This window comes from Patagioenas fasciata, unplaced genomic scaffold (genome assembly GCF_037038585.1).
Source record: "Patagioenas fasciata isolate bPatFas1 unplaced genomic scaffold, bPatFas1.hap1 Unplaced_5, whole genome shotgun sequence".
Taxonomy (NCBI): Eukaryota; Metazoa; Chordata; class Aves; order Columbiformes; family Columbidae; genus Patagioenas; species Patagioenas fasciata.
Window position 1 is genome coordinate 1,599,420 of NW_027288767.1, and position 72,089 is coordinate 1,671,508.

Here is a 72,089-nt window from a genome sequence, read left to right on the forward strand (position 1 = left end):
GGCCCGAGCAAACCCGAAAGGGCCCGACGAAGCCTGACAGGGCTCGATGGAGCCCGACAGGGCCCGAGGAAACCCGACAGGGCCCGACGGAGCCCGATAGGGCCCGAGCAAACCCGACAGGGCCCGATGGAGCCCGACAGGGCTCGAGCAAACCCGACAGGGTCCGACGAAGCCTGAAAGGGCTTCAGCAAACCCGACATGGCCCGAGCAAACGCGACAGGGCCCGACGGAGCCCGACAGAGCCCGAGAAAACCAGACAGGGCCCGACGGAGCCCGACAGGGCCCGAGCAAACCCGACAGGGCCCGACAGAGCCCGACAGGGCCCGAGCAAACCCGAAAGGGCCCGACGGAGCCTGACAGGGCTCGATGGAGCCAGACAGGGCCCGAGGAAACCCGACAGGGCCTGATTGAACCCGATAGGGCCCGAGCAAACCCGACAGGGCCTGACGGAGCCTGACAGGGCCCGGGCAAACCCGACAGGGCACGCTGGATCCCGACAGAGCCCGAGCAAACCCGACAGGGCCCGACAAGGCCCGACAGGGCCCGAGCAAACCTGACACGTCCTGACAAAGCCTGACAGGGCCCGACGGAGCCCGCCAGGGCCCGAGCAAACCCGAAAGAGCCCGACGGAGCCTGACAGGGCTCAGTGGAGTCCGACAGGGCCCGAGGAAACCCAACAGGGCCCGACGGAATCCGACAGGGCCTGAGCAAACCCGACAGGGCCCGAGCAAACCCGACAGGGCCCGAAGGAGCCTGACAAGGCCCGAGAAAACCTGACAGGGCTCGACGGAGCCCGACAGGGCCCGAGCACACTTGGCAGGGTCCGACGAAGCCTGACAGGGCTTCAGAAAACCCGACAGGGCCCGAGCAAGCCGACAGGGCCCAACGGAGCCTGACAGGGCCCGAGGAAACCCGACAAGGCCCAACGGATCCCGACAGGGCCTGAGCAAACCTGACAGGGCCCGACGGAGCCCGACAGGGCACGAGCAAACCCGACAGGGCCTGACGGAGCCTGACAGGGCCTGAGCAAACCCGACAGGGCCCGAGCAAATCTGACAGGGCCCGACGGAGGCCGACAGGACGCGGGCAAACCCGACAGGTCCCGAGCAAACCCGACAGGGCCTGACAAGGCCTGACAGGGCCCGAGCAAACCCGACAGGGCCCGAGCAAACCTGATAGGGCACGAAGGAGCCCGACAGGGCCCGAGCAAACCCGACAAGGCCCAATGGATCCCGACAGGGCCCGAGCAAACCTGACAGGGCCCGAGAGAACCTGACAGGGCCCGACGGAGCCCGACAGGGCGCGAGCAAACCCGACAGGGGCTGACAAGGCCCGACAGGGCCTGAGCAAACCCGACAGGAACCACCAAAGCCTGATAGGGTCCGATGGAGCCCGACAGGGCCCGAGCAAACCCGACAGGGCCCGAGCAAACCTGACAGGGCTCGATGGAGCCCGACAGGGCCCGAGGAAACCCGACAGGGCGCGACGGAGCCTGACAGGGCCCGAGCAAACCCGACAGGGTTCGACGGAGCCCGACAGGGCCCGAGCAAACCCGACAGGGTCTGACGAAGCCTGACAGGGCTTCAGCAAACCCGACAGGGCCCGAGCAAACCCGACAGGGTCGGACGAAGCCTGACAGGGCTTCAGCGAAGCCTGACAGGGCTTCAGCAACCCGACAGGGCCCGAGCAAACCCGACAGGGTCGGACGAAGCCTGACAGGGCTTCAGCGAAGCCTGACAGGGCTTCAGCAACCCGACAGGGCCCGAGCAAACCCGACAGGGCCCGACGGAGCCCAACAGGGCCCGAGGAAACCAGACAGGGCCTGACGGAGCCCGACAGGGCCCTAGCAAACCCGACAGGGCCTGAGCAAACCCGACAGGGTTCGACAAAGCCTGACAGGGCCCGACGGAGCCCGACAGTGCCCAAGCAACCTGACAGGGCCCGACGGAGCCGGACAGGGTACGAGCAAACCAGACAGGGCCTGACGGAGCCTGACAGGGCCCGAGCAAACCCGACAGGGCTCGACGGAGCCTGACAGGGCCTGAGCAAACCCGACAGGGCCCGAGCAAAACTGACAGGGCTCGACGGAGCCTGACAGGGCCCGAGCAAACCCGACAGGGCCCGAGCAAACCTGACAGGGCACGAAGGAGCCCGACAGGGCCCGAGCAAACCCGACAGGGCCCAACGGATCCCGACAGGGCCTGAGCAAACCTGACAGGGCCCGACGGAGCCTGACAGGGCCCGAGCAAACCCGACAGGGCCTGACGGAGCCTGACAGGGCCCGAGCAAACCCGACAGGGCCCGAGCGAATCTGACAGGGCCCGACGGAGCACCACAGGACGCGGGCAAACCCGACAGGGCCCGAGCAAACCCGACAGGGCCTGACAAGGCCCGACAGGGCCTGAGCAAACCCGACAGGACCCGACAAAGCCTGACGGGGTCCGATGGAGCCCGACAGGGCCCGAGGAAACCCGACAGGGCTCGACGGAGCCCGACAGGGCCTGAGGAAACCAGACAGGGCCCGACGGAGCCCGACAGGGCCCTAGCAAACCCGACAGGGCCTGAGCAAACCCGACAGGGCCCGACGGAGCCCGACAGGGCCTGAGGAAACCAGACAGGGCCCGACGGAGCCCGACAGGGCCCTAGCAAACCCGACAGGGCTTGACAAAGCCTGACAGGGCCTGAGCAAACCCGACAGGGCCCGAGCAAACCCGACAGAGCCCGACGGAGCCCGACAGGGCCCGAGCAAACCCGAAAGGGCCCGACGAAGCCTGACAGGGCTTGATGGAGCCCGACAGGGCCCGAGGAAACCCGACAGGGCCCGACGGAGCCCGATAGGGCCCGAGCAAACCCGACAGGACCCGATGGAGCCCGACAGGGCTCCAGCAAACCCGACAGGGCCTGAGCAAATCCGACAGGGCCCGACGGAGCCCGACAGGGCCCGAGCAAACCCGAAAGGGCCCGACGGAGCCTGACAGGGCTCGATGGAGCCCGACAGGGCCCGAGGAAACCCGACAGGGCCCCACGGAGCCCGATAGGGCCCGAGCAAACCCGACAGGGCCTGATGGAGCCTGACAGGGCCCGGGCAAACCCGACAGGACACGCTGGAGCCCGACAGAGCCCGAGCAAACCCGACAGGGCCCGACAAGGCCTGACAGGGCCCGAGCAAACCTGACAGGACCTTACAAAGCCTGACAGGGCCCGACGGAGTCCGACAGGGCCTGAGCAAACCCGAAAGAGGCCGACGGAGCCTGACAGGGCCCGAGCAAACCCGACAGGGCCCGAGCAAACCTGACAGGGCCCAATGGATCCCGACAGGGCCCGAGCAAACCTGACAGGGCCCGAGAGAACCTGACAGGGCCCGACGGAGCCCGACAGGGCGCGAGCAAACCCGACAGGGGCTGACAAGGCCCGACAGGGCCTGAGCAAACCCGACAGGAACCACCAAAGCCTGATAGGGTCCGATGGAGCCCGACAGGGCCCGAGCAAACCCGACAGGGCCCGAGCAAACCTGACAGGGCTCAATGGAGCCCGACAGGGCCCGAGGAAACCCGACAGGGCGCGACGGAGCCTGACAGGGCCCGAGCAAACCCGACAGGGTTCGACGGAGCCCGACAGGGCCCGAGCAAACCCGACAGGGTCTGACGAAGCCTGACAGGGCTTCAGCAAACCCGACAGGGCCCAAGCAAACCCGACAGGGTCGGACGAAGCCTGACAGGGCTTCAGCGAAGCCTGACAGGGCTTCAGCAACCCGACAGGGCCCGAGCAAACCCGACAGGGTCGGACGAAGCCTGACAGGGCTTCAGCGAAGCCTGACAGGGCTTCAGCAACCCGACAGGGCCCGAGCAAACCCGACAGGGCCCGACGGAGCCCAACAGGGCCCGAGGAAACCAGACAGGGCCTGACGGAGCCCGACAGGGCCCGAGCAAACCCGACAGGGCCTGAGCAAACCCGACAGGGTTCGACAAAGCCTGACAGGGCCTGACGGAGCCCGACAGTGCCCAAGCAAACCTGACAGGGCCCGACGGAGCCCGACAGGGTACGAGCAAACCAGACAGGGCCTGACGGAGCCTGACAGGGCCCGAGCAAACCCGACAGGGCTTGACGGAGCCTGACAGGGCCTGAGCAAACCCGACAGGGCCTGAGCAAACCTGACAGGGCTCGACGGAGCCTGACAGGGCCCGAGCAAACCCGACAGGGCCCGAGCAAACCTGACAGGGCACGAAGGAGCCCGACAGGGCCCGAGCAAACCCGACAGGGCCCAACGGATCCCGACAGGGCCTGAGCAAACCTGACAGGGCCCGACGGAGCCTGACAGGGCCCGAGCAAACCCGACAGGGCCTGACGGAGCCTGACAGGGCCCGAGCAAACCCGACAGGGCCCGAGCGAATCTGACAGGGCCCGACGGAGCCCCACAGGACGCGGGCAAACCCGACAGGGCCCGAGCAAACCCGACAGGGCCTGACAAGGCCCGACAGGGCCTGAGCAAACCCGACAGGACCCGACAAAGCCTGACGGGGTCCGATGGTGCCCGACAGGGCCTGAGCAAACCCGACAGGGCTCGATGGAGCCCGACAGGGCCCGAGGAAACCCGACAGGGCGCGACGGAGCCTGACAGGGCCCGAGCAAACCCGACAGGGCTCGACGGAGCCCGACAGGGCCTGAGGAAATCAGACAGGGCCCGACGGAGCCCGACAGGGCCCTAACAAACCCGACAGCGCCTGAGCAAACCCGACAGGGCCCGACGGAGCCCGACAGGGCCTGAGGAAACCAGACAGGGCCCGACGGAGCCCGACAGGGCCCTAGCAAACCCGACAGGGCTTGACAAAGCCTGACAGGGCCTGAGCAAACCCGACAGGGCCCGAGCAAACCCGACAGGGCCCGACGGAGCCCGACAGGGCCCGAGCAAACCCGAAAGGGCCCGACGGAGCCTGACAGGGCTCGATGGAGCCCGACAGGGCCCGAGGAAACCCGACAGGGTTCGACGGAGCCCGATAGGGCCCGAGCAAACCCGACAGGGCCTGACGGAGCCCGACAGGGCCCGAGCAAACCCGAAAGGGCCCGACGAAGCCTGACAGGGCTTGATGGAGCCCGACAGGGCCCGAGGAAACCCGACAGGGCCCGTCGGAGCCCGATAGGGCCCGAGCAAACCCGACAGGACCCGATGGAGCCCGACAGGGCTCCAGCAAACCCGACAGGGCCTGAGCAAATCCGACAGGGCCCGACGGAGCCCGACAGGGCCCGAGCAAACCCGAAAGGGCCCGACGGAGCCTGACAGGGCTCGATGGAGCCCGACAGGGCCCGAGCAAACCCGACAGGGTCTGACGAAGCCTGACAGGGCTTCAGCAAACCCGACAGGGCCCGAGCAAACCCGACAGGGTCGGACGAAGCCTGACAGGGCTTCAGCGAAGCCTGACAGGGCTTCAGCAACCCGACAGGGCCCGAGCAAACCCGACAGGGTCGGACGAAGCCTGACAGGGCTTCAGCGAAGCCTGACAGGGCTTCAGCAACCCGACAGGGCCCGAGCAAACCCGACAGGGCCCGACGGAGCCCAACAGGGCCCGAGGAAACCAGACAGGGCCTGACGGAGCCCGACAGGGCCCGAGCAAACCCGACAGGGCCTGAGCAAACCCGACAGGGTTCGACAAAGCCTGACAGGGCCCGACGGAGCCCGACAGTGCCCAAGCAAACCTGACAGGGCCCGACGGAGCCCGACAGGGCACGAGCAAACCAGACAGGGCCTGACGGAGCCTGACAGGGCCCGAGCAAACCCGACAGGGCTTGACGGAGCCTGACAGGGCCTGAGCAAACCCGACAGGGCCTCAGCAAACCTGACAGGGCTCGACGGAGCCTGACAGGGCCCGAGCAAACCCGACAGGGCCCGAGCAAACCTGACAGGGCACGAAGGAGCCCGACAGGGCCCGAGCAAACCCGACAGGGCCCAACGGATCCCGACAGGGCCTGAGCAAACCTGACAGGGCCCGACGGAGCCTGACAGGGCCCGAGCAAACCCGACAGGGCCTGACGGAGCCTGACAGGGCCCGAGCAAACCCGACAGGACCCGAGCGAATCTGACAGGGCCCGACGGAGCCCCACAGGACGCGGGCAAACCCGACAGGGCCCGAGCAAACCCGACAGGGCCTGATGGAGCCCGACAGGGCCTGAGCAAACCCGACAGGACCCGACAAAGCCTGACGGGGTCCGATGGTGCCCGACAGGGCCTGAGCAAACCCGACAGGGCTCGATGGAGCCCGACAGGGCCCGAGGAAACCCGACAGGGCGCGACGGAGCCTGACAGGGCCCGAGCAAACCCGACAGGGCTCGACGGAGCCCGACAGGGCCTGAGGAAACCAGACAGGGCCCGACGGAGCCCGACAGGGCCCTAGCAAACCCGACAGGGCCTGAGCAAACCCGACAGGGCCCGACGGAGCCCGACAGGGCCTGAGGAAACCAGACAGGGCCCGACGGAGCCCGATAGGGCCCTAGCAAACCCGAAAGGGCCCGACGGAGCCTGACAGGGCTCGATGGAGCCCGACAGGGCCCGAGGAAACCCGACAGGGTTCGACGGAGCCCGATAGGGCCCGAGCAAACCCGACAGGGCCTGACGGAGCCCGACAGGGCCCGAGCAAACCCGAAAGGGCCCGACGAAGCCTGACAGGGCTTGATGGAGCCCGACAGGGCCCGAGGAAACCCGACAGGGCCCAACGGAGCCCGATAGGGCCCGAGCAAACCCGACAGGACCCGATGGAGCCCGACAGGGCTCCAGCAAACCCGACAGGGCCTGAGCAAATCCGACAGGGCCCGAGCAAACCCGACAGGGCCCGACGGAGCCTGACAGGGCCCGAGCAAACCCGAAAGGGCCCGACGGAGCCTGACAGGGCTCGATGGAGCCCGACAGGGCCCGAGGAAACCCGACAGGGTTCGACGGAGCCCGATAGGGCCCGAGCAAACCCGACAGGGCCTGACGGAGCCCGACAGGGCCCGAGCAAACCCGAAAGGGCCCGACGAAGCCTGACAGGGCTTGATGGAGCCCGACAGGGCCCGAGGAAACCCGACAGGGCCCAACGGAGCCCGATAGGGCCCGAGCAAACCCGACAGGACCCGATGGAGCCCGACAGGGCTCCAGCAAACCCGACAGGGCCTGAGCAAATCCGACAGGGCCCGACAGAGCCTGACAGCGCCCGAGCAAACATGACAGGGCCCGACAGAGCCCAACAGGACCCGAGCAATCCCGACAGGGCCCGAGCAAACCCGACAGGGTTCGACAAAGCCTGACAGGGCTCGATGGAGCCCGACAGGGCCCGAGGAAACCCGACAGGGCCCGACGGAGCCTGACAGGGCCCGAGCAAACCCGACAGGGCCCGAGCAAACCTGACAGGGCACGAAGGAGCCCGACAGGGCCCGAGCAAACCCGACAAGGCCCAACGGATCCCGACAGGGCCCGAGCAAACCGACAGGGCCCAACAGAGCCCGACAGGGCCCGAGGAAACCCGACAGGGCCTGACGGAGCCTGACAGGGCCCGAGCAAACCCGACAGGGCCCGAGCGAATCTGACAGAGCCCGACGGAGCCCGACAGGACGCGGGCAAACCCGACAGGTCCCGAGCAAACCCGACAGGGCCAGACAAGGCCCGACAGGGCCCGAGCAAACCTGACAGGGCTTGACGGAGCCCGACAGGGCTCGAGCAAACCCGATAGGGCCTGACGGAGCCTGACAGGGCCCGAGCAAACCTGACAGGACCCGCCAAAGCCTGATAGGGTTCGATGGAGCCCGACAGGGCCCGAGCAAACCCGACAGGGCCCGAGCAAACCTGACAGGGCTCGATGGAGCCCGACAGGGCCCGAGGAAACCCGACAGGGCGCGACGGAGCCTGACAGGGCCCGAGCAAACCCGACAGGGTTCGACGGAGCCCGACAGGGCCCGAGCAAACCCGACAGGGTCCGACGAAGCCTGACAGGGCTTCAGCAAACCCGACAGGGCCCGAGCAAATCCGACAGGGCCTGACGGAGCCCGACAGGACGCGGGCAAACCCGACAGGGCCCGAGCAAACCCGACAGGGCCTGACAAGGCCCGACAGGGCCTGAGCAAACCCGACAGGACCCGACAAAGCCTGACGGGGTCCGATGGTGCCCGACAGGGCCTGAGCAAACCCGACAGGGCTCGATGGAGCCCGACAGGGCCCGAGGAAACCCGACAGGGCGCGACGGAGCCTGACAGGGCCCGAGCAAACCCGACAGGGCTCGACAATGCCCGACAGGGCCTGAGGAAACCAGACAGGGCCCGACGGAGCCCGACAGGGCCCTAGCAAACCCGACAGGGCCTGAGCAAACCCGACAGGGCCCGACGGAGCCCGACAGGGCCTGAGGAAACCAGACAGGGCCCGACGGAGCCCGATAGGGCCCTAGCAAACCCGACAGGGCTTGACAAAGCCTGACAGGGCCTGAGCAAACCCGACAGGGCCCGAGCAAACCCGACAGGGCCCGACGGAGCCTGACAGGGCCCGAGCAAACCCGAAAGGGCCCGACGGAGCCTGACAGGGCTCGATGGAGCCCGACAGGGCCCGAGGAAACCCGACAGGGTTCGACGGAGCCCGATAGGGCCCGAGCAAACCCGACAGGGCCTGACGGAGCCCGACAGGGCCCGAGCAAACCCGAAAGGGCCCGACGAAGCCTGACAGGGCTTGATGGAGCCCGACAGGGCCCGAGGAAACCCGACAGGGCCCAACGGAGCCCGATAGGGCCCGAGCAAACCCGACAGGACCCGATGGAGCCCGACAGGGCTCCAGCAAACCCGACAGGGCCTGAGCAAATCCGACAGGGCCCGACGGAGCCCGACAGGGCCCGAGCAAACCCGAAAGGGCCCGACGGAGCCTGACAGGGCTCGATGGAGCCCGACAGGGCCCGAGGAAACCCGACAGGGCCCCACGGAGCCCGATAGGGCCCGAGCAAACCCGACAGGGCCTGATGGAGCTTGACAGGGCCCGGGCAAACCCGACAGGACACGCTGGAGCCCGACAGAGCCCGAGCAAACCCGACAGGGCCCGACAAGGCCTGACAGGGCCCGAGCAAACCTGACAGGACCTTACAAAGCCTGACAGGGCCCGACGGAGCCCGACAGGGCCTGAGCAAACCCGAAAGAGCCCGACGGAGCCTGACAGGGCCCGAGCAAACCCGACAGGGCCCGAGCAAACCTGACAGGGCACGAAGGAGCCCGACAGGGCCCGAGCAAACCCGACAAGGCCCAACGGATCCCGACAGGGCCTGAGCAAACCTGACAGGGCCCGACGGAGCCCGACAGGGCACGAGCAAACCCGACAGGGCCTGACGGAGCCTGACAGGGCCCGAGTAAACCCGTCAGGGCCCGAGCGAATCTGACAGGGCGCGACGGAGGCCGACAGGATGCGGGCAAACCCGACAGGTCCCGAGCAAATCCGACAGGGCCTGACAAGGCCCGACAGGGCCCGAGCAAACCTGACAGGGCCTGACGGAGCCCAACAGGGCTCGAGCAAACCCGATACGGCCTGACGGAGCCTGACAGGGCCCGAGCAAACCTGACAGGGCCCGAGAGAACCTGACAGGGCCCGACGGAGCCCAACAGGGCGCGAGCAAACCTGACAGGGGCTGACAAGGCCCGACAGGGCCTGAGCAAACCCGACAGGACCCGCCAAAGGCAGATAGGGTCCGATGGAGCCTGACAGGGCCCGAGCAAACCCGACAGGGCCCGAGCAAACCTGACAGGGCTCGATGGAGCCCGACAGGGCCCGAGGAAACCCGACAGGGCGCGACGGAGCCTGACAGGGCCCGAGCAAACCCGACAGGGTTCGACGGAGCCCGACAGGGCCCGAGCAAACCCGACAGGGTCCGACGAAGCCTGACAGGGCTTCAGCAAACCCGACAGGGCCCGAGCAAATCCGACAGGGCCCGACGGAGCCCGACAGGGCCCGAGGAAACCAGACAGGGCCCGACAGAGCCCGACAGGGCCCGAGCACACCCGAAAGGGCCCGACGAAGCCTGACAGGGCTCGATGGAGCCCGACAGGGCCCGAGGAAACCCGACAGGGCCCGACGGAGCCCGATAGGGCCCGAGTAAACCCGACAGGGCCCGATGGAGCCCGACAAAGCTCAAGCAAACCCGACAGGGCCTGAGCAAATCCAACAGGGCCCGACAGAGCCCGACAGGGCCCGAGCAAACCCGAAAGGGCCCGACGGAGCCTTACAGGGCTCGATGGAGCCCGACAGGCCCCGAGGAAACCCGACAGGGCCCCACGGAGCCCGATAGGGCCCGAGCAAACCCGACAGGGCCTGATGGAGCCTGACAGGGCCCGGGCAAACCCGACAGGGCACGCTGGAGCCTGACAGAGCCCGAGCAAACCCGACAGGGCCCGACAAGGCCCGACAGGGCCCGAGCAAACCTGACAGGACCTTACAAAGCCTGACAGGGCCCGACGGAGCCCGACAGGGCCCTAGCAAACCCGACAGGGCCTGAGCAAACCCGACAGGGCCCGACGGAGCCCGACAGGGCCTGAGGAAACCAGACAGGGCCCGACGGAGCCCGATAGGGCCCTAGCAAACCCGACAGGGCTTGACAAAGCCTGACAGGGCCTGAGCAAACCCGACAGGGCCCGAGCAAACCCGACAGGGCCCGACGGAGCCTGACAGGGCCCGAGCAAACCCGAAAGGGCCCGACGGAGCCTGACAGGGCTCGATGGAGCCCGACAGGGCCCGAGGAAACCCGACAGGGTTCGACGGAGCCCGATAGGGCCCGAGCAAACCCGACAGGGCCTGACGGAGCCCGACAGGGCCCGAGCAAACCCGAAAGGGCCCGACGAAGCCTGACAGGGCTTGATGGAGCCCGACAGGGCCCGAGGAAACCCGACAGGGCCCAACGGAGCCCGATAGGGCCCGAGCAAACCCGACAGGACCCGATGGAGCCCGACAGGGCTCCAGCAAACCCGACAGGGCCTGAGCAAATCCGACAGGGCCCGACAGAGCCTGACAGCGCCCGAGCAAACATGACAGGGCCCGACAGAGCCCAACAGGACCCGAGCAATCCCGACAGGGCCCGAGCAAACCCGACAGGGTTCGACAAAGCCTGACAGGGCTCGATGGAGCCCGACAGGGCCCGAGGAAACCCGACAGGGCCCGACGGAGCCTGACAGGGCCCGAGCAAACCCGACAGGGCCCGAGCAAACCTGACAGGGCACGAAGGAGCCCGACAGGGCCCGAGCAAACCCGACAAGGCCCAACGGATCCCGACAGGGCCCGAGCAAACCGACAGGGCCCAACAGAGCCCGACAGGGCCCGAGGAAACCCGACAGGGCCTGACGGAGCCTGACAGGGCCCGAGCAAACCCGACAGGGCCCGAGCGAATCTGACAGAGCCCGACGGAGCCCGACAGGACGCGGGCAAACCCGACAGGTCCCGAGCAAACCCGACAGGGCCAGACAAGGCCCGACAGGGCCCGAGCAAACCTGACAGGGCTTGACGGAGCCCGACAGGGCTCGAGCAAACCCGATAGGGCCTGACGGAGCCTGACAGGGCCCGAGCAAACCTGACAGGACCCGCCAAAGCCTGATAGGGTTCGATGGAGCCCGACAGGGCCCGAGCAAACCCGACAGGGCCCGAGCAAACCTGACAGGGCTCGATGGAGCCCGACAGGGCCCGAGGAAACCCGACAGGGCGCGACGGAGCCTGACAGGGCCCGAGCAAACCCGACAGGGTTCGACGGAGCCCGACAGGGCCCGAGCAAACCCGACAGGGTCCGACGAAGCCTGACAGGGCTTCAGCAAACCCGACAGGGCCCGAGCAAATCCGACAGGGCCTGACGGAGCCCGACAGGACGCGGGCAAACCCGACAGGGCCCGAGCAAACCCGACAGGGCCTGACAAGGCCCGACAGGGCCTGAGCAAACCCGACAGGACCCGACAAAGCCTGACGGGGTCCGATGGTGCCCGACAGGGCCTGAGCAAACCCGACAGGGCTCGATGGAGCCCGACAGGGCCCGAGGAAACCCGACAGGGCGCGACGGAGCCTGACAGGGCCCGAGCAAACCCGACAGGGCTCGACAATGCCCGACAGGGCCTGAGGAAACCAGACAGGGCCCGACGGAGCCCGACAGGGCCCTAGCAAACCCGACAGGGCCTGAGCAAACCCGACAGGGCCCGACGGAGCCCGACAGGGCCTGAGGAAACCAGACAGGGCCCGACGGAGCCCGATAGGGCCCTAGCAAACCCGACAGGGCTTGACAAAGCCTGACAGGGCCTGAGCAAACCCGACAGGGCCCGAGCAAACCCGACAGGGCCCGACGGAGCCTGACAGGGCCCGAGCAAACCCGAAAGGGCCCGACGGAGCCTGACAGGGCTCGATGGAGCCCGACAGGGCCCGAGGAAACCCGACAGGGTTCGACGGAGCCCGATAGGGCCCGAGCAAACCCGACAGGGCCTGACGGAGCCCGACAGGGCCCGAGCAAACCCGAAAGGGCCCGACGAAGCCTGACAGGGCTTGATGGAGCCCGACAGGGCCCGAGGAAACCCGACAGGGCCCAACGGAGCCCGATAGGGCCCGAGCAAACCCGACAGGACCCGATGGAGCCCGACAGGGCTCCAGCAAACCCGACAGGGCCTGAGCAAATCCGACAGGGCCCGACGGAGCCCGACAGGGCCCGAGCAAACCCGAAAGGGCCCGACGGAGCCTGACAGGGCTCGATGGAGCCCGACAGGGCCCGAGGAAACCCGACAGGGCCCCACGGAGCCCGATAGGGCCCGAGCAAACCCGACAGGGCCTGATGGAGCTTGACAGGGCCCGGGCAAACCCGACAGGACACGCTGGAGCCCGACAGAGCCCGAGCAAACCCGACAGGGCCCGACAAGGCCTGACAGGGCCCGAGCAAACCTGACAGGACCTTACAAAGCCTGACAGGGCCCGACGGAGCCCGACAGGGCCTGAGCAAACCCGAAAGAGCCCGACGGAGCCTGACAGGGCCCGAGCAAACCCGACAGGGCCCGAGCAAACCTGACAGGGCACGAAGGAGCCCGACAGGGCCCGAGCAAACCCGACAAGGCCCAACGGATCCCGACAGGGCCTGAGCAAACCTGACAGGGCCCGACGGAGCCCGACAGGGCACGAGCAAACCCGACAGGGCCTGACGGAGCCTGACAGGGCCCGAGTAAACCCGTCAGGGCCCGAGCGAATCTGACAGGGCGCGACGGAGGCCGACAGGATGCGGGCAAACCCGACAGGTCCCGAGCAAATCCGACAGGGCCTGACAAGGCCCGACAGGGCCCGAGCAAACCTGACAGGGCCTGACGGAGCCCAACAGGGCTCGAGCAAACCCGATACGGCCTGACGGAGCCTGACAGGGCCCGAGCAAACCTGACAGGGCCCGAGAGAACCTGACAGGGCCCGACGGAGCCCAACAGGGCGCGAGCAAACCTGACAGGGGCTGACAAGGCCCGACAGGGCCTGAGCAAACCCGACAGGACCCGCCAAAGGCAGATAGGGTCCGATGGAGCCTGACAGGGCCCGAGCAAACCCGACAGGGCCCGAGCAAACCTGACAGGGCTCGATGGAGCCCGACAGGGCCCGAGGAAACCCGACAGGGCGCGACGGAGCCTGACAGGGCCCGAGCAAACCCGACAGGGTTCGACGGAGCCCGACAGGGCCCGAGCAAACCCGACAGGGTCCGACGAAGCCTGACAGGGCTTCAGCAAACCCGACAGGGCCCGAGCAAATCCGACAGGGCCCGACGGAGCCCGACAGGGCCCGAGGAAACCAGACAGGGCCCGACAGAGCCCGACAGGGCCCGAGCACACCCGAAAGGGCCCGACGAAGCCTGACAGGGCTCGATGGAGCCCGACAGGGCCCGAGGAAACCCGACAGGGCCCGACGGAGCCCGATAGGGCCCGAGTAAACCCGACAGGGCCCGATGGAGCCCGACAAAGCTCAAGCAAACCCGACAGGGCCTGAGCAAATCCAACAGGGCCCGACAGAGCCCGACAGGGCCCGAGCAAACCCGAAAGGGCCCGACGGAGCCTTACAGGGCTCGATGGAGCCCGACAGGCCCCGAGGAAACCCGACAGGGCCCCACGGAGCCCGATAGGGCCCGAGCAAACCCGACAGGGCCTGATGGAGCCTGACAGGGCCCGGGCAAACCCGACAGGGCACGCTGGAGCCTGACAGAGCCCGAGCAAACCCGACAGGGCCCGACAAGGCCCGACAGGGCCCGAGCAAACCTGACAGGACCTTACAAAGCCTGACAGGGCCCGACGGAGCCCGACAGGGCCCTAGCAAACCCGACAGGGCCTGAGCAAACCCGACAGGGCCCGACGGAGCCCGACAGGGCCTGAGGAAACCAGACAGGGCCCGACGGAGCCCGATAGGGCCCTAGCAAACCCGACAGGGCTTGACAAAGCCTGACAGGGCCTGAGCAAACCCGACAGGGCCCGAGCAAACCCGACAGGGCCCGACGGAGCCTGACAGGGCCCGAGCAAACCCGAAAGGGCCCGACGGAGCCTGACAGGGCTCGATGGAGCCCGACAGGGCCCGAGGAAACCCGACAGGGTTCGACGGAGCCCGATAGGGCCCGAGCAAACCCGACAGGGCCTGACGGAGCCCGACAGGGCCCGAGCAAACCCGAAAGGGCCCGACGAAGCCTGACAGGGCTTGATGGAGCCCGACAGGGCCCGAGGAAACCCGACAGGGCCCAACGGAGCCCGATAGGGCCCGAGCAAACCCGACAGGACCCGATGGAGCCCGACAGGGCTCCAGCAAACCCGACAGGGCCTGAGCAAATCCGACAGGGCCCGACAGAGCCTGACAGCGCCCGAGCAGACATGACAGGGCCCGACAGAGCCCAACAGGACCCGAGCAATCCCGACAGGGCCCGAGCAAACCCGACAGGGTTCGACAAAGCCTGACAGGGCTCGATGGAGCCCGACAGGGCCCGAGGAAACCCGACAGGGCCCGACGGAGCCTGACAGGGCCCGAGCAAACCCGACAGGGCCCGAGCAAACCTGACAGGGCACGAAGGAGCCCGACAGGGCCCGAGCAAACCCGACAAGGCCCAACGGATCCCGACAGGGCCCGAGCAAACCGACAGGGCCCAACAGAGCCCGACAGGGCCCGAGGAAACCCGACAGGGCCTGACGGAGCCTGACAGGGCCCGAGCAAACCCGACAGGGCCCGAGCGAATCTGACAGAGCCCGACGGAGCCCGACAGGACGCGGGCAAACCCGACAGGTCCCGAGCAAACCCGACAGGGCCAGACAAGGCCCGACAGGGCCCGAGCAAACCTGACAGGGCTTGACGGAGCCCGACAGGGCTCGAGCAAACCCGATAGGGCCTGACGGAGCCTGACAGGGCCCGAGCAAACCTGACAGGACCCGCCAAAGCCTGATAGGGTTCGATGGAGCCCGACAGGGCCCGAGCAAACCCGACAGGGCCCGAGCAAACCTGACAGGGCTCGATGGAGCCCGACAGGGCCCGAGGAAACCCGACAGGGCGCGACGGAGCCTGACAGGGCCCGAGCAAACCCGACAGGGTTCGACGGAGCCCGACAGGGCCCGAGCAAACCCGACAGGGTCCGACGAAGCCTGACAGGGCTTCAGCAAACCCGACAGGGCCCGAGCAAATCCGACAGGGCCTGACGGAGCCCGACAGGACGCGGGCAAACCCGACAGGGCCCGAGCAAACCCGACAGGGCCTGACAAGGCCCGACAGGGCCTGAGCAAACCCGACAGGACCCGACAAAGCCTGACGGGGTCCGATGGTGCCCGACAGGGCCTGAGCAAACCCGACAGGGCTCGATGGAGCCCGACAGGGCCCGAGGAAACCCGACAGGGCGCGACGGAGCCTGACAGGGCCCCACCAAACCCGACAGGGCTCGACGGAGCCCGACAGGGCCTGAGGAAACCAGACAGGGCCCAACGGAGCCCGACAGGGCCCTAGCAAACCCGACAGGGCCTGAGCAAACCCGACAGGGCCCGACGGAGCCCGACAGGGCCTGAGGAAACCAGACAGGGCCCGACGGAGCCCGATAGGGCCCTAGCAAACCCGACAGGGCTTGACAAAGCCTGACAGGGCCTGAGCAAACCCGACAGGGCCCGAGCAAACCCGACAGGGCCCGACGGAGCCTGACAGGGCCCGAGCAAACCCGAAAGGGCCCGACGGAGCCTGACAGGGCTCGATGGAGCCCGACAGGGCCCGAGGAAACCCGACAGGGTTCGACGGAGCCCGATAGGGCCCGAGCAAACCCGACAGGGCCTGACGGAGCCCGACAGGGCCCGAGCAAACCCGAAAGGGCCCGACGAAGCCTGACAGGGCTTGATGGAGCCCGACAGGGCCCGAGGAAACCCGACAGGGCCCAACGGAGCCCGATAGGGCCCGAGCAAACCCGACAGGACCCGATGGAGCCCGACAGGGCTCCAGCAAACCCGACAGGGCCTGAGCAAATCCGACAGGGCCCGACGGAGCCCGACAGGGCCCGAGCAAACCCGAAAGGGCCCGACGGAGCCTGACAGGGCTCGATGGAGCCCGACAGGGCCCGAGGAAACCCGACAGGGCCCCACGGAGCCCGATAGGGCCCGAGCAAACCCGACAGGGCCTGATGGAGCTTGACAGGGCCCGGGCAAACCCGACAGGACACGCTGGAGCCCGACAGAGCCCGAGCAAACCCGACAGGGCCCGACAAGGCCTGACAGGGCCCGAGCAAACCTGACAGGACCTTACAAAGCCTGACAGGGCCCGACGGAGCCCGACAGGGCCTGAGCAAACCCGAAAGAGCCCGACGGAGCCTGACAGGGCCCGAGCAAACCCGACAGGGCCCGAGCAAACCTGACAGGGCACGAAGGAGCCCGACAGGGCCCGAGCAAACCCGACAAGGCCCAACGGATCCCGACAGGGCCTGAGCAAACCTGACAGGGCCCGACGGAGCCCGACAGGGCACGAGCAAACCCGACAGGGCCTGACGGAGCCTGACAGGGCCCGAGTAAACCCGTCAGGGCCCGAGCGAATCTGACAGGGCGCGACGGAGGCCGACAGGATGCGGGCAAACCCGACAGGTCCCGAGCAAATCCGACAGGGCCTGACAAGGCCCGACAGGGCCCGAGCAAACCTGACAGGGCCTGACGGAGCCCAACAGGGCTCGAGCAAACCCGATACGGCCTGACGGAGCCTGACAGGGCCCGAGCAAACCTGACAGGGCCCGAGAGAACCTGACAGGGCCCGACGGAGCCCAACAGGGCGCGAGCAAACCTGACAGGGGCTGACAAGGCCCGACAGGGCCTGAGCAAACCCGACAGGACCCGCCAAAGCCAGATAGGGTCCGATGGAGCCCGACAGGGCCCGAGCAAACCCGACAGGGCCCGAGCAAACCTGACAGGGCTCGATGGAGCCCGACAGGGCCCGAGGAAACCCGACAGGGCGCGACGGAGCCTGACAGGGCCCGAGCAAACCCGACAGGGTTCGACGGAGCCCGACAGGGCCCGAGCAAACCCGACAGGGTCCGACGAAGCCTGACAGGGCTTCAGCAAACCCGACAGGGCCCGAGCAAATCCGACAGGGCCCGACGGAGCCCGACAGGGCCCGAGGAAACCAGACAGGGCCCGACAGAGCCCGACAGGGCCCGAGCGCACCCGAAAGGGCCCGACGAAGCCTGACAGGGCTCGATGGAGCCCGACAGGGCCCGAGGAAACCCGACAGGGCCCGACGGAGCCCGATAGGGCCCGAGCAAACCCGACAGGGCCCGATGGAGCCCGACAAAGCTCAAGCAAACCCGACAGGGCCTGAGCAAATCCAACAGGGCCCGACAGAGCCCGACAGGGCCCGAGCAAACCCGAAAGGGCCCGACGGAGCCTTACAGGGCTCGATGGAGCCCGACAGGCCCCGAGGAAACCCGACAGGGCCCCACGGAGCCCGATAGGGCCCGAGCAAACCCGACAGGGCCTGATGGAGCCTGACAGGGCCCGGGCAAACCCGACAGGGCACGCTGGAGCCTGACAGAGCCCGAGCAAACCCGACAGGGCCCGACAAGGCCCGACAGGGCCCGAGCAAACCTGACAGGACCTTACAAAGCCTGACAGGGCCCGACGGAGCCCGACAGGGCCTGAGCAAACCCGAAAGAGCCCGACGGAGCCTGACAGGGCTCGATAGAGTCCGAAAGGGCCCGAGGAAACTCGACAGGGCCGGACGGAACCCGAGAGGGCCCGACGGAACCCGAGAGGGCCCGAGGAAATCCGACAGGGCCCGACAGAGCCTGACAGCGCCCGAGCAAACATGACAGGGCCCGACAGAGCCCAACAGGACCCGAGCAATCCCGACAGGGCCCGAGCAAACCCGACAGGGTTCGACAAAGCCTGACAGGGCTCGATGGAGCCCGACAGGGCCCGAGGAAACCCGACAGGGCCCGACGGAGCCTGACAGGGCCCGAGCAAACCCGACAGGGCCCGAGCAAACCTGACAGGGCACGAAGGAGCCCGACAGGGCCCGAACAAACCCGACAAGGCCCAACGGATCCCGACAGGGCCCGAGCAAACCGACAGGGCCCAACAGAGCCCGACAGGGCCCGAGGAAACCCGACAGGGCCTGACGGAGCCTGACAGGGCCCGAGCAAACCCGACAGGGCCCGAGCGAATCTGACAGAGCCCGACGGAGCCCGACAGGACGCGGGCAAACCCGACAGGTCCCGAGCAAACCCGACAGGGCCAGACAAGGCCCGACAGGGCCCGAGCAAACCTGACAGGGCTTGACGGAGCCCGACAGGGCTCGAGCAAACCCGATAGGGCCTGACGGAGCCTGACAGGGCCCGAGCAAACCTGACAGGACCCGCCAAAGCCTGATAGGGTTCGATGGAGCCCGACAGGGCCCGAGCAAACCCGACAGGGCCCGAGCAAACCTGACAGGGCTCGATGGAGCCCGACAGGGCCCGAGGAAACCCGACAGGGCGCGACGGAGCCTGACAGGGCCCGAGCAAACCCGACAGGGTTCGACGGAGCCCGACAGGGCCCGAGCAAACCCGACAGGGTCCGACGAAGCCTGACAGGGCTTCAGCAAACCCGACAGGGCCCGAGCAAATCCGACAGGGCCTGACGGAGCCCGACAGGGCCCGAGGAAACCAGACAGGGCCCGACAGAGCCCGACAGGGCCCGAGCAAACGCGACAGGGCCCGAGCAAACCCGACAGGGTTAGACAAAGCCTGACAGGGCCTGACGGAGCCCGACAGGGCCCTAGCCAACCCAACAGGGCTTGACAAAGCCTGACAGGGCCCGAGCAAACCCGACAGGGCCCGAGCAAACCCGACAGGGCCCGACGGAGCCCGACAGGTCCCGAGCAAACCCGAAAGGGCCCGACGAAGCCTGACAGGGCTCGATGGAGCCCAACAGGGCCCGAGGAAACCCGACAGTGCTCGACGGAGCCCGATAGGGCCCGAGCAAACCCGACAGGGCCCGACAGAGCCCGACAGGGCCCGAGCAAACCCGAAAGGGCTCGACGAAGCATGACAGGGCTCGATGGAGCCCGACAGAACCCGAGGAAACCCGACAGGGCCCGACGGAGCCCGATAGGGCCCGAGCAAACCCGACAGGACCCGATGGAGCCCGACAGGGCTCGAGCAAACCCGACAGGGCCTGAGCAAATCCGACAGGGCCCAACGGATCCCGACAGGGCCCGAGCAAACCCGAAAGGGCCCGACGGAGCCTGACAGGGCTCGATGGAGCCCGCCAGGGCCCGAGGAAACCCGACAGGGCCCCACGGAGCCCGATAGGGCCCGAGCAAACCCGACAGGGCCTGATGGAGCCTGACAGGGCCCGAGCAAACCCGAAAGGGCCCGACGGAGCCTTACAGGGCTCGATGGAGCCCGACAGGCCCCGAGGAAACCCGACAGGGCCCCACGGAGCCCGATAGGGCCCGAGCAAACCCGACAGGGCCTGATGGAGCCTGACAGGGCCCGGGCAAACCCGACAGGGCACGCTGGAGCCTGACAGAGCCCGAGCAAACCCGACAGGGCCCGACAAGGCCCGACAGGGCCCGAGCAAACCTGACAGGACCTTACAAAGCCTGACAGGGCCCGACGGAGCCCGACAGGGCCTGAGCAAACCCGAAAGAGCCCGACGGAGCCTGACAGGGCTCGATAGAGTCCGACAGGGCCCGAGGAAACCTGACAGGGCCCGACGGAACCCGAGAGGGCCCGAGGAAATCCGACAGGGCCCGACGGAGCCTGACAGGGCCCGAGCAAACCCGACAGGGCTTGACAGAGCCCGACAGGACCCGAGCAAACCCGACATGGCCCGAGCAAACCCGACAGGGCCCGAGCAAACCTGACAGGGCACGAAGGAGCCCGACAGGGCCCGAGCAAACCCGACAAGGCCCAACGGATCCTGACAGGGCCTGAGCAAACCTGACAGGGCCCGACGGAGCCCGACAGGGCACGAGCAAACCCGACAGGGCCTGACGGAGCCTGACAGGGCCCGAGCAAACCCGACAGGGCCCGAGCGAATCTGACAGGGCCCGACGGAGCCTGACAGGACGCGGGCAAACCCGACAGGTCCTGAGCAAACCTGACAGGGCCTGACAAGGCCCGACAGGGCCTGAGCAAACCTGACAGGGCGTGACGGAGCCCGACACGGCTCGAGCAAACCCGATAGGGCCTGACGGAGCATGACATGGCCCGAGCAAACCTGACAGGGCACGAAGGAGCCTGACAGGGCCCGACGGAGCCCGACGGGGCGCGAGCAAACCTGACAGGGGCTGACAAGGCCCGACAGGGCCTGAGCAAACCCGACAGGACCCGCCAAAGCCTGATAGGGTCTGATGGAGCCCGACAGGGCCCGAGCAAACCCGACAGGGCCCGAGCAAACCTGACAGGGCACGAAGGAGCCCGACAGGGCCCGAGGAAACCCGACAGGGCTGACGGAGCCCGACAGGGCCCGAGCAAACCCGAAAGGGCCCGACGAAGCCTGACAGGGCTCGATGGAGCCCGACAGGGCCCGAGGAAACCCGACAGGGCCCGACGGAGCCCGATAGGGCCTGAGCAAACCCGACAGGGCCCGATGGAGCCCGACAGGGCTCGAGCAAACCCGACAGGGTCCGACGAATCCTGACAGGGCTTCAGCAAACCCGACATGGCCCGAGCAAACCCGACAGGGCGCGACGAAGCCCAACAGAGCCCGAGGAAACCAGACAGGGCCCGACGGAGCCCGACAGGGCCCGAGCAAACCCGACAGGGCCCGAGCAAACCCGACAGGGTTCGACAAAGCCTGACAGGGCTTGATGGAGCCCGACAGGGCCTGAGGAAACCCAACAGGGCCCGACGGAGCCTGACAGAGCCCGAGCAAACCCGACAGGGCTCGACGGAGCCCGATAGGGCCCGAGCAAACCCGACAGGGCCTGACGGAGCCCGACAGGGCCCGAGCAAACCCGAAACGGCCCGATGAAGCCTGACAGGGCTCGATCGAGCCCGATAGGGCCCGAGCAAACCCGACAGGGCCCGACGGAGCCCGATAGGGCCCGAGCAAACCCGACAGCGCCTGATGGAGCCCGACAGGGCTCGAGCAAACCCGACAGGGTCCGACGAAGCCTGACAGGGCTTCAGCAAACCCGACGTGGCCTGAGCAAACCCGACAGGGTTCGACGGAGCCCGACAGAGCCCGAGGAAACCAGACAGGGCCCGACGGAGCCTGACAGGGCCCGAGCAAACCCGACAGGGGCTGACAAGGCCCGACAGGGCCTGAGCAAACCCGACAGGACCCGCCAAAGCCTGATAGGGTCCGATGGAGCCCGACAGGGCCCGAGCAAACCCGACAGGGCCCGAGCAAACCTGACAGGGCTCGATGGAGCCCGACAGGGCCCGAGGAAACCCGACAGGGCCTGACGGAGCCCGACAGGGCCCGAGCAAACCCGAAAGGGCCCGACGAAGCCTGACAGGGCTCGATGGAGCCCGACAGGGCCCGAGGAAACCCGACAGGGCCCCACGAACCCCGATAGGGCCCGAGCAAACCCGACAGGGCCTGACGGAGCCTGACAGGGCCCGAGCAAACCCGACAGGGCCTGAGCGAATCTGACAGGGCCCGACGGAGCCCGACAGGACACGGGCAAACCCGACAGGTCCCGAGCAAACCTGACAGGGCCTGACAAGGCCCGACAGGGCCTGAGCAAACCTGACAGGGCCTGACGGAGCCCGACACGGCTCGAGCAAACCCGATAGGGCCTGACGGAGCATGACACGGCCCGAGCAAACCCGACAGGGCACGAAGGAGCCTGACAGGGCCCGACGGAGCCCGACGGGGCGCGAGCAAACCTGACAGGGGCTGACAAGGCCCGACAGGGCCTGAGCAAACCCGACAGGACCCGCCAAAGCCTGATAGGGTCTGATGGAGCCCGACAGGGCCCGAGCAAACCCGACAGGGCCCGAGCAAACCTGACAGGGCTCGATGGAGCCCGACAGGGCCCGAGGAAACCCGACAGGGCCCGACGGAGCCCGATAGGGCCTGAGCAAACCCGACAGGGCCCGACGGAGCCTGACGGGGACCGAGCAAACCCGACAGGACTCGACGGAGCCTGACAGGGCTCGAAGGAGCCCGACAGGGCCCGAGGAAACCAGACAGGGCCCGACAGAACCCGACAGGGCCCGAGCAAACCCGACATGGCCCGAGCAAACCCGACAGGGTTCGACAAAGCCTGACAGGGCTCGATGGAGCCCGACAGGGCCCAAGGAAACCCGACAGGGCCCGACGGAGCCTGACGGGGACCGAGCAAACCCGACAGGACTCGACGGAGCCTGACAGGGCTCGATGGAGCCCGACAGGGCCCGGGCAAACCCGACAGGGCACGCTGGAGCCCGACAGAGCCCGAGCAAACCCGACAGGGCCCGACAAGGCCCGACAGGGCACGAGCAAACCTGACAGGACCTGACAAAGCCTGACAGGGCCCGACGGAGCCCGACAGGGCCTGAGCAAACCTGACAGGGCCCGACGGAACACGAGAGGGCTCAAGGAAACCCGACAGGGCCTGCGCAAATCCGACAGGGCCCGACAAGGCCCGACAGGGCACGAGCAAACCTGACAGGACCTGACAAAGCCTGACAGGGCCCGACGGAGCCCGACAGGGCCTGAGCAAACCTGACAGGGCCCGATGGAGCCCGACAGGGCTCGAGCAAACCCGACAGGGCCTGCGCAAATCCGACAGGGCCTGACGGAGCCCGACAGGGCCCGAGCAAACCCGAAAGGGCCCGACGGAGCCTGACAGGGCTCGATGGAGCCCGACAGGGCCCGAGGAAACCCGACAGGGCCCCACGAAGCCCGATAGGGCCCGAGCAAACCCGACAGGGCCTGACGGAGCCTGACAGGGCCCGGGCAAACCCGACAGGGCATGCTAGAGCCCGACAGAGTTCGAGCAAACCCGACAGGGCCCGACAAGGCCCGACAGGGCCCGAGCAATCCCGCCAGGGCTCGACGGAGCCTGACAGGGCCCGAGCAAACCCGACACGGTCCGAGCAAACCTGACAGGGCTCGAAGGAGCCCGACAGGGCCCGAGGAAACCAGACAGGGCCCGACAGAGCCTGACAGGGCCCGAGCAAACCCGACATGGCCCGAGCAAACCTGACAGGGTTCGACAAAGCCTGACAGGGCTCGATGGAGCCTGACAGGGCCCAAGGAAACCCGACAGGGCCCGACGGAGCCTGACAGGGCCCGAGCAAACCCGACAGGGCTCGACGGAGCCTGACAGGGCCCGAGCAAACCCGACAGGGCCCGAGCAAACCTGACAGGGCACGAAGGAGCCCGACAGGGCCCGAGCAAACCCGACAGGGCCCAACGGATCCCGACAGGGCGCAAGCAAACCCGACAGGGCCCGACGGAGCCCAACAGGGCCCGAGCAAACCCGACAGGGCCTGACGGAGCCTGACAGGGCCCGAGCAAACCCGACAGGGCCCGAGCGAATCTGACAGGGCCCGACGGAGCCCGACAGGACAGGGCAAACCCGACAGGGCCCGAGCAAACCCGACAGGGCCTGACAAGGCCCGACAGGGCCTGAGCAAACCCGACAGGACCTGACAAAGCCTGACAGGGCCCGACGGAGCCCGACAGGGCCCGAGCAAACCCGACAGGGCCTGACGGAGCCTGACAGGGCCCGAGCAAACCCGACAGGGCCCGAGCGAATCTGACAGGGCTCGACGGAGCCCGACAAGACGCGGGCAAACCCGACAGGGCCCGAGCAAACCCGACAGGGCCTGACAAGGCCCGACAGGGCCTGAGCAAACCCGACAGGACCCGACAAAGCCTGACAGGGTCCGATGGAGCCCGACAGGGCCCGAGCAAACCCGACAGGGCTCGATGGAGCCCGACAGGGCCCGAGGAAACCCGACAGGGCGCGACGGAGCCTGACAGGGCCCGAGCAAACCCGACAGGGCTCGACAATGCCCGACAGGGCCCGAGCAAACCCGACAGGGTCCGTCGAAGCCTGACAGGGCTTCAGCAAACCCGACACGGCCTGAGCAAACCCGACAAGGCCCGACGGATCCCGACAGGGCTGAGGAAACCAGACAGGGCCCGACGGAGCCCGACAGGGCCCTAGCAAACCCGACAGGGCCCGAGCAAACCCGACAGGGCTTGACGGAGCCTGACAGGGCCCGAGCAAACCCGACAGGGCCCGAGCAAACCCGACAGAGCCCGAGCAAACCCGACAGGGCCCAACGGAGCCCGACAGAGCCCGAGCAAACCCGACAGGGCCCGACAAGGCCCGACAGGGCCCGAACAAACCTGACAGGACCTGACAAAGCCTGACAGGGCCCGACAGAGCCCGACAGGGCCCGAGCAAACCCGAAAAGGCCTGACGGAGCCTGACAGGGCTCGATAGAGCCCGACAGGGCCCGAGGAAACCCGACAGGGCCCGACGGAGCCCGACGGGGCCCGAGCAAACCCGACAGGGCCCGACGGAACCCGACAGGGCCTGAGCAAACCCGACAGGGCCCGAGGAAATCCGACAGGGCCCGACGGAGCCTGACAGGGCCCGAGCAAACCCGAGAGGGCTCGACGGAGCCCGACAGGGTATGAGCACACTCGACAGGGTCCGACGAAGCCTGACAGGGCTTCAGCAAACCTGACAGGGCCCGAGCAAACTCGACAGGGCCAGACGGAGCCCGACAGGGTTCGACAAAGCCTGACAGGGCTCGATGGAGCCCGACAGGGCCCGAGGAAACCCGACAGGGCCCGACGGAGCCTGACAGGGCCCGAGCAAACCCGACAGGGCTCGACGGAGCCTGACAGGGCCCGAGCAAACCCGACAGGGCCCGAGCAAACCTGACAGGGCACGAAGGAGCCCGACAGGGCCCGAGCAAACCCGACAGGGCCCAACGGATCCCGACAGGGCGCAAGCAAACCTGACAGGGCCCGACGGAGCCCAACAGGGCCCGAGCAAACCCGACAGGGCCTGACGGAGCCTGACAGGGCCCGAGCAAACCCGACAGGGCCCGAGCGAATCTGACAGGGCCCGACGGAGCCCGACAGGACAGGGCAAACCCGACAGGGCCCGAGCAAACCCGACAGGGCCTGACAAGGCCCGACAGGGCCTGAGCAAACCCGACAGGACCTGACAAAGCCTGACAGGGCCCGACGGAGCCCGACAGGGCACGAGCAAACCCGACAGGGCCTGACGGAGCCTGACAGGGCCCGAGCAAACCCGACAGGGCCCGAGCGAATCTGACAGGGCTCGACGGAGCCCGACAAGACGCGGGCAAACCCGACAGGGCCCGAGCAAACCCGACAGGGCCTGACAAGGCCCGACAGGGCCTGAGCAAACCCGACAGGACCTGACAAAGCCTGACAGGGTCCGATGGAGCCCGACAGGGCCCGAGCAAACCCGACAGGGCTCGATGGAGCCCGACAGGGCCCGAGGAAACCCGACAGGGCGCGACGGAGCCTGACAGGGCCCGAGCAAACCCGACAGGGCTCGACAATGCCCGACAGGGCCCGAGCAAACCCGACAGGGTCCGTCGAAGCCTGACAGGGCTTCAGCAAACCCGACACGGCCTGAGCAAACCCGACAGGGCCCGACGGATCCCGACAGGGCCTGAGGAAACCAGACAGGGCCCGACGGAGCCCGACAGGGCCCTAGCAAACCCGACAGGGCCCGAGCAAACCCGACAGGGCTTGACGGAGCCTGACAGGGCCCGAGCAAACCCGACAGGGCCCGAGCAAACCCGACAGAGCCCGAGCAAACCCGACAGGGCCCAACGGAGCCCGACAGAGCCCGAGCAAACCCGACAGGGCCCGACAAGGCCCGACAGGGCCCGAACAAACCTGACAGGACCTGACAAAGCCTGACAGGGCCCGACAGAGCCCGACAGGGCCCGAGCAAACCCGAAAAGGCCTGACGGAGCCTGACAGGGCTCGATAGAGCCCGACAGGGCCCGAGGAAACCTGACAGGGCCCGACGGAGCCCGACGGGGCCCGAGCAAACCCGACAGGGCCCGACGGAACCCGACAGGGCCTGAGCAAACCCGACAGGGCCCGAGGAAATCCGACAGGGCCCGACGGAGCCTGACAGGGCCCGAGCAAACCCGAGAGGGCTCGACGGAGCCCGACAGGGTATGAGCACACTCGACAGGGTCCGACGAAGCCTGACAGGGCTTCAGCAAACCTGACAGGGCCCGAGCAAACTCGACAGGGCCAGACGGAGCCCGACAGGGTTCGACAAAGCCTGACAGGGCTCGATGGAGCCCGACAGGGCCCGAGGAAACCCGACAGGGCCCGACGGAGCCTGACAGGGCCCGAGCAAACCCGACAGGGCTCGACGGAGCCTGACAGGGTCCGAGCAAACCTGACAGGGCTCGAAGGAGCCCGACAGGGCCCGAGGAAACCAGACAGGGCCCGACAGAACCCGACAGGGCCCGAGCAAACCCGACATGGCCCGAGCAAACCCGACAGGGTTCGACAAAGCCTGACAGGGCTCGATGGAGCCCGACAGGGCCCAAGGAAACCCGACAGGGCCCGACGGAGCCTGACGGGGACCGAGCAAACCCGACAGGACTCGACGGAGCCTGACAGGGCTCGATGGAGCCCGACAGGGCCCGGGCAAACCCGACAGGGCACGCTGGAGCCCGACAGAGCCCGAGCAAACCCGACAGGGCCCGACAAGGCCCGACAGGGCACGAGCAAACCTGACAGGACCTGACAAAGCCTGACAGGGCCCGACGGAGCCCGACAGGGCCTGAGCAAACCTGACAGGGCCCGACGGAACCCGAGAGGGCTCAAGGAAACCCGACAGGGCCCGACGGAGCCTGACAGGACTCGATAGAGTCCGAAAGGGCCCGAGGAAACCCGACAGGGCCCGACGGAGCCCGACAGGGCCCAAGGAAACCCGACAGGGCCCGACGGAGCCTAACGGGGACCGAGCAAACCCGACAGGACTCGACGGAGCCTGACAGGGCCCGAGCAAACCCGACAGGGCCCGAGCAAACCCGACAGGGCCCGAGCAAACCTGACAGGGCACGAAGGAGCCCTACAGGGCCCGAGCAAACCCAACAGGGCCCAACGGATCCCGACAGGGCCCAAGCAAACCCGAAAGGGCCCGACGGAGCCTGACAGGGCTCGATGGAGCCCGACAGGGCCCGAGCAAACCCGACAGGGCTCCACGGAGCCCGATAGGGCCCGAGCAAACCCGACAGGGCCTGACGGAGCCTGACAGGGCCCGAGCAAACCCGACAGGGCCCGAGCGAATCTGACAGGGCCTGACGGAGTTCGACAGGACGCGGGCAAACCCGACAGGGCCCGAGCAAACCCGACAGGGCCTGACAAGACCCGACAGGGCCTGAGCAAACCCGACAGGACCCGACAAAGCCTGATAGGGTCCGATGGAGCCCGACAGGGCCCGAGCAAACCCGACAGGGCTCGATGGAGCCCGACAGGGCCCGAGGAAACCCGAGAGGGCGCGACGGAGCCTGACAGGGCCCGAGCAAACCCGACAGGACTCGACGGAGCCCGAAAGGGCCCGAGCAAACCCGACAGGGTCCGTCGAAGCCTGACAGGGCTTCAGCAAACCCGACAGGGCCCGAGCAAACCCGACAGGGCCCGACGGAGCCCGACAGGGCCTGAGGAAACCAGACAGGGCCCGACGGAGCCCGACAGGGCCCTAGCAAACCCGGCAGGGCCCGAGCAAACCCGACAGGGCTTGACAAAGCCTGACAGGGCCCGAGCAAACCCGACAGGGCCCGAGCAAACCCGACAGGGCCCAACGGAGCCCGACAGAGCCCGAGCAAACCCGACAGGGCCCGACAAGGCCCGACAGGGCCCGAACAAACCTGACAGGACCTGACAAAGCCTGACATGGCCCGATGGAGCCCGACAGGGCCGGAGCAAACCCGAAAAGGTTCGACGGAGACTGACAGGGCTCGATGGAGCCCGACAGGGCCCGAGGAAACCCGACAGGGCCCCACGGAGCCGGATAGGGCCCGAGCAAACCCGAGAGGGCCTGACGGAGCCTGACAGGGCCCGGGCAAACCCGACAGGGCATGCTGGAGCCCGACAGAACCCGAGCAAACCCGACAGGGCCCGACAAGGCCCGACAGGGCCCGAGCAAACCTGACAGGACCTGACAAAGCCTGACAGGGCCCGACGGAGCCTGACAGGGCCTGAGCAAACCCGAAAGAGCCCGACGGAGCCTGACAGGGCTCGATAGATTCCGACAGGGCCCGAGGAAACCCGACAGGGCCTGACGGAACCTGACAGGGCCCGACGGAGCCCGATAGGGCCCGAGCAAACCCGACAGGACCCGATGGAGCCCGACAGGGCTCGAGCAAACCCGACAGGGCCTGAGCAAATCCGACAGGGCCCGACAGAGCCCGACAGGGCCTGAGCAAACCCGAAAGGGCCCGACGGAGCCTGACAGGGCTCGATGGAGCCCGCCAGGGCCCGAGGAAACCCGACAGGGCCCCACGGAGCCCGATAGGGCCCGAGCAAACCCGACAGGGCCTGATGGAGCCTGACAGGGCCCGAGCAAACCCGAAAGGGCCCGACGGAGCCTTACAGGGCTCGATGGAGCCCGACAGGCCCCGAGGAAACCCGACAGGGCCCCACGGAGCCCGATAGGGCCCGAGCAAACGCGACAGGGCCTGATGGAGCCTGACAGGGCCCGGGCAAACCCGACAGGGCACGCTGGAGCCTGACAGAGCCCGAGCAAACCCGACAGGGCCCGACAAGGCCCGACACGGCCCGAGCAAACCTGACAGGACCTTACAAAGCCTGACAGGGCCCGACGGAGCCCGACAGGGCCTGAGCAAACCCGACAGGGCCCGACGGAGCCTGACAGGGCTCGATAGAGTCCGACAGGGCCCGAGGAAACCTGACAGGGCCCGACGGAACCCGAGAGGGCCCGAGGAAATCCGACAAGGCCCGACGGAGCCTGACAGGGCCCGAGCAAACCCGACAGGGCCCGACAGAGCCCGACAGGACCCGAGCAAACCCGACATGGCCCGAGCAAACCCGACAGGGTTCGACAAAGTCTGACAGGGCCCGAGCAAACCCGACAGGGCCCGAGGAAACCCGACAGAGCCCGACGGAGCCTGACAGGGCCCGAGCAAACCCGACAGGGCCCGAGCAAACCTGACAGGGCACGAAGGAGCCCGACAGGGCCCGAGCAAACCCGACAAGGCCCAACAAATCCCGACAGGGCCTGAGCAAACCTGACAGGGCCCGACAGAGCCCGACAGGGCACGAGCAAACCCGACAGGGCCTGACGGAGCCTGACAGGGCCCGAGCAAACCCGACAGGGCCTGAGCGAATCTGACAGGGCCCGACGGAGCCCGACAGGACGCGGGCAAACCCGACAGGTCCCGAGCAAACCTGACAGGGCCTGACAAGGCCCGACAGGGCCTGAGCAAACCTGACAGGGCCTGACGGAGCCCGACACGGCTCGAGCAAACCCGATAGGGCCTGACGGAGCATGACACGGCCCGAGCAAACCCGACAGGGCACGAAGGAGCCTGACAGGGCCCGACGGAGCCCGACGGGGCGCGAGCAAACCTGACAGGGGCTGACAAGGCCCGACAGGGCCTGAGCAAACCCGACAGGACCCGCCAAAGCCTGATAGGGTCTGATGGAGCCCGACAGGGCCCGAGCAAACCCGACAGGGCCCGAGCAAACCTGACAGGGCTCGATGGAGCCCGACAGGGCCCGAGGAAACCCGACAGGGCCCGACGGAGCCCGATAGGGCCTGAGCAAACCCGACAGGGCCCGACGGAGCCTGACGGGGACCGAGCAAACCCGACAGGACTCGACGGAGCCTGACAGGGCTCGAAGGAGCCCGACAGGGCCCGAGGAAACCAGACAGGGCCCGACAGAACCCGACAGGGCTTCAGCAAACCCGACATGGCCCGAGCAAACCCGACAGGGTTCGACAAAGCCTGACAGGGCTCGATGGAGCCCGACAGGGCCCAAGGAAACCCGACAGGGCCCGACGGAGCCTGACGGGGACCGAGCAAACCCGACAGGACTCGACGGAGCCTGACAGGGCCCGACGGAGCCCGATAGGGCCCGAGCAAACCCGACAGGACCCGATGGAGCCCGACAGGGCTCGAGCAAACCCGACAGGGCCTGAGCAAATCCGACAGGGCCCGACGGAGCCCGACAGGGCCCGAGCAAACCCGAAAGGGCCCGACGGAGCCTGACAGGGCTCGATGGAGCCCGCCAGGGCCCGAGGAAACCCGACAGGGCCCCACGGAGCCCGATAGGGCCCGAGCAAACCCGACAGGGCCTGATGGAGCCTGACAGGGCCCGAGCAAACCCGAAAGGGCCCGACGGAGCCTTACAGGGCTCGATGGAGCCCGACAGGCCCCGAGGAAACCCGACAGGGCCCCACGGAGCCCGATAGGGCCCGAGCAAACGCGACAGGGCCTGATGGAGCCTGACAGGGCCCGGGCAAACCCGACAGGGCACGCTGGAGCCTGACAGAGCCCGAGCAAACCCGACAGGGCCCGACAAGGCCCGACACGGCCCGAGCAAACCTGACAGGACCTTACAAAGCCTGACAGGGCCCGACGGAGCCCGACAGGGCCTGAGCAAACCCGACAGGGCCCGACGGAGCCTGACAGGGCTCGATAGAGTCCGACAGGGCCCGAGGAAACCTGACAGGGCCCGACGGAACCCGAGAGGGCCCGAGGAAATCCGACAAGGCCCGACGGAGCCTGACAGGGCCCGAGCAAACCCGACAGGGCCCGACAGAGCCCGACAGGACCCGAGCAAACCCGACATGGCCCGAGCAAACCCGACAGGGTTCGACAAAGTCTGACAGGGCCCGAGCAAACCCGACAGGGCCCGAGGAAACCCGACAGAGCCCGACGGAGCCTGACAGGGCCCGAGCAAACCCGACAGGGCCCGAGCAAACCTGACAGGGCACGAAGGAGCCCGACAGGGCCCGAGCAAACCCGACAAGGCCCAACAAATCCCGACAGGGCCTGAGCAAACCTGACAGGGCCCGACAGAGCCCGACAGGGCACGAGCAAACCCGACAGGGCCTGACGGAGCCTGACAGGGCCCGAGCAAACCCGACAGGGCCCGAGCGAATCTGACAGGGCCCGACGGAGCCCGACAGGACGCGGGCAAACCCGACAGGTCCCGAGCAAACCTGACAGGGCCTGACAAGGCCCGACAGGGCCTGAGCAAACCTGACAGGGCCTGACGGAGCCCGACACGGCTCGAGCAAACCCGATAGGGCCTGACGGAGCATGACACGGCCCGAGCAAACCCGACAGGGCACGAAGGAGCCTGACAGGGCCCGACGGAGCCCGACGGGGCGCGAGCAAACCTGACAGGGGCTGACAAGGCCCGACAGGGCCTGAGCAAACCCGACAGGACCCGTCAAAGCCTGATAGGGTCTGATGGAGCCCGACAGGGCCCGAGCAAACCCGACAGGGCCCGAGCAAACCTGACAGGGCTCGATGGAGCCCGACAGGGCCCGAGGAAACCCGACAGGGCCCGACGGAGCCCGATAGGGCCTGAGCAAACCCGACAGGGCCCGACGGAGCCTGACGGGGACCGAGCAAACCCGACAGGACTCGACGGAGCCTGACAGGGCTCGAAGGAGCCCGACAGGGCCCGAGGAAACCAGACAGGGCCCGACAGAACCCGACAGGGCCCGAGCAAACCCGACATGGCCCGAGCAAACCCGACAGGGTTTGACAAAGCCTGACAGGGCTCGATGGAGCCCGACAGGGCCCAAGGAAACCCGACAGGGCCCGACGGAGCCTGACGGGGACCGAGCAAACCCGACAGGACTCGACGGAGCCTGACAGGGCCCGACGGAGCCCGATAGGGCCCGAGCAAACCCGACAGGACCCGATGGAGCCCGACAGGGCTCGAGGAAACCCGACAGGGCCTGAGCAAATCCGACAGGGCCCGACGGAGCCCGACAGGGCCCGAGCAAACCCGAAAGGGCCCGACGGAGCCTGACAGGGCTCGATGGAGCCCGCCAGGGCCCGAGGAAACCCGACAGGGCCCCACGGAGCCCGATAGGGCCCGAGCAAACCCGACAGGGCCTGATGGAGCCTGACAGGGCCCGAGCAAACCCGAAAGGGCCCGACGGAGCCTTACAGGGCTCGATGGAGCCCGACAGGCCCCGAGGAAACCCGACAGGGCCCCACGGAGCCCGATAGGGCCCGAGCAAACGCGACAGGGCCTGATGGAGCCTGACAGGGCCCGGGCAAACCCGACAGGGCACGCTGGAGCCTGACAGAGCCCGAGCAAACCCGACAGGGCCCGACAAGGCCCGACACGGCCCGAGCAAACCTGACAGGACCTTACAAAGCCTGACAGGGCCCGACGGAGCCCGACAGGGCCTGAGCAAACCCGACAGGGCCCGACGGAGCCTGACAGGGCTCGATAGAGTCCGACAGGGCCCGAGGAAACCTGACAGGGCCCGACGGAACCCGAGAGGGCCCGAGGAAATCCGACAAGGCCCGACGGAGCCTGACAGGGCCCGAGCAAACCCGACAGGGCCCGACAGAGCCCGACAGGACCCGAGCAAACCCGACATGGCCCGAGCAAACCCGACAGGGTTCGACAAAGTCTGACAGGGCCCGAGCAAACCCGACAGGGCCCGAGGAAACCCGACAGAGCCCGACGGAGCCTGACAGGGCCCGAGCAAACCCGACAGGGCCCGAGCAAACCTGACAGGGCACGAAGGAGCCCGACAGGGCCCGAGCAAACCCGACAAGGCCCAACAAATCCCGACAGGGCCTGAGCAAACCTGACAGGGCCCGACAGAGCCCGACAGGGCACGAGCAAACCCGACAGGGCCTGACGGAGCCTGACAGGGCCCGAGCAAACCCGACAGGGCCTGAGCGAATCTGACAGGGCCCGACGGAGCCCGACAGGACGCGGGCAAACCCGACAGGTCCCGAGCAAACCTGACAGGGCCTGACAAGGCCCGACAGGGCCTGAGCAAACCTGACAGGGCCTGACGGAGCCCGACACGGCTCGAGCAAACCCGATAGGGCCTGACGGAGCATGACACGGCCCGAGCAAACCCGACAGGGCACGAAGGAGCCTGACAGGGCCCGACGGAGCCCGACGGGGCGCGAGCAAACCTGACAGGGGCTGACAAGGCCCGACAGGGCCTGAGCAAACCCGACAGGACCCGCCAAAGCCTGATAGGGTCTGATGGAGCCCGACAGGGCCCGAGCAAACCCGACAGGGCCCGAGCAAACCTGACAGGGCTCGATGGAGCCCGACAGGGCCCGAGGAAACCCGACAGGGCCCGACGGAGCCCGATAGGGCCTGAGCAAACCCGACAGGGCCCGACGGAGCCTGACGGGGACCGAGCAAACCCGACAGGACTCGACGGAGCCTGACAGGGCTCGAAGGAGCCCGACAGGGCCCGAGGAAACCAGACAGGGCCCGACAGAACCCGACAGGGCCCGAGCAAACCCGACATGGCCCGAGCAAACCCGACAGGGTTCGACAAAGCCTGACAGGGCTCGATGGAGCCCGACAGGGCCCAAGGAAACCCGACAGGGCCCGACGGAGCCTGACGGGGACCGAGCAAACCCGACAGGACTCGACGGAGCCTGACAGGGCTCGATGGAGCCCGACAGGGCCCGGGCAAACCCGACAGGGCACGCTGGAGCCCGACAGAGCCCGAGCAAACCCGACAGGGCCCGACAAGGCCCGACAGGGCACGAGCAAACCTGACAGGACCTGACAAAGCCTGACAGGGCCCGACGGAGCCCGACAGGGCCTGAGCAAACCTGACAGGGCCCGACGGAACACGAGAGGGCTCAAGGAAACCCGACAGGGCCTGCGCAAATCCGACAGGGCCCGACAAGGCCCGACAGGGCACGAGAAAACCTGACAGGACCTGACAAAGCCTGACAGGGCCCGACTGAGCCCGACAGGGCCTGAGCAAACCTGACAGGGCCCGATGGAGCCCGACAGGGCTCGAGCAAACCCGACAGGGCCTGCGCAAATCCGACAGGGCCTGACGGAGCCCGACAGGGCCCGAGCAAACCCGAAAGGGCCCGACGGAGCCTGACAGGGCTCGATGGAGCCCGACAGGGCCCGAGGAAACCCGACAGGGCCCCACGAAGCCCGATAGGGCCCGAGCAAACCCGACAGGGCCTGACGGAGCCTGACAGGGCCCGGGCAAACCCGACAGGGCATGCTAGAGCCCGACAGAGTTCGAGCAAACCCGACAGGGCCCGACAAGGCCCGACAGGGCCCGAGCAATCCCGCCAGGGCTCGACGGAGCCTGACAGGGCCCGAGCAAACCCGACACGGTCCGAGCAAACCTGACAGGGCTCGAAGGAGCCCGACAGGGCCCGAGGAAACCAGACAGGGCCCGACAGAGCCTGACAGGGCCCGAGCAAACCCGACATGGCCCGAGCAAACCTGACAGGGTTCGACAAAGCCTGACAGGGCTCGATGGAGCCTGACAGGGCCCAAGGAAACCCGACAGGGCCCGACGGAGCCTGACAGGGCCCGAGCAAACCCGACAGGGCTCGACGGAGCCTGACAGGGCCCGAGCAAACCCGACAGGGCCCGAGCAAACCTGACAGGGCACGAAGGAGCCCGACAGGGCCCGAGCAAACCCGACAGGGCCCAACGGATCCCGACAGGGCGCAAGCAAACCTGACAGGGCCCGACGGAGCCCAACAGGGCACGAGAAAACCCGACAGGGCCTGACGGAGCCTGACAGGGCCCGAGCAAACCCGACAGGGCCCGAGCGAATCTGACAGGGCCCGACGGAGCCCGACAGGACAGGGCAAACCCGACAGGGCCCGAGCAAACCCGACAGGGCCTGACAAGGCCCGACAGGGCCTGAGCAAACCCGACAGGACCTGACAAAGCCTGACAGGGCCCGACGGAGCCCGACAGGGCCCGAGCAAACCCGACAGGGCCTGACGGAGCCTGACAGGGCCCGAGCAAACCCGACAGGGCCCGAGCGAATCTGACAGGGCTCGACGGAGCCCGACAAGACGCGGGCAAACCCGACAGGGCCCGAGCAAACCCGACAGGGCCTGACAAGGCCCGACAGGGCCTGAGCAAACCCGACAGGACCCGACAAAGCCTGACAGGGTCCGATGGAGCCCGACAGGGCCCGAGCAAACCCGACAGGGCTCGATGGAGCCCGACAGGGCCCGAGGAAACCCGACAGGGCGCGACGGAGCCTGACAGGGCCCGAGCAAACCCGACAGGGCTCGACAATGCCCGACAGGGCCCGAGCAAACCCGACAGGGTCCGTCGAAGCCTGACAGGGCTTCAGCAAACCCGACACGGCCTGAGCAAACCCGACAAGGCCCGACGGATCCCGACAGGGCCTGAGGAAACCAGACAGGGCCCGACGGAGCCCGACAGGGCCCTAGCAAACCCGACAGGGCCCGAGCAAACCCGACAGGGCTTGACGGAGCCTGACAGGGCCCGAGCAAACCCGACAGGGCCCGAGCAAACCCGACAGAGCCCGAGCAAACCCGACAGGGCCCAACGGAGCCCGACAGAGCCCGAGCAAACCCGACAGGGCCCGACAAGGCCCGACAGGGCCCGAACAAACCTGACAGGACCTGACAAAGCCTGACAGGGCCCGACAGAGCCCGACAGGGCCCGAGCAAACCCGAAAAGGCCTGACGGAGCCTGACAGGGCTCGATAGAGCCCGACAGGGCCCGAGGAAACCCGACAGGGCCCGACGGAGCCCGACGGGGCCCGAGCAAACCCGACAGGGCCCGACGGAACCCGACAGGGCCTGAGCAAACCCGACAGGGCCCGAGGAAATCCGACAGGGCCCGACGGAGCCTGACAGGGCCCGAGCAAACCCGAGAGGGCTCGACGGAGCCCGACAGGGTATGAGCACACTCGACAGGGTCCGACGAAGCCTGACAGGGCTTCAGCAAACCTGACAGGGCCCGAGCAAACTCGACAGGGCCAGACGGAGCCCGACAGGGTTCGACAAAGCCTGACAGGGCTCGATGGAGCCCGACAGGGCCCGAGGAAACCCGACAGGGCCCGACGGAGCCTGACAGGGCCCGAGCAAACCCGACAGGGCTCGACGGAGCCTGACAGGGCCCGAGCAAACCCGACAGGGCCCGAGCAAACCTGACAGGGCACGAAGGAGCCCGACAGGGCCCGAGCAAACCCGACAGGGCCCAACGGATCCCGACAGGGCGCAAGCAAACCTGACAGGGCCCGACGGAGCCCAACAGGGCCCGAGCAAACCCGACAGGGCCTGACGGAGCCTGACAGGGCCCGAGCAAACCCGACAGGGCCCGAGCGAATCTGACAGGGCCCGACGGAGCCCGACAGGACAGGGCAAACCCGACAGGGCCCGAGCAAACCCGACAGGGCCTGACAAGGCCCGACAGGGCCTGAGCAAACCCGACAGGACCTGACAAAGCCTGACAGGGCCCGACGGAGCCCGACAGGGCACGAGCAAACCCGACAGGGCCTGACGGAGCCTGACAGGGCCCGAGCAAACCCGACAGGGCCCGAGCGAATCTGACAGGGCTCGACGGAGCCCGACAAGACGCGGGCAAACCCGACAGGGCCCGAGCAAACCCGACAGGGCCTGACAAGGCCCGACAGGGCCTGAGCAAACCCGACAGGACCCGACAAAGCCTGACAGGGTCCGATGGAGCCCGACAGGGCCCGAGCAAACCCGACAGGGCTCGATGGAGCCCGACAGGGCCCGAGGAAACCCGACAGGGCGCGACGGAGCCTGACAGGGCCCGAGCAAACCCGACAGGGCTCGACAATGCCCGACAGGGCCCGAGCAAACCCGACAGGGTCCGTCGAAGCCTGACAGGGCTTCAGCAAACCCGACACGGCCTGAGCAAACCCGACAGGGCCCGACGGATCCCGACAGGGCCTGAGGAAACCAGACAGGGCCCGACGGAGCCCGACAGGGCCCTAGCAAACCCGACAGGGCCCGAGCAAACCCGACAGGGCTTGACGGAGCCTGACAGGGCCCGAGCAAACCCGACAGGGCCCGAGCAAACCCGACAGAGCCCGAGCAAACCCGACAGGGCCCAACGGAGCCCGACAGAGCCCGAGCAAACCCGACAGGGCCCGACAAGGCCCGACAGGGCCCGAACAAACCTGACAGGACCTGACAAAGCCTGACAGGGCCCGACAGAGCCCGACAGGGCCCGAGCAAACCCGAAAAGGCCTGACGGAGCCTGACAGGGCTCGATAGAGCCCGACAGGGCCCGAGGAAACCTGACAGGGCCCGACGGAGCCCGACGGGGCCCGAGCAAACCCGACAGGGCCCGCCGGAACCCGACAGGGCCTGAGCAAACCCGACAGGGCCCGAGGAAATCCGACAGGGCCCGACGGAGCCTGACAGGGCCCGAGCAAACCCGAGAGGGCTCGACGGAGCCCGACAGGGTATGAGCACACTCGACAGGGTCCGACGAAGCCTGACAGGGCTTCAGCAAACCTGACAGGGCCCGAGCAAACTCGACAGGGCCAGACGGAGCCCGACAGGGTTCGACAAAGCCTGACAGGGCTCGATGGAGCCCGACAGGGCCCGAGGAAACCCGACAGGGCCCGACGGAGCCTGACAGGGCCCGAGCAAACCCGACAGGGCTCGACGGAGCCTGACAGGGTCCGAGCAAACCTGACAGGGCTCGAAGGAGCCCGACAGGGCCCGAGGAAACCAGACAGGGCCCGACAGAACCCGACAGGGCCCGAGCAAACCCGACATGGCCCGAGCAAACCCGACAGGGTTCGACAAAGCCTGACAGGGCTCGATGGAGCCCGACAGGGCCCAAGGAAACCCGACAGGGCCCGACGGAGCCTGACGGGGACCGAGCAAACCCGACAGGACTCGACGGAGCCTGACAGGGCTCGATGGAGCCCGACAGGGCCCGGGCAAACCCGACAGGGCACGCTGGAGCCCGACAGAGCCCGAGCAAACCCGACAGGGCCCGACAAGGCCCGACAGGGCACGAGCAAACCTGACAGGACCTGACAAAGCCTGACAGGGCCCGACGGAGCCCGACAGGGCCTGAGCAAACCTGACAGGGCCCGACGGAACCCGAGAGGGCTCAAGGAAACCCGACAGGGCCCGACGGAGCCTGACAGGACTCGATAGAGTCCGAAAGGGCCCGAGGAAACCCGACAGGGCCCGACGGAGCCCGACAGGGCCCAAGGAAACCCGACAGGGCCCGACGGAGCCTAACGGGGACCGAGCAAACCCGACAGGACTCGACGGAGCCTGACAGGGCCCGAGCAAACCCGACAGGGCCCGAGCAAACCCGACAGGGCCCGAGCAAACCTGACAGGGCACGAAGGAGCCCTACAGGGCCCGAGCAAACCCAACAGGGCCCAACGGATCCCGACAGGGCCCAAGCAAACCCGAAAGGGCCCGACGGAGCCTGACAGGGCTCGATGGAGCCCGACAGGGCCCGAGCAAACCCGACAGGGCTCGATGGAGCCCGACAGGGCCCGAGGAAACCCGACAGGGCGCGACGGAGCCTGACAGGGCCCGAGCAAACCCGACAGGGCTCGACAATGCCCGACAGGGCCCGAGCAAACCCGACAGGGTCCGTCGAAGCCTGACAGGGCTTCAGCAAACCCGACACGGCCTGAGCAAACCCGACAGGGCCCGACGGATCCCGACAGGGCCTGAGGAAACCAGACAGGGCCCGACGGAGCCCGACAGGGCCCTAGCAAACCCGACAGGGCCCGAGCAAACCCGACAGGGCTTGACGGAGCCTGACAGGGCCCGAGCAAACCCGACAGGGCCCGAGCAAACCCGACAGAGCCCGAGCAAACCCGACAGGGCCCAACGGAGCCCGACAGAGCCCGAGCAAACCCGACAGGGCCCGACAAGGCCCGACAGGGCCCGAACAAACCTGACAGGACCTGACAAAGCCTGACAGGGCCCGACAGAGCCCGACAGGGCCCGAGCAAACCCGAAAAGGCCTGACGGAGCCTGACAGGGCTCGATAGAGCCCGACAGGGCCCGAGGAAACCTGACAGGGCCCGACGGAGCCCGACGGGGCCCGAGCAAACCCGACAGGGCCCGCCGGAACCCGACAGGGCCTGAGCAAACCCGACAGGGCCCGAGGAAATCCGACAGGGCCCGACGGAGCCTGACAGGGCCCGAGCAAACCCGAGAGGGCTCGACGGAGCCCGACAGGGTATGAGCACACTCGACAGGGTCCGACGAAGCCTGACAGGGCTTCAGCAAACCTGACAGGGCCCGAGCAAACTCGACAGGGCCAGACGGAGCCCGACAGGGTTCGACAAAGCCTGACAGGGCTCGATGGAGCCCGACAGGGCCCGAGGAAACCCGACAGGGCCCGACGGAGCCTGACAGGGCCCGAGCAAACCCGACAGGGCTCGACGGAGCCTGACAGGGTCCGAGCAAACCTGACAGGGCTCGAAGGAGCCCGACAGGGCCCGAGGAAACCAGACAGGGCCCGACAGAACCCGACAGGGCCCGAGCAAACCCGACATGGCCCGAGCAAACCCGACAGGGTTCGACAAAGCCTGACAGGGCTCGATGGAGCCCGACAGGGCCCAAGGAAACCCGACAGGGCCCGACGGAGCCTGACGGGGACCGAGCAAACCCGACAGGACTCGACGGAGCCTGACAGGGCTCGATGGAGCCCGACAGGGCCCGGGCAAACCCGACAGGGCACGCTGGAGCCCGACAGAGCCCGAGCAAACCCGACAGGCCCCGACAAGGCCCGACAGGGCACGAGCAAACCTGACAGGACCTGACAAAGCCTGACAGGGCCCGACGGAGCCCGACAGGGCCTGAGCAAACCTGACAGGGCCCGACGGAACCCGAGAGGGCTCAAGGAAACCCGACAGGGCCCGACGGAGCCTGACAGGACTCGATAGAGTCCGAAAGGGCCCGAGGAAACCCGACAGCGCCCGACGGAGCCCGACAGGGCCCAAGGAAACCCGACAGGGCCCGACGGAGCCTAACGGGGACCGAGCAAACCCGACAGGACTCGACGGAGCCTGACAGGGCCCGAGCAAACCCGACAGGGCCCGAGCAAACCCGACAGGGCCCGAGCAAACCTGACAGGGCACGAAGGAGCCCTACAGGGCCCGAGCAAACCCAACAGGGCCCAACGGATCCCGACAGGGCCCAAGCAAACCCGAAAGGGCCCGACGGAGCCTGACAGGGCTCGATGGAGCCCGACAGGGCCCGAGCAAACCCGACAGGGCTCCACGGAGCCCGATAGGGCCCGAGCAAACCCGACAGGGCCTGACGGAGCCTGACAGGGCCCGAGCAAACCCGACAGGGCCCGAGCGAATCTGACAGGGCCTGACGGAGTTCGACAGGACGCGGGCAAATCCGACAGGGCCCGAGCAAACCCGACAGGGCCTGACAAGACCCGACAGGGCCTGAGCAAACCCGACAGGACCCGACAAAGCCTGATAGGGTCCGATGGAGCCCGACAGGGCCCGAGCAAACCCGACAGGGCTCGATGGAGCCCGACAGGGCCCGAGGAAACCCGAGAGGGCGCGACGGAGCCTGACAGGGCCCGAGCAAACCCGACAGGGCTCGACGGAGCCCGAAAGGGCCCGAGCAAACCCGACAGGGTCCGTCGAAGCCTGACAGGGCTTCAGCAAACCCGACAGGGCCCGAGCAAACCCGACAGGGCCCGACGGAGCCCGACAGGGCCTGAGGAAACCAGACAGGGCCCGACGGAGCCCGACAGGGCCCTAGCAAACCCGGCAGGGCCCGAGCAAACCCGACAGGGCTTGACAAAGCCTGACAGGGCCCGAGCAAACCCGACAGGGCCCGAGCAAACCCGACAGGGCCCAACGGAGCCCGACAGAGCCCGAGCAAACCCGACAGGGCCCGACAAGGCCCGACAGGGCCCGAACAAACCTGACAGGACCTGACAAAGCCTGACATGGCCCGATGGAGCCCGACAGGGCCGGAGCAAACCCGAAAAGGTTCGACGGAGACTGACAGGGCTCGATGGAGCCCGACAGGGCCCGAGGAAACCCGACAGGGCCCCACGGAGCCGGATAGGGCCCGAGCAAACCCGAGAGGGCCTGACGGAGCCTGACAGGGCCCGGGCAAACCCGACAGGGCATGCTGGAGCCCGACAGAACCCGAGCAAACCCGACAGGGCCCGACAAGGCCCGACAGGGCCCGAGCAAACCTGACAGGACCTGACAAAGCCTGACAGGGCCCGACGGAGCCTGACAGGGCCTGAGCAAACCCGAAAGAGCCCGACGGAGCCTGACAGGGCTCGATAGATTCCGACAGGGCCCGAGGAAACCCGACAGGGCCTGACGGAACCTGACAGGGCCCGACGGAGCCCGATAGGGCCCGAGCAAACCCGACAGGACCCGATGGAGCCCGACAGGGCTCGAGCAAACCCGACAGGGCCTGAGCAAATCCGACAGGGCCCGACGGAGCCCGACAGGGCCCGAGCAAACCCGAAAGGGCCCGACGGAACCCGACAGGGCCTGAGCAAACCCGACAGGGCCCGAGGAAATCCGACAGGGCCCGACGGAGCCCGACAGGGCCCGAGCAAACCCGAGAGGGCTCGACGGAGCCCGACAGGGTATGAGCACACTCGACAGGGTCCGACGAAGCCTGACAGGGCTTCAGCAAACCTGACAGGGCCCGAGCAAACTCGACAGGGCCAGACGGAGCCCGACAGGGTTCGACAAAGCCTGACAGGGCTCGATGGAGCCCGACAGGGCCCGAGGAAACCCGACAGGGCCCGACGGAGCCTGACAGGGCCCGAGCAAACCCGAGAGGGCTCGACGGAGCCCGACAGGGTATGAGCACACTCGACAGGGTCCGACGAAGCCTGACAGGGCTTCAGCAAACCTGACAGGGCCCGAGCAAACTCGACAGGGCCAGACGGAGCCCGACAGGGTTCGACAAAGCCTGACAGGGCTCGATGGAGCCCGACAGGGCCCGAGGAAACCCGACAGGGCCCGACGGAGCCTGACAGGGCCCGAGCAAACCCGACAGGGCTCGACGGAGCCTGACAGGGTCCGAGCAAACCTGACAGGGCTCGAAGGAGCCCGACAGGGCCCGAGGAAACCAGACAGGGCCCGACAGAACCCGACAGGGCCCGAGCAAACCCGACATGGCCCGAGCAAACCCGACAGGGTTCGACAAAGCCTGACAGGGCTCGATGGAGCCCGACAGGGCCCAAGGAAACCCGACAGGGCCCGACGGAGCCTGACGGGGACCGAGCAAACCCGACAGGACTCGACGGAGCCTGACAGGGCTCGATGGAGCCCGACAGGGCCCGGGCAAACCCGACAGGGCACGCTGGAGCCCGACAGAGCCCGAGCAAACCCGACAGGGCCCGACAAGGCCCGACAGGGCACGAGCAAACCTGACAGGACCTGACAAAGCCTGACAGGGCCCGACGGAGCCCGACAGGGCCTGAGCAAACCTGACAGGGCCCGACGGAACCCGAGAGGGCTCAAGGAAACCCGACAGGGCCCGACGGAGCCTGACAGGACTCGATAGAGTCCGAAAGGGCCCGAGGAAACCCGACAGCGCCCGACGGAGCCCGACAGGGCCCAAGGAAACCCGACAGGGCCCGAAAGAGCCTAACGGGGACCGAGCAAACCCGACAGGACTCGACGGAGCCTGACAGGGCCCGAGCAAACCCGACAGGGCCCGAGCAAACCCGACAGGGCCCGAGCAAACCTGACAGGGCACGAAGGAGCCCTACAGGGCCCGAGCAAACCCAACAGGGCCCAACGGATCCCGACAGGGCCCAAGCAAACCCGAAAGGGCCCGACGGAGCCTGACAGGGCTCGATGGAGCCCGACAGGGCCCGAGCAAACCCGACAGGGCTCCACGGAGCCCGATAGGGCCCGAGCAAACCCGACAGGGCCTGACGGAGCCTGACAGGGCCCGAGCAAACCCGACAGGGCCCGAGCGAATCTGACAGGGCCTGACGGAGTTCGACAGGACGCGGGCAAACCCGACAGGGCCCGAGCAAACCCGACAGGGCCTGACAAGACCCGACAGGGCCTGAGCAAACCCGACAGGACCCGACAAAGCCTGATAGGGTCCGATGGAGCCCGACAGGGCCCGAGCAAACCCGACAGGGCTCGATGGAGCCCGACAGGGCCCGAGGAAACCCGAGAGGGCGCGACGGAGCCTGACAGGGCCCGAGCAAACCCGACAGGACTCGACGGAGCCCGAAAGGGCCCGAGCAAACCCGACAGGGTCCGTCGAAGCCTGACAGGGCTTCAGCAAACCCGACAGGGCCCGAGCAAACCCGACAGGGCCCGACGGAGCCCGACAGGGCCTGAGGAAACCAGACAGGGCCCGACGGAGCCCGACAGGGCCCTAGCAAACCCGGCAGGGCCCGAGCAAACCCGACAGGGCTTGACAAAGCCTGACAGGGCCCGAGCAAACCCGACAGGGCCCGAGCAAACCCGACAGGGCCCAACGGAGCCCGACAGAGCCCGAGCAAACCCGACAGGGCCCGACAAGGCCCGACAGGGCCCGAACAAACCTGACAGGACCTGACAAAGCCTGACATGGCCCGATGGAGCCCGACAGGGCCGGAGCAAACCCGAAAAGGTTCGACGGAGACTGACAGGGCTCGATGGAGCCCGACAGGGCCCGAGGAAACCCGACAGGGCCCCACGGAGCCGGATAGGGCCCGAGCAAACCCGAGAGGGCCTGACGGAGCCTGACAGGGCCCGGGCAAACCCGACAGGGCATGCTGGAGCCCGACAGAACCCGAGCAAACCCGACAGGGCCCGACAAGGCCCGACAGGGCCCGAGCAAACCTGACAGGACCTGACAAAGCCTGACAGGGCCCGACGGAGCCTGACAGGGCCTGAGCAAACCCGAAAGAGCCCGACGGAGCCTGACAGGGCTCGATAGATTCCGACAGGGCCCGAGGAAACCCGACAGGGCCTGACGGAACCTGACAGGGCCCGACGGAGCCCGATAGGGCCCGAGCAAACCCGACAGGACCCGATGGAGCCCGACAGGGCTCGAGCAAACCCGACAGGGCCTGAGCAAATCCGACAGGGCCCGACGGAGCCCGACAGGGCCTGAGCAAACCCGAAAGGGCCCGACGGAGCCTGACAGGGCTCGATGGAGCCCGCCAGGGCCCGAGGAAACCCGACAGGGCCCCACGGAGCCCGATAGGGCCCGAGCAAACCCGACAGGGCCTGATGGAGCCTGACAGGGCCCGAGCAAACCCGAAAGGGCCCGACGGAGCCTTACAGGGCTCGATGGAGCCCGACAGGCCCCGAGGAAACCCGACAGGGCCCCACGGAGCCCGATAGGGCCCGAGCAAACGCGACAGGGCCTGATGGAGCCTGACAGGGCCCGGGCAAACCCGACAGGGCACGCTGGAGCCTGACAGAGCCCGAGCAAACCCGACAGGGCCCGACAAGGCCCGACACGGCCCGAGCAAACCTGACAGGACCTTACAAAGCCTGACAGGGCCCGACGGAGCCCGACAGGGCCTGAGCAAACCCGACAGGGCCCGACGGAGCCTGACAGGGCTCGATAGAGTCCGACAGGGCCCGAGGAAACCTGACAGGGCCCGACGGAACCCGAGAGGGCCCGAGGAAATCCGACAAGGCCCGACGGAGCCTGACAGGGCCCGAGCAAACCCGACAGGGCCCGACAGAGCCCGACAGGACCCGAGCAAACCCGACATGGCCCGAGCAAACCCGACAGGGTTCGACAAAGTCTGACAGGGCCCGAGCAAACCCGACAGGGCCCGAGGAAACCCGACAGAGCCCGACGGAGCCTGACAGGGCCCGAGCAAACCCGACAGGGCCCGAGCAAACCTGACAGGGCACGAAGGAGCCCGACAGGGCCCGAGCAAACCCGACAAGGCCCAACAAATCCCGACAGGGCCTGAGCAAACCTGACAGGGCCCGACAGAGCCCGACAGGGCACGAGCAAACCCGACAGGGCCTGACGGAGCCTGACAGGGCCCGAGCAAACCCGACAGGGCCTGAGCGAATCTGACAGGGCCCGACGGAGCCCGACAGGACGCGGGCAAACCCGACAGGTCCCGAGCAAACCTGACAGGGCCTGACAAGGCCCGACAGGGCCTGAGCAAACCTGACAGGGCCTGACGGAGCCCGACACGGCTCGAGCAAACCCGATAGGGCCTGACGGAGCATGACACGGCCCGAGCAAACCCGACAGGGCACGAAGGAGCCTGACAGGGCCCGACGGAGCCCGACGGGGCGCGAGCAAACCTGACAGGGGCTGACAAGGCCCGACAGGGCCTGAGCAAACCCGACAGGACCCGCCAAAGCCTGATAGGGTCTGATGGAGCCCGACAGGGCCCGAGCAAACCCGACAGGGCCCGAGCAAACCTGACAGGGCTCGATGGAGCCCGACAGGGCCCGAGGAAACCCGACAGGGCCCGACGGAGCCCGATAGGGCCTGAGCAAACCCGACAGGGCCCGACGGAGCCTGACGGGGACCGAGCAAACCCGACAGGACTCGACGGAGCCTGACAGGGCTCGAAGGAGCCCGACAGGGCCCGAGGAAACCAGACAGGGCCCGACAGAACCCGACAGGGCCCGAGCAAACCCGACATGGCCCGAGCAAACCCGACAGGGTTCGACAAAGCCTGACAGGGCTCGATGGAGCCCGACAGGGCCCAAGGAAACCCGACAGGGCCCGACGGAGCCTGACGGGGACCGAGCAAACCCGACAGGACTCGACGGAGCCTGACAGGGCCCGACGGAGCCCGATAGGGCCCGAGCAAACCCGACAGGACCCGATGGAGCCCGACAGGGCTCGAGCAAACCCGACAGGGCCTGAGCAAATCCGACAGGGCCCGACGGAGCCCGACAGGGCCCGAGCAAACCCGAAAGGGCCCGACGGAGCCTGACAGGGCTCGATGGAGCCCGCCAGGGCCCGAGGAAACCCGACAGGGCCCCACGGAGCCCGATAGGGCCCGAGCAAACCCGACAGGGCCTGATGGAGCCTGACAGGGCCCGAGCAAACCCGAAAGGGCCCGACGGAGCCTTACAGGGCTCGATGGAGCCCGACAGGCCCCGAGGAAACCCGACAGGGCCCCACGGAGCCCGATAGGGCCCGAGCAAACGCGACAGGGCCTGATGGAGCCTGACAGGGCCCGGGCAAACCCGACAGGGCACGCTGGAGCCTGACAGAGCCCGAGCAAACCCGACAGGGCCCGACAAGGCCCGACACGGCCCGAGCAAACCTGACAGGACCTTACAAAGCCTGACAGGGCCCGACGGAGCCCGACAGGGCCTGAGCAAACCCGACAGGGCCCGACGGAGCCTGACAGGGCTCGATAGAGTCCGACAGGGCCCGAGGAAACCTGACAGGGCCCGACGGAACCCGAGAGGGCCCGAGGAAATCCGACAAGGCCCGACGGAGCCTGACAGGGCCCGAGCAAACCCGACAGGGCCCGACAGAGCCCGACAGGACCCGAGCAAACCCGACATGGCCCGAGCAAACCCGACAGGGTTCGACAAAGTCTGACAGGGCCCGAGCAAACCCGACAGGGCCCGAGGAAACCCGACAGAGCCCGACGGAGCCTGACAGGGCCCGAGCAAACCCGACAGGGCCCGAGCAAACCTGACAGGGCACGAAGGAGCCCGACAGGGCCCGAGCAAACCCGACAAGGCCCAACAAATCCCGACAGGGCCTGAGCAAACCTGACAGGGCCCGACAGAGCCCGACAGGGCACGAGCAAACCCGACAGGGCCTGACGGAGCCTGACAGGGCCCGAGCAAACCCGACAGGGCCTGAGCGAATCTGACAGGGCCCGACGGAGCCCGACAGGACGCGGGCAAACCCGACAGGTCCCGAGCAAACCTGACAGGGCCTGACAAGGCCCGACAGGGCCTGAGCAAACCTGACAGGGCCTGACGGAGCCCGACACGGCTCGAGCAAACCCGATAGGGCCTGACGGAGCATGACACGGCCCGAGCAAACCCGACAGGGCACGAAGGAGCCTGACAGGGCCCGACGGAGCCCGACGGGGCGCGAGCAAACCTGACAGGGGCTGACAAGGCCCGACAGGGCCTGAGCAAACCCGACAGGACCCGCCAAAGCCTGATAGGGTCTGATGGAGCCCGACAGGGCCCGAGCAAACCCGACAGGGCCCGAGCAAACCTGACAGGGCTCGATGGAGCCCGACAGGGCCCGAGGAAACCCGACAGGGCCCGACGGAGCCCGATAGGGCCTGAGCAAACCCGACAGGGCCCGACGGAGCCTGACGGGGACCGAGCAAACCCGACAGGACTCGACGGAGCCTGACAGGGCTCGAAGGAGCCCGACAGGGCCCGAGGAAACCAGACAGGGCCCGACAGAACCCGACAGGGCCCGAGCAAACCCGACATGGCCCGAGCAAACCCGACAGGGTTCGACAAAGCCTGACAGGGCTCGATGGAGCCCGACAGGGCCCAAGGAAACCCGACAGGGCCCGACGGAGCCTGACGGGGACCGAGCAAACCCGACAGGACTCGACGGAGCCTGACAGGGCTCGATGGAGCCCGACAGGGCCCGGGCAAACCCGACAGGGCACGCTGGAGCCCGACAGAGCCCGAGCAAACCCGACAGGGCCCGACAAGGCCCGACAGGGCACGAGCAAACCTGACAGGACCTGACAAAGCCTGACAGGGCCCGACGGAGCCCGACAGGGCCTGAGCAAACCTGACAGGGCCCGACGGAACACGAGAGGGCTCAAGGAAACCCGACAGGGCCTGCGCAAATCCGACAGGGCCCGACAAGGCCCGACAGGGCACGAGCAAACCTGACAGGACCTGACAAAGCCTGACAGGGCCCGACGGAGCCCGACAGGGCCTGAGCAAACCTGACAGGGCCCGATGGAGCCCGACAGGGCTCGAGCAAACCCGACAGGGCCTGCGCAAATCCGACAGGGCCTGACGGAGCCCGACAGGGCCCGAGCAAACCCGAAAGGGCCCGACGGAGCCTGACAGGGCTCGATGGAGCCCGACAGGGCCCGAGGAAACCCGACAGGGCCCCACGAAGCCCGATAGGGCCCGAGCAAACCCAACAGGGCCTGACGGAGCCTGACAGGGCCCGGGCAAACCCGACAGGGCATGCTAGAGCCCGACAGAGTTCGAGCAAACCCGACAGGGCCCGACAAGGCCCGACAGGGCCCGAGCAATCCCGCCAGGGCTCGACGGAGCCTGACAGGGCCCGAGCAAACCCGACACGGTCCGAGCAAACCTGACAGGGCTCGAAGGAGCCCGACAGGGCCCGAGGAAACCAGACAGGGCCCGACAGAGCCTGACAGGGCCCGAGCAAACCCGACATGGCCCGAGCAAACCTGACAGGGTTCGACAAAGCCTGACAGGGCTCGATGGAGCCTGACAGGGCCCAAGGAAACCCGACAGGGCCCGACGGAGCCTGACAGGGCCCGAGCAAACCCGACAGGGCTCGACGGAGCCTGACAGGGCCCGAGCAAACCCGACAGGGCCCGAGCAAACCTGACAGGGCACGAAGGAGCCCGACAGGGCCCGAGCAAACCCGACAGGGCCCAACGGATCCCGACAGGGCGCAAGCAAACCTGACAGGGCCCGACGGAGCCCAACAGGGCACGAGAAAACCCGACAGGGCCTGACGGAGCCTGACAGGGCCCGAGCAAACCCGACAGGGCCCGAGCGAATCTGACAGGGCCCGACGGAGCCCGACAGGACAGGGCAAACCCGACAGGGCCCGAGCAAACCCGACAGGGCCTGACAAGGCCCGACAGGGCCTGAGCAAACCCGACAGGACCTGACAAAGCCTGACAGGGCCCGACGGAGCCCGACAGGGCCCGAGCAAACCCGACAGGGCCTGACGGAGCCTGACAGGGCCCGAGCAAACCCGACAGGGCCCGAGCGAATCTGACAGGGCTCGACGGAGCCCGACAAGACGCGGGCAAACCCGACAGGGCCCGAGCAAACCCGACAGGGCCTGACAAGGCCCGACAGGGCCTGAGCAAACCCGACAGGACCCGACAAAGCCTGACAGGGTCCGATGGAGCCCGACAGGGCCCGAGCAAACCCGACAGGGCTCGATGGAGCCCGACAGGGCCCGAGGAAACCCGACAGGGCGCGACGGAGCCTGACAGGGCCCGAGCAAACCCGACAGGGCTCGACAATGCCCGACAGGGCCCGAGCAAACCCGACAGGGTCCGTCGAAGCCTGACAGGGCTTCAGCAAACCCGACACGGCCTGAGCAAACCCGACAAGGCCCGACGGATCCCGACAGGGCCTGAGGAAACCAGACAGGGCCCGACGGAGCCCGACAGGGCCCTAGCAAACCCGACAGGGCCCGAGCAAACCCGACAGGGCTTGACGGAGCCTGACAGGGCCCGAGCAAACCCGACAGGGCCCGAGCAAACCCGACAGAGCCCGAGCAAACCCGACAGGGCCCAACGGAGCCCGACAGAGCCCGAGCAAACCCGACAGGGCCCGACAAGGCCCGACAGGGCCCGAACAAACCTGACAGGACCTGACAAAGCCTGACAGGGCCCGACAGAGCCCGACAGGGCCCGAGCAAACCCGAAAAGGCCTGACGGAGCCTGACAGGGCTCGATAGAGCCCGACAGGGCCCGAGGAAACCCGACAGGGCCCGACGGAGCCCGACGGGGCCCGAGCAAACCCGACAGGGCCCGACGGAACCCGACAGGGCCTGAGCAAACCCGACAGGTCCCGAGGAAATCCGACAGGGCCCGACGGAGCCTGACAGGGCCCGAGCAAACCCGAGAGGGCTCGACGGAGCCCGACAGGGTATGAGCACACTCGACAGGGTCCGACGAAGCCTGACAGGGCTTCAGCAAACCTGACAGGGCCCGAGCAAACTCGACAGGGCCAGACGGAGCCCGACAGGGTTCGACAAAGCCTGACAGGGCTCGATGGAGCCCGACAGGGCCCGAGGAAACCCGACAGGGCCCGACGGAGCCTGACAGGGCCCGAGCAAACCCGACAGGGCTCGACGGAGCCTGACAGGGCCCGAGCAAACCCGACAGGGCCCGAGCAAACCTGACAGGGCACGAAGGAGCCCGACAGGGCCCGAGCAAACCCGACAGGGCCCAACGGATCCCGACAGGGCGCAAGCAAACCTGACAGGGCCCGACGGAGCCCAACAGGGCCCGAGCAAACCCGACAGGGCCTGACGGAGCCTGACAGGGCCCGAGCAAACCCGACAGGGCCCGAGCGAATCTGACAGGGCCCGACGGAGCCCGACAGGACAGGGCAAACCCGACAGGGCCCGAGCAAACCCGACAGGGCCTGACAAGGCCCGACAGGGCCTGAGCAAACCCGACAGGACCTGACAAAGCCTGACAGGGCCCGACGGAGCCCGACAGGGCACGAGCAAACCCGACAGGGCCTGACGGAGCCTGACAGGGCCCGAGCAAACCCGACAGGGCCCGAGCGAATCTGACAGGGCTCGACGGAGCCCGACAAGACGCGGGCAAACCCGACAGGGCCCGAGCAAACCCGACAGGGCCTGACAAGGCCCGACAGGGCCTGAGCAAACCCGACAGGACCCGACAAAGCCTGACAGGGTCCGATGGAGCCCGACAGGGCCCGAGCAAACCCGACAGGGCTCGATGGAGCCCGACAGGGCCCGAGGAAACCCGACAGGGCGCGACGGAGCCTGACAGGGCCCGAGCAAACCCGACAGGGCTCGACAATGCCCGACAGGGCCCGAGCAAACCCGACAGGGTCCGTCGAAGCCTGACAGGGCTTCAGCAAACCCGACACGGCCTGAGCAAACCCGACAGGGCCCGACGGATCCCGACAGGGCCTGAGGAAACCAGACAGGGCCCGACGGAGCCCGACAGGGCCCTAGCAAACCCGACAGGGCCCGAGCAAACCCGACAGGGCTTGACGGAGCCTGACAGGGCCCGAGCAAACCCGACAGGGCCCGAGCAAACCCGACAGAGCCCGAGCAAACCCGACAGGGCCCAACGGAGCCCGACAGAGCCCGAGCAAACCCGACAGGGCCCGACAAGGCCCGACAGGGCCCGAACAAACCTGACAGGACCTGACAAAGCCTGACAGGGCCCGACAGAGCCCGACAGGGCCCGAGCAAACCCGAAAAGGCCTGACGGAGCCTGACAGGGCTCGATAGAGCCCGACAGGGCCCGAGGAAACCTGACAGGGCCCGACGGAGCCCGACGGGGCCCGAGCAAACCCGACAGGGCCCGACGGAACCCGACAGGGCCTGAGCAAACCCGACAGGGCCCGAGGAAATCCGACAGGGCCCGACGGAGCCTGACAGGGCCCGAGCAAACCCGAGAGGGCTCGACGGAGCCCGACAGGGTATGAGCACACTCGACAGGGTCCGACGAAGCCTGACAGGGCTTCAGCAAACCTGACAGGGCCCGAGCAAACTCGACAGGGCCAGACGGAGCCCGACAGGGTTCGACAAAGCCTGACAGGGCTCGATGGAGCCCGACAGGGCCCGAGGAAACCCGACAGGGCCCGACGGAGCCTGACAGGGCCCGAGCAAACCCGACAGGGCTCGACGGAGCCTGACAGGGTCCGAGCAAACCTGACAGGGCTCGAAGGAGCCCGACAGGGCCCGAGGAAACCAGACAGGGCCCGACAGAACCCGACAGGGCCCGAGCAAACCCGACATGGCCCGAGCAAACCCGACAGGGTTCGACAAAGCCTGACAGGGCTCGATGGAGCCCGACAGGGCCCAAGGAAACCCGACAGGGCCCGACGGAGCCTGACGGGGACCGAGCAAACCCGACAGGACTCGACGGAGCCTGACAGGGCTCGATGGAGCCCGACAGGGCCCGGGCAAACCCGACAGGGCACGCTGGAGCCCGACAGAGCCCGAGCAAACCCGACAGGGCCCGACAAGGCCCGACAGGGCACGAGCAAACCTGACAGGACCTGACAAAGCCTGACAGGGCCCGACGGAGCCCGACAGGGCCTGAGCAAACCTGACAGGGCCCGACGGAACCCGAGAGGGCTCAAGGAAACCCGACAGGGCCCGACGGAGCCTGACAGGACTCGATAGAGTCCGAAAGGGCCCGAGGAAACCCGACAGCGCCCGACGGAGCCCGACAGGGCCCAAGGAAACCCGACAGGGCCCGACGGAGCCTAACGGGGACCGAGCAAACCCGACAGGACTCGACGGAGCCTGACAGGGCCCGAGCAAACCCGACAGGGCCCGAGCAAACCCGACAGGGCCCGAGCAAACCTGACAGGGCACGAAGGAGCCCTACAGGGCCCGAGCAAACCCAACAGGGCCCAACGGATCCCGACAGGGCCCAAGCAAACCCGAAAGGGCCCGACGGAGCCTGACAGGGCTCGATGGAGCCCGACAGGGCCCGAGCAAACCCGACAGGGCTCCACGGAGCCCGATAGGGCCCGAGCAAACCCGACAGGGCCTGACGGAGCCTGACAGGGCCCGAGCAAACCCGACAGGGCCCGAGCGAATCTGACAGGGCCTGACGGAGTTCGACAGGACGCGGGCAAATCCGACAGGGCCCGAGCAAACCCGACAGGGCCTGACAAGACCCGACAGGGCCTGAGCAAACCCGACAGGACCCGACAAAGCCTGATAGGGTCCGATGGAGCCCGACAGGGCCCGAGCAAACCCGACAGGGCTCGATGGAGCCCGACAGGGCCCGAGGAAACCCGAGAGGGCGCGACGGAGCCTGACAGGGCCCGAGCAAACCCGACAGGGCTCGACGGAGCCCGAAAGGGCCCGAGCAAACCCGACAGGGTCCGTCGAAGCCTGACAGGGCTTCAGCAAACCCGACAGGGCCCGAGCAAACCCGACAGGGCCCGACGGAGCCCGACAGGGCCTGAGGAAACCAGACAGGGCCCGACGGAGCCCGACAGGGCCCTAGCAAACCCGGCAGGGCCCGAGCAAACCCGACAGGGCTTGACAAAGCCTGACAGGGCCCGAGCAAACCCGACAGGGCCCGAGCAAACCCGACAGGGCCCAACGGAGCCCGACAGAGCCCGAGCAAACCCGACAGGGCCCGACAAGGCCCGACAGGGCCCGAACAAACCTGACAGGACCTGACAAAGCCTGACATGGCCCGATGGAGCCCGACAGGGCCGGAGCAAACCCGAAAAGGTTCGACGGAGACTGACAGGGCTCGATGGAGCCCGACAGGGCCCGAGGAAACCCGACAGGGCCCCACGGAGCCGGATAGGGCCCGAGCAAACCCGAGAGGGCCTGACGGAGCCTGACAGGGCCCGGGCAAACCCGACAGGGCATGCTGGAGCCCGACAGAACCCGAGCAAACCCGACAGGGCCCGACAAGGCCCGACAGGGCCCGAGCAAACCTGACAGGACCTGACAAAGCCTGACAGGGCCCGACGGAGCCCGACAGGGCACGAGCAAACCCGACAGGGCCCGAGCGAATCTGACAGGGCCCGACGGAGCCCGACAGGACAGGGCAAACCCGACAGGGCCCGAGCAAACCCGACAGGGCCTGACAAGGCCCGACAGGGCCTGAGCAAACCCGACAGGACCTGACAAAGCCTGACAGGGCCCGACGGAGCCCGACAGGGCACGAGCAAACCCGACAGGGCCTGACGGAGCCTGACAGGGCCCGAGCAAACCCGACAGGGCCCGAGCGAATCTGACAGGGCTCGACGGAGCCCGACAAGACGCGGGCAAACCCGACAGGGCCCGAGCAAACCCGACAGGGCCTGACAAGGCCCGACAGGGCCTGAGCAAACCCGACAGGACCCGACAAAGCCTGACAGGGTCCGATGGAGCCCGACAGGGCCCGAGCAAACCCGACAGGGCTCGATGGAGCCCGACAGGGCCCGAGGAAACCCGACAGGGCGCGACGGAGCCTGACAGGGCCCGAGCAAACCCGACAGGGCTCGACAATGCCCGACAGGGCCCGAGCAAACCCGACAGGGTCCGTCGAAGCCTGACAGGGCTTCAGCAAACCCGACACGGCCTGAGCAAACCCGACAGGGCCCGACGGATCCCGACAGGGCCTGAGGAAACCAGACAGGGCCCGACGGAGCCCGACAGGGCCCTAGCAAACCCGACAGGGCCCGAGCAAACCCGACAGGGCTTGACGGAGCCTGACAGGGCCCGAGCAAACCCGACAGGGCCCGAGCAAACCCGACAGAGCCCGAGCAAACCCGACAGGGCCCAACGGAGCCCGACAGAGCCCGAGCAAACCCGACAGGGCCCGACAAGGCCCGACAGGGCCCGAACAAACCTGACAGGACCTGACAAAGCCTGACAGGGCCCGACAGAGCCCGACAGGGCCCGAGCAAACCCGAAAAGGCCTGACGGAGCCTGACAGGGCTCGATAGAGCCCGACAGGGCCCGAGGAAACCTGACAGGGCCCGACGGAGCCCGACGGGGCCCGAGCAAACCCGACAGGGCCCGACGGAACCCGACAGGGCCTGAGCAAACCCGACAGGGCCCGAGGAAATCCGACAGGGCCCGACGGAGCCTGACAGGGCCCGAGCAAACCCGAGAGGGCTCGACGGAGCCCGACAGGGTATGAGCACACTCGACAGGGTCCGACGAAGCCTGACAGGGCTTCAGCAAACCTGACAGGGCCCGAGCAAACTCGACAGGGCCAGACGGAGCCCGACAGGGTTCGACAAAGCCTGACAGGGCTCGATGGAGCCCGACAGGGCCCGAGGAAACCCGACAGGGCCCGACGGAGCCTGACAGGGCCCGAGCAAACCCGACAGGGCTCGACGGAGCCTGACAGGGTCCGAGCAAACCTGACAGGGCTCGAAGGAGCCCGACAGGGCCCGAGGAAACCAGACAGGGCCCGACAGAACCCGACAGGGCCCGAGCAAACCCGACATGGCCCGAGCAAACCCGACAGGGTTCGACAAAGCCTGACAGGGCTCGATGGAGCCCGACAGGGCCCAAGGAAACCCGACAGGGCCCGACGGAGCCTGACGGGGACCGAGCAAACCCGACAGGACTCGACGGAGCCTGACAGGGCTCGATGGAGCCCGACAGGGCCCGGGCAAACCCGACAGGGCACGCTGGAGCCCGACAGAGCCCGAGCAAACCCGACAGGGCCCGACAAGGCCCGACAGGGCACGAGCAAACCTGACAGGACCTGACAAAGCCTGACAGGGCCCGACGGAGCCCGACAGGGCCTGAGCAAACCTGACAGGGCCCGACGGAACCCGAGAGGGCTCAAGGAAACCCGACAGGGCCCGACGGAGCCTGACAGGACTCGATAGAGTCCGAAAGGGCCCGAGGAAACCCGACAGCGCCCGACGGAGCCCGACAGGGCCCAAGGAAACCCGACAGGGCCCGACGGAGCCTAACGGGGACCGAGCAAACCCGACAGGACTCGACGGAGCCTGACAGGGCCCGAGCAAACCCGACAGGGCCCGAGCAAACCCGACAGGGCCCGAGCAAACCTGACAGGGCACGAAGGAGCCCTACAGGGCCCGAGCAAACCCAACAGGGCCCAACGGATCCCGACAGGGCCCAAGCAAACCCGAAAGGGCCCGACGGAGCCTGACAGGGCTCGATGGAGCCCGACAGGGCCCGAGCAAACCCGACAGGGCTCCACGGAGCCCGATAGGGCCCGAGCAAACCCGACAGGGCCTGACGGAGCCTGACAGGGCCCGAGCAAACCCGACAGGGCCCGAGCGAATCTGACAGGGCCTGACGGAGTTCGACAGGACGCGGGCAAATCCGACAGGGCCCGAGCAAACCCGACAGGGCCTGACAAGACCCGACAGGGCCTGAGCAAACCCGACAGGACCCGACAAAGCCTGATAGGGTCCGATGGAGCCCGACAGGGCCCGAGCAAACCTGACAGGGCTCGATGGAGCCCGACAGGGCCCGAGGAAACCCGAGAGGGCGCGACGGAGCCTGACAGGGCCCGAGCAAACCCGACAGGGCTCGACGGAGCCCGAAAGGGCCCGAGCAAACCCGACAGGGTCCGTCGAAGCCTGACAGGGCTTCAGCAAACCCGACAGGGCCCGAGCAAACCCGACAGGGCCCGACGGAGCCCGACAGGGCCTGAGGAAACCAGACAGGGCCCGACGGAGCCCGACAGGGCCCTAGCAAACCCGGCAGGGCCCGAGCAAACCCGACAGGGCTTGACAAAGCCTGACAGGGCCCGAGCAAACCCGACAGGGCCCGAGCAAACCCGACAGGGCCCAACGGAGCCCGACAGAGCCCGAGCAAACCCGACAGGGCCCGACAAGGCCCGACAGGGCCCGAACAAACCTGACAGGACCTGACAAAGCCTGACATGGCCCGATGGAGCCCGACAGGGCCGGAGCAAACCCGAAAAGGTTCGACGGAGACTGACAGGGCTCGATGGAGCCCGACAGGGCCCGAGGAAACCCGACAGGGCCCCACGGAGCCGGATAGGGCCCGAGCAAACCCGAGAGGGCCTGACGGAGCCTGACAGGGCCCGGGCAAACCCGACAGGGCATGCTGGAGCCCGACAGAACCCGAGCAAACCCGACAGGGCCCGACAAGGCCCGACAGGGCCCGAGCAAACCTGACAGGACCTGACAAAGCCTGACAGGGCCCGACGGAGCCTGACAGGGCCTGAGCAAACCCGAAAGAGCCCGACGGAGCCTGACAGGGCTCGATAGATTCCGACAGGGCCCGAGGAAACCCGACAGGGCCTGACGGAACCTGACAGGGCCCGACGGAGCCCGATAGGGCCCGAGCAAACCCGACAGGACCCGATGGAGCCCGACAGGGCTCGAGCAAACCCGACAGGGCCTGAGCAAATCCGACAGGGCCCGACGGAGCCCGACAGGGCCCGAGCAAACCCGAAAGGGCCCGACGGAACCCGACAGGGCCTGAGCAAACCCGACAGGGCCCGAGGAAATCCGACAGGGCCCGACGGAGCCCGACAGGGCCCGAGCAAACCCGAGAGGGCTCGACGGAGCCCGACAGGGTATGAGCACACTCGACAGGGTCCGACGAAGCCTGACAGGGCTTCAGCAAACCTGACAGGGCCCGAGCAAACTCGACAGGGCCAGACGGAGCCCGACAGGGTTCGACAAAGCCTGACAGGGCTCGATGGAGCCCGACAGGGCCCGAGGAAACCCGACAGGGCCCGACGGAGCCTGACAGGGCCCGAGCAAACCCGAGAGGGCTCGACGGAGCCCGACAGGGTATGAGCACACTCGACAGGGTCCGACGAAGCCTGACAGGGCTTCAGCAAACCTGACAGGGCCCGAGCAAACTCGACAGGGCCAGACGGAGCCCGACAGGGTTCGACAAAGCCTGACAGGGCTCGATGGAGCCCGACAGGGCCCGAGGAAACCCGACAGGGCCCGACGGAGCCTGACAGGGCCCGAGCAAACCCGACAGGGCTCGACGGAGCCTGACAGGGTCCGAGCAAACCTGACAGGGCTCGAAGGAGCCCGACAGGGCCCGAGGAAACCAGACAGGGCCCGACAGAACCCGACAGGGCCCGAGCAAACCCGACATGGCCCGAGCAAACCCGACAGGGTTCGACAAAGCCTGACAGGGCTCGATGGAGCCCGACAGGGCCCAAGGAAACCCGACAGGGCCCGACGGAGCCTGACGGGGACCGAGCAAACCCGACAGGACTCGACGGAGCCTGACAGGGCTCGATGGAGCCCGACAGGGCCCGGGCAAACCCGACAGGGCACGCTGGAGCCCGACAGAGCCCGAGCAAACCCGACAGGGCCCGACAAGGCCCGACAGGGCACGAGCAAACCTGACAGGACCTGACAAAGCCTGACAGGGCCCGACGGAGCCCGACAGGGCCTGAGCAAACCTGACAGGGCCCGACGGAACCCGAGAGGGCTCAAGGAAACCCGACAGGGCCCGACGGAGCCTGACAGGACTCGATAGAGTCCGAAAGGGCCCGAGGAAACCCGACAGCGCCCGACGGAGCCCGACAGGGCCCAAGGAAACCCGACAGGGCCCGACGGAGCCTAACGGGGACCGAGCAAACCCGACAGGACTCGACGGAGCCTGACAGGGCCCGAGCAAACCCGACAGGGCCCGAGCAAACCCGACAGGGCCCGAGCAAACCTGACAGGGCACGAAGGAGCCCTACAGGGCCCGAGCAAACCCAACAGGGCCCAACGGATCCCGACAGGGCCCAAGCAAACCCGAAAGGGCCCGACGGAGCCTGACAGGGCTCGATGGAGCCCGACAGGGCCCGAGCAAACCCGACAGGGCTCCACGGAGCCCGATAGGGCCCGAGCAAACCCGACAGGGCCTGACGGAGCCTGACAGGGCCCGAGCAAACCCGACAGGGCCCGAGCGAATCTGACAGGGCCTGACGGAGTTCGACAGGACGCGGGCAAATCCGACAGGGCCCGAGCAAACCCGACAGGGCCTGACAAGACCCGACAGGGCCTGAGCAAACCCGACAGGACCCGACAAAGCCTGATAGGGTCCGATGGAGCCCGACAGGGCCCGAGCAAACCCGACAGGGCTCGATGGAGCCCGACAGGGCCCGAGGAAACCCGAGAGGGCGCGACGGAGCCTGACAGGGCCCGAGCAAACCCGACAGGGCTCGACAATGCCCGACAGGGCCCGAGCAAACCCGACAGGGTCCGTCGAAGCCTGACAGGGCTTCAGCAAACCCGACACGGCCTGAGCAAACCCGACAGGGCCCGACGGATCCCGACAGGGCCTGAGGAAACCAGACAGGGCCCGACGGAGCCCGACAGGGCCCTAGCAAACCCGACAGGGCCCGAGCAAACCCGACAGGGCTTGACGGAGCCTGACAGGGCCCGAGCAAACCCGACAGGGCCCGAGCAAACCCGACAGAGCCCGAGCAAACCCGACAGGGCCCAACGGAGCCCGACAGAGCCCGAGCAAACCCGACAGGGCCCGACAAGGCCCGACAGGGCCCGAACAAACCTGACAGGACCTGACAAAGCCTGACAGGGCCCGACAGAGCCCGACAGGGCCCGAGCAAACCCGAAAAGGCCTGACGGAGCCTGACAGGGCTCGATAGAGCCCGACAGGGCCCGAGGAAACCTGACAGGGCCCGACGGAGCCCGACGGGGCCCGAGCAAACCCGACAGGGCCCGACGGAACCCGACAGGGCCTGAGCAAACCCGACAGGGCCCGAGGAAATCCGACAGGGCCCGACGGAGCCTGACAGGGCCCGAGCAAACCCGAGAGGGCTCGACGGAGCCCGACAGGGTATGAGCACACTCGACAGGGTCCGACGAAGCCTGACAGGGCTTCAGCAAACCTGACAGGGCCCGAGCAAACTCGACAGGGCCAGACGGAGCCCGACAGGGTTCGACAAAGCCTGACAGGGCTCGATGGAGCCCGACAGGGCCCGAGGAAACCCGACAGGGCCCGACGGAGCCTGACAGGGCCCGAGCAAACCCGACAGGGCTCGACGGAGCCTGACAGGGTCCGAGCAAACCTGACAGGGCTCGAAGGAGCCCGACAGGGCCCGAGGAAACCAGACAGGGCCCGACAGAACCCGACAGGGCCCGAGCAAACCCGACATGGCCCGAGCAAACCCGACAGGGTTCGACAAAGCCTGACAGGGCTCGATGGAGCCCGACAGGGCCCAAGGAAACCCGACAGGGCCCGACGGAGCCTGACGGGGACCGAGCAAACCCGACAGGACTCGACGGAGCCTGACAGGGCTCGATGGAGCCCGACAGGGCCCGGGCAAACCCGACAGGGCACGCTGGAGCCCGACAGAGCCCGAGCAAACCCGACAGGGCCCGACAAGGCCCGACAGGGCACGAGCAAACCTGACAGGACCTGACAAAGCCTGACAGGGCCCGACGGAGCCCGACAGGGCCTGAGCAAACCTGACAGGGCCCGACGGAACCCGAGAGGGCTCAAGGAAACCCGACAGGGCCCGACGGAGCCTGACAGGACTCGATAGAGTCCGAAAGGGCCCGAGGAAACCCGACAGCGCCCGACGGAGCCCGACAGGGCCCAAGGAAACCCGACAGGGCCCGACGGAGCCTAACGGGGACCGAGCAAACCCGACAGGACTCGACGGAGCCTGACAGGGCCCGAGCAAACCCGACAGGGCCCGAGCAAACCCGACAGGGCCCGAGCAAACCTGACAGGGCACGAAGGAGCCCTACAGGGCCCGAGCAAACCCAACAGGGCCCAACGGATCCCGACAGGGCCCAAGCAAACCCGAAAGGGCCCGACGGAGCCTGACAGGGCTCGATGGAGCCCGACAGGGCCCGAGCAAACCCGACAGGGCTCCACGGAGCCCGATAGGGCCCGAGCAAACCCGACAGGGCCTGACGGAGCCTGACAGGGCCCGAGCAAACCCGACAGGGCCCGAGCGAATCTGACAGGGCCTGACGGAGTTCGACAGGACGCGGGCAAATCCGACAGGGCCCGAGCAAACCCGACAGGGCCTGACAAGACCCGACAGGGCCTGAGCAAACCCGACAGGACCCGACAAAGCCTGATAGGGTCCGATGGAGCCCGACAGGGCCCGAGCAAACCCGACAGGGCTCAATGGAGCCCGACAGGGCCCGAGGAAACCCGAGAGGGCGCGACGGAGCCTGACAGGGCCCGAGCAAACCCGACAGGGCTCGACGGAGCCCGAAAGGGCCCGAGCAAACCCGACAGGGTCCGTCGAAGCCTGACAGGGCTTCAGCAAACCCGACAGGGCCCGAGCAAACCCGACAGGGCCCGACGGAGCCCGACAGGGCCTGAGGAAACCAGACAGGGCCCGACGGAGCCCGACAGGGCCCTAGCAAACCCGGCAGGGCCCGAGCAAACCCGACAGGGCTTGACAAAGCCTGACAGGGCCCGAGCAAACCCGACAGGGCCCGAGCAAACCCGACAGGGCCCAACGGAGCCCGACAGAGCCCGAGCAAACCCGACAGGGCCCGACAAGGCCCGACAGGGCCCGAACAAACCTGACAGGACCTGACAAAGCCTGACATGGCCCGATGGAGCCCGACAGGGCCGGAGCAAACCCGAAAAGGTTCGACGGAGACTGACAGGGCTCGATGGAGCCCGACAGGGCCCGAGGAAACCCGACAGGGCCCCACGGAGCCGGATAGGGCCCGAGCAAACCCGAGAGGGCCTGACGGAGCCTGACAGGGCCCGGGCAAACCCGACAGGGCATGCTGGAGCCCGACAGAACCCGAGCAAACCCGACAGGGCCCGACAAGGCCCGACAGGGCCCGAGCAAACCTGACAGGACCTGACAAAGCCTGACAGGGCCCGACGGAGCCTGACAGGGCCTGAGCAAACCCGAAAGAGCCCGACGGAGCCTGACAGGGCTCGATAGATTCCGACAGGGCCCGAGGAAACCCGACAGGGCCTGACGGAACCTGACAGGGCCCGACGGAGCCCGATAGGGCCCGAGCAAACCCGACAGGACCCGATGGAGCCCGACAGGGCTCGAGCAAACCCGACAGGGCCTGAGCAAATCCGACAGGGCCCGACGGAGCCCGACAGGGCCCGAGCAAACCCGAAAGGGCCCGACGGAACCCGACAGGGCCTGAGCAAACCCGACAGGGCCCGAGGAAATCCGACAGGGCCCGACGGAGCCCGACAGGGCCCGAGCAAACCCGAGAGGGCTCGACGGAGCCCGACAGGGTATGAGCACACTCGACACGGTCCGACGAAGCCTGACAGGGCTTCAGCAAACCTGACAGGGCCCGAGCAAACTCGACAGGGCCAGACGGAGCCCGACAGGGTTCGACAAAGCCTGACAGGGCTCGATGGAGCCCGACAGGGCCCGAGGAAACCCGACAGGGCCCGACGGAGCCTGACAGGGCCCGAGCAAACCCGAGAGGGCTCGACGGAGCCCGACAGGGTATGAGCACACTCGACAGGGTCCGACGAAGCCTGACAGGGCTTCAGCAAACCTGACAGGGCCCGAGCAAACTCGACAGGGCCAGACGGAGCCCGACAGGGTTCGACAAAGCCTGACAGGGCTCGATGGAGCCCGACAGGGCCCGAGGAAACCCGACAGGGCCCGACGGAGCCTGACAGGGCCCGAGCAAACCCGACAGGGCTCGACGGAGCCTGACAGGGTCCGAGCAAACCTGACAGGGCTCGAAGGAGCCCGACAGGGCCCGAGGAAACCAGACAGGGCCCGACAGAACCCGACAGGGCCCGAGCAAACCCGACATGGCCCGAGCAAACCCGACAGGGTTCGACAAAGCCTGACAGGGCTCGATGGAGCCCGACAGGGCCCAAGGAAACCCGACAGGGCCCGACGGAGCCTGACGGGGACCGAGCAAACCCGACAGGACTCGACGGAGCCTGACAGGGCTCGATGGAGCCCGACAGGGCCCGGGCAAACCCGACAGGGCACGCTGGAGCCCGACAGAGCCCGAGCAAACCCGACAGGGCCCGACAAGGCCCGACAGGGCACGAGCAAACCTGACAGGACCTGACAAAGCCTGACAGGGCCCGACGGAGCCCGACAGGGCCTGAGCAAACCTGACAGGGCCCGACGGAACCCGAGAGGGCTCAAGGAAACCCGACAGGGCCCGACGGAGCCTGACAGGACTCGATAGAGTCCGAAAGGGCCCGAGGAAACCCGACAGCGCCCGACGGAGCCCGACAGGGCCCAAGGAAACCCGACAGGGCCCGACGGAGCCTAACGGGGACCGAGCAAACCCGACAGGACTCGACGGAGCCTGACAGGGCCCGAGCAAACCCGACAGGGCCCGAGCAAACCCGACAGGGCCCGAGCAAACCTGACAGGGCACGAAGGAGCCCTACAGGGCCCGAGCAAACCCAACAGGGCCCAACGGATCCCGACAGGGCCCAAGCAAACCCGAAAGGGCCCGACGGAGCCTGACAGGGCTCGATGGAGCCCGACAGGGCCCGAGCAAACCCGACAGGGCTCCACGGAGCCCGATAGGGCCCGAGCAAACCCGACAGGGCCTGACGGAGCCTGACAGGGCCCGAGCAAACCCGACAGGGCCCGAGCGAATCTGACAGGGCCTGACGGAGTTCGACAGGACGCGGGCAAATCCGACAGGGCCCGAGCAAACCCGACAGGGCCTGACAAGACCCGACAGGGCCTGAGCAAACCCGACAGGACCCGACAAAGCCTGATAGGGTCCGATGGAGCCCGACAGGGCCCGAGCAAACCCGACAGGGCTCGATGGAGCCCGACAGGGCCCGAGGAAACCCGAGAGGGCGCGACGGAGCCTGACAGGGCCCGAGCAAACCCGACAGGGCTCGACGGAGCCCGAAAGGGCCCGAGCAAACCCGACAGGGTCCGTCGAAGCCTGACAGGGCTTCAGCAAACCCGACAGGGCCCGAGCAAACCCGACAGGGCCCGACGGAGCCCGACAGGGCCTGAGGAAACCAGACAGGGCCCGACGGAGCCCGACAGGGCCCTAGCAAACCCGGCAGGGCCCGAGCAAACCCGACAGGGCTTGACAAAGCCTGACAGGGCCCGAGCAAACCCGACAGGGCCCGAGCAAACCCGACAGGGCCCAACGGAGCCCGACAGAGCCCGAGCAAACCCGACAGGGCCCGACAAGGCCCGACAGGGCCCGAACAAACCTGACAGGACCTGACAAAGCCTGACATGGCCCGATGGAGCCCGACAGGGCCGGAGCAAACTCGAAAAGGTTCGACGGAGACTGACAGGGCTCGATGGAGCCCGACAGGGCCCGAGGAAACCCGACAGGGCCCCACGGAGCCGGATAGGGCCCGAGCAAACCCGAGAGGGCCTGACGGAGCCTGACAGGGCCCGGGCAAACCCGACAGGGCATGCTGGAGCCCGACAGAACCCGAGCAAACCCGACAGGGCCCGACAAGGCCCGACAGGGCCCGAGCAAACCTGACAGGACCTGACAAAGCCTGACAGGGCCCGACGGAGCCTGACAGGGCCTGAGCAAACCCGAAAGAGCCCGACGGAGCCTGACAGGGCTCGATAGATTCCGACAGGGCCCGAGGAAACCCGACAGGGCCTGACGGAACCTGACAGGGCCCGACGGAGCCCGATAGGGCCCGAGCAAACCCGACAGGACCCGATGGAGCCCGACAGGGCTCGAGCAAACCCGACAGGGCCTGAGCAAATCCGACAGGGCCCGACGGAGCCCGACAGGGCCCGAGCAAACCCGAAAGGGCCCGACGGAACCCGACAGGGCCTGAGCAAACCCGACAGGGCCCGAGGAAATCCGACAGGGCCCGACGGAGCCCGACAGGGCCCGAGCAAACCCGAGAGGGCTCGACGGAGCCCGACAGGGTATGAGCACACTCGACAGGGTCCGACGAAGCCTGACAGGGCTTCAGCAAACCTGACAGGGCCCGAGCAAACTCGACAGGGCCAGACGGAGCCCGACAGGGTTCGACAAAGCCTGACAGGGCTCGATGGAGCCCGACAGGGCCCGAGGAAACCCGACAGGGCCCGACGGAGCCTGACAGGGCCCGAGCAAACCCGACAGGGCTCGACGGAGCCTGACAGGGCCCGAGCAAACCCGACAGGGCCCGAGCAAACCTGACAGGGCACGAAGGAGCCCGACAGGGCCCGAGCAAACCCGACAGGGCCCAACGGATCCCGACAGGGCGCAAGCAAACCTGACAGGGCCCGACGGAGCCCAACAGGGCCCGAGCAAACCCGACAGGGCCTGACGGAGCCTGACAGGGCCCGAGCAAACCCGACAGGGCCCGTGCGAATCTGACAGGGCCCGACGGAGCCCGACAGGACAGGGCAAACCCGACAGGGCCCGAGCAAACCAGACAGGGCCTGACAAGGCCCGACAGGGCCTGAGCAAACCCGACAGGACCTGACAAAGCCTGACAGGGCCCGACGGAGCCCGACAGGGCACGAGCAAACCCGACAGGGCCTGACGGAGCCTGACAGGGCCCGAGCAAACCCGACAGGGCCCGAGCGAATCTGACAGGGCTCGACGGAGCCCGACAAGACGCGGGCAAACCCGACAGGGCCCGAGCAAACCTGACAGGGCCTGACAAGGCCCGACAGGGCCTGAGCAAACCCGACAGGACCCGACAAAGCCTGACAGGGTCCGATGGAGCCCGACAGGGCCCGAGCAAACCCGACAGGGCTCGATGGAGCCCGACAGGGCCCGAGGAAACCCGACAGGGCGCGACGGAGCCTGACAGGGCCCGAGCAAACCCGACAGGGCTCGACAATGCCCGACAGGGCCCGAGCAAACCCGACAGGGTCCGTCGAAGCCTGACAGGGCTTCAGCAAACCCGACACGGCCTGAGCAAACCCGACAGGGCCCGACGGATCCCGACAGGGCCTGAGGAAACCAGACAGGGCCCGACGGAGCCCGACAGGGCCCTAGCAAACCCGACAGGGCCCGAGCAAACCTGACAGGGCCCGACGGAGCCCAACAGGGTTTGAGCAAACCCGACAGGGACCGAAGGAGCCTGACAGGGCTTCAGCAAACCCGACAGGGCCCGACGGAGCCCGACAGGGCCCTAGCAAACCCGACAGGGCCCGAGCAAACCCGACAGGGCTTGACGGAGCCTGACAGGGCCCGAGCAAACCCGACAGGGCCCGAGCAAACCCGACAGAGCCCGAGCAAACCCGACAGGGCCCAACGGAGCCCGACAGAGCCCGAGCAAACCCGACAGGGCCCGACAAGGCCCGACAGGGCCCGAACAAACCTGACAGGACCTGACAAAGCCTGACAGGGCCCGACAGAGCCCGACAGGGCCCGAGCAAACCCGAAAAGGCCTGACGGCGCCTGACAGGGTTCGATAGAGCCCGACAGGGCCCGAGGAAACCTGACAGGGCCCGACGGAGCCCGACGGGGCCCGAGCAAACCCGACAGGGCCCGACGGAACCCGACAGGGCCTGAGCAAACCCGACAGGGCCCGAGGAAATCCGACAGGGCCCGATGGAGCCTGACAGGGCCCGAGCAAACCCGAGAGGGCTCGACGGAGCCCGACAGGGTATGAGCACACTCGACAGGGTCCGACGAAGCCTGACAGGGCTTCAGCAAACCTGACAGGGCCCGAGCAAACTCGACAGGGCCAGACGGAGCCCGACAGGGTTCGACAAAGCCTGACAGGGCTCGATGGAGCCCGACAGGGCCCGAGGAAACCCGACAGGGCCCGACGGAGCCTGACAGGGCCCGAGCAAACCCGACAGGGCTCGACGGAGCCTGACAGGGTCCGAGCAAACCTGACAGGGCTCGAAGGAGCCCGACAGGGCCCGAGGAAACCAGACAGGGCCCGACAGAACCCGACAGGGCCCGAGCAAACCCGACATGGCCCGAGCAAACCCGACAGGGTTCGACAAAGCCTGACAGGGCTCGATGGAGCCCGACAGGGCCCAAGGAAACCCGACAGGGCCCGACGGAGCCTGACGGGGACCGAGCAAACCCGACAGGACTCGACGGAGCCTGACAGGGCTCGATGGAGCCCGACAGGGCCCGGGCAAACCCGACAGGGCACGCTGGAGCCCGACAGAGCCCGAGCAAACCCGACAGGGCCCGACAAGGCCCGACAGGGCACGAGCAAACCTGACAGGACCTGACAAAGCCTGACAGGGCCCGACGGAGCCCGACAGGGCCTGAGCAAACCTGACAGGGCCCGACGGAACCCGAGAGGGCTCAAGGAAACCCGACAGGGCCCGACGGAGCCTGACAGGACTCGATAGAGTCCGAAAGGGCCCGAGGAAACCCGACAGCGCCCGACGGAGCCCGACAGGGCCCAAGGAAACCCGACAGGGCCCGACGGAGCCTAACGGGGACCGAGCAAACCCGACAGGACTCGACGGAGCCTGACAGGGCCCGAGCAAACCCGACAGGGCCCGAGCAAACCCGACAGGGCCCGAGCAAACCTGACAGGGCACGAAGGAGCCCTACAGGGCCCGAGCAAACCCAACAGGGCCCAACGGATCCCGACAGGGCCCAAGCAAACCCGAAAGGGCCCGACGGAGCCTGACAGGGCTCGATGGAGCCCGACAGGGCCCGAGCAAACCCGACAGGGCCTGACGGAGCCTGACAGGGCCCGAGCAAACCTGACAGGGCCCGAGCGAATCTGACAGGGCCTGACGGAGTTCGACAGGACGCGGGCAAATCCGACAGGGCCCGAGCAAACCCGACAGGGCCTGACAAGACCCGACAGGGCCTGAGCAAACCCGACAGGACCCGACAAAGCCTGATAGGGTCCGATGGAGCCCGACAGGGCCCGAGCAAACCCGACAGGGCTCGATGGAGCCCGACAGGGCCCGAGGAAACCCGAGAGGGCGCGACGGAGCCTGACAGGGCCCGAGCAAACCCGACAGGGCTCGACGGAGCCCGAAAGGGCCCGAGCAAACCCGACAGGGTCCGTCGAAGCCTGACAGGGCTTCAGCAAACCCGACAGGGCCCGAGCAAACCCGACAGGGCCCGACGGAGCCCGACAGGGCCTGAGGAAACCAGACAGGGCCCGACGGAGCCCGACAGGGCCCTAGCAAACCCGGCAGGGCCCGAGCAAACCCGACAGGGCTTGACAAAGCCTGACAGGGCCCGAGCAAACCCGACAGGGCCCGAGCAAACCCGACAGGGCCCAACGGAGCCCGACAGAGCCCGAGCAAACCCGACAGGGCCCGACAAGGCCCGACAGGGCCCGAACAAACCTGACAGGACCTGACAAAGCCTGACATGGCCCGATGGAGCCCGACAGGGCCGGAGCAAACCCGAAAAGGTTCGACGGAGACTGACAGGGCTCGATGGAGCCCGACAGGGCCCGAGGAAACCCGACAGGGCCCCACGGAGCCGGATAGGGCCCGAGCAAACCCGAGAGGGCCTGACGGAGCCTGACAGGGCCCGGGCAAACCCGACAGGGCATGCTGGAGCCCGACAGAACCCGAGCAAACCCGACAGGGCCCGACAAGGCCCGACAGGGCCCGAGCAAACCTGACAGGACCTGACAAAGCCTGACAGGGCCCGACGGAGCCTGACAGGGCCTGAGCAAACCCGAAAGAGCCCGACGGAGCCTGACAGGGCTCGATAGATTCCGACAGGGCCCGAGGAAACCCGACAGGGCCTGACGGAACCTGACAGGGCCCGACGGAGCCCGATAGGGCCCGAGCAAACCCGACAGGACCCGATGGAGCCCGACAGGGCTCGAGCAAACCCGACAGGGCCTGAGCAAATCCGACAGGGCCCGACGGAGCCCGACAGGGCCCGAGCAAACCCGAAAGGGCCCGACGGAGCCTGACAGGGCTCGATGGAGCCCGCCAGGGCCCGAGGAAACCCGACAGGGCCCCACGGAGCCCGATAGGGCCCGAGCAAACCCGACAGGGCCTGATGGAGCCTGACAGGGCCCGAGCAAACCCGAAAGGGCCCGACGGAGCCTTACAGGGCTCGATGGAGCCCGACAGGCCCCGAGGAAACCCGACAGGGCCCCACGGAGCCCGATAGGGCCCGAGCAAACGCGACAGGGCCTGATGGAGCCTGACAGGGCCCGGGCAAACCCGACAGGGCACGCTGGAGCCTGACAGAGCCCGAGCAAACCCGACAGGGCCCGACAAGGCCCGACACGGCCCGAGCAAACCTGACAGGACCTTACAAAGCCTGACAGGGCCCGACGGAGCCCGACAGGGCCTGAGCAAACCCGACAGGGCCCGACGGAGCCTGACAGGGCTCGATAGAGTCCGACAGGGCCCGAGGAAACCTGACAGGGCCCGACGGAACCCGAGAGGGCCCGAGGAAATCCGACAAGGCCCGACGGAGCCTGACAGGGCCCGAGCAAACCCGACAGGGCCCGACAGAGCCCGACAGGACCCGAGCAAACCCGACATGGCCCGAGCAAACCCGACAGGGTTCGACAAAGTCTGACAGGGCCCGAGCAAACCCGACAGGGCCCGAGGAAACCCGACAGAGCCCGACGGAGCCTGACAGGGCCCGAGCAAACCCGACAGGGCCCGAGCAAACCTGACAGGGCACGAAGGAGCTCGACAGGGCCCGAGCAAACCCGACAAGGCCCAACAAATCCCGACAGGGCCTGAGCAAACCTGACAGGGCCCGACAGAGCCCGACAGGGCACGAGCAAACCCGACAGGGCCTGACGGAGCCTGACAGGGCCCGAGCAAACCCGACAGGGCCTGAGCGAATCTGACAGGGCCCGACGGAGCCCGACAGGACGCGGGCAAACCCGACAGGTCCCGAGCAAACCTGACAGGGCCTGACAAGGCCCGACAGGGCCTGAGCAAACCTGACAGGGCCTGACGGAGCCCGACACGGCTCGAGCAAACCCGATAGGGCCTGACGGAGCATGACACGGCCCGAGCAAACCCGACAGGGCACGAAGGATCCTGACAGGGCCCGACGGAGCCCGACGGGGCGCGAGCAAACCTGACAGGGGCTGACAAGGCCCGACAGGGCCTGAGCAAACCCGACAGGACCCGCCAAAGCCTGATAGGGTCTGATGGAGCCCGACAGGGCCCGAGCAAACCCGACAGGGCCCGAGCAAACCTGACAGGGCTCGATGGAGCCCGACAGGGCCCGAGGAAACCCGACAGGGCCCGACGGAGCCCGATAGGGCCTGAGCAAACCCGACAGGGCCCGATGGAGCCCGACAGGGCTCGAGCAAACCCGACAGGGTCCGACGAATCCTGACAGGGCTTCAGCAAACCCGACATGGCCCGAGCAAACCCGACAGGGCGCGACGAAGCCCAACAGAGCCCGAGGAAACCAGACAGGGCCCGACGGAGCCCGACAGGGCCCGAGCAAACCCGACAGGGCCCGAGCAAACCCGACAGGGTTCGAGAAAGCCTGACAGGGCTTGATGGAGCCCGACAGGGCTTGATGGAGCCCAACAGGGCCTGAGGAAACCCAACAGGGCCCGACGGACCCTGACAGAGCCCGAGCAAACCCGACAGGGCTCGACGGAGCCCGATAGGGCCCGAGCAAACCCGTCAGGGCCTGACGGAGCCCGACAGGGCCCGAGCAAACCCGAAAGGGCCCGACGAAGCCTGACAGGGCACGAAGGAGCCCTACAGGGCCCGAGCAAACCCAACAGGGCCCAACGGATCCCGACAGGGCCCAAGCAAACCCGAAAGGGCCCGACGGAGCCTGACAGGGCTCGATGGAGCCCGACAGGGCCCGAGCAAACCCGACAGGGCTCCACGGAGCCCGATAGGGCCCGAGCAAACCCGACAGGGCCTGACGGAGCCTGACAGGGCCCGAGCAAACCCGACAGGGCCCCAGCGAATCTGACAGGGCCTGACGGAGTTCGACAGGACGCGGGCAAACCCGACAGGGCCCGAGCAAACCCGACAGGGCCTGACAAGACCCGACAGGGCCTGAGCAAACCCGACAGGACCCGACAAAGCCTGATAGGGTCCGATGGAGCCCGACAGGGCCCGAGCAAACCCGACAGGGCTCGATGGAGCCCGACAGGGCCCGAGGAAACCCGACAGGGCGCGACGGAGCCTGACAGGGCCCGAGCAAACCCGACAGGACTCGACGGAGCCCGAAAGGGCCCGAGCAAACCCGACAGGGTCCGTCGAAGCCTGACAGGGCTTCAGCAAACCCGACAGGGCCCGAGCAAACCCGACAGGGCCCGACGGAGCCCGACAGAGCCCGAGCAAACCCGACAGGGCCTGACAAGGCCCGACAGGGCCCGAACAAACCTGACAGGACCTGACAAAGCCTGACATGGCCCGATGGAGCCCGACAGGGCCCGAGCAAACCCGAAAAGGTTCGACGGAGCCTGACAGGGCTCGATGGAGCCCGACAGGGCCCGAGGAAACCCGACAGGGCCCCACGGAGCCGGATAGGGCCCGAGCAAACCCGAGAGGGCCTGACGGAGCCTGACAGGGCCCGGGCAAACCCGACAGGGCATGCTGGAGCCCGACAGAACCCGAGCAAACCCGACAGGGCCCGACAAGGCCCGATAGGGCCCGAGCAAACCTGACAGGACCTGACAAAGCCTGACAGGGCCCGACGGAGCCCGACAGGGCCTGAGCAAACCCGAAAGAGCCCGACGGAGCCTGACAGGGCTCGATAGAGTCCGACAGGGCCCGAGGAAACCCGACAGGGCCCGACGGAGCCTGACAGGGCCTGAGCAAACCCGAAAGAGCCCGACGGAGCCTGACAGGGCTCGATAGATTCCGACAGGGCCCGAGGAAACCCGACAGGGCCTGACGGAACCTGACAGGGCCCGACAGAGCCCGATAGGGCCCGAGCAAACCCGACAGGACCCGATGGAGCCCGACAGGGCTCGAGCAAACCCGACAGGGCCTGAGCAAATCCGACATGGCCCGACGGAGCCCGACAGGGCCCGAGCAAACCCGAAAGGGCCCGACGGAGCCTGACAGGGCTCGATGGAGCCCGCCAGGGCCCGAGGAAACCCGACAGGTCCCCACGGAGCCCGATAGGGCCCGAGCAAACCCGACAGGGCCTGATGGAGCCTGACAGGGCCCGAGCAAACCCGAAAGGGCCCGACGGAGCCTTACAGGGCTCGATGGAGCCCGACAGGCCCCGAGGAAACCCGACAGGGCCCCACGGAGCCCGATAGGGCCCGAGCAAACCCGACAGGGCCTGATGGAGCCTGACAGGGCCCGGGCAAACCCGACAGGGCACGCTGGAGCCTGACAGAGCCCGAGCAAACCCGACAGGGCCCGACAAGGCCCGACAGGGCCCGAGCAAACCTGACAGGACCTTACAAAGCCTGACAGGGCCCGACGGAGCCCGACAGGGCCTGAGCAAACCCGACAGGGCCCGACGGAGCCTGACAGGGCTCGATAGAGTCCGACAGGGCCCGAGGAAACCTGACAGGGCCCGACGGAACCCGAGAGGGCCC